Source organism: Mytilus trossulus, chromosome 10, assembly GCF_036588685.1.
Source record: "Mytilus trossulus isolate FHL-02 chromosome 10, PNRI_Mtr1.1.1.hap1, whole genome shotgun sequence".
Lineage (NCBI taxonomy): Eukaryota > Metazoa > Mollusca > Bivalvia > Mytilida > Mytilidae > Mytilus > Mytilus trossulus.
Genome location: NC_086382.1, coordinates 21,000,578 through 21,072,666, shown reverse-complemented (window position 1 = coordinate 21,072,666; position 72,089 = coordinate 21,000,578). Strand labels below are relative to the sequence as shown.

At 31.9% G+C, this 72,089-nt stretch overlaps 3 protein-coding genes across 3 annotated transcripts in view; 2 read left to right on the top strand and 1 right to left on the bottom strand.

Annotated features, from left to right (window-relative positions):
* The first annotated feature begins 9,160 nt into the window (after window positions 1–9,160).
* LOC134686065 (uncharacterized) lies at window positions 9,161–10,835 on the top strand. Its single transcript, XM_063545755.1, has 2 exons — window positions 9,161–9,235; window positions 9,740–10,835. Exon 2 carries the CDS (start codon window positions 9,808–9,810, stop codon window positions 10,612–10,614), a length of 807 nt encoding a protein of 268 aa, XP_063401825.1. The 5' UTR covers window positions 9,161–9,235; window positions 9,740–9,807; the 3' UTR covers window positions 10,615–10,835.
* Window positions 10,836–25,022: 14,187 nt separating this feature from the next.
* On the bottom strand, window positions 25,023–65,589 carry LOC134687040 (E3 ubiquitin-protein ligase SHPRH-like). The gene is made up of 31 exons (XM_063546984.1): window positions 65,510–65,589; window positions 61,512–62,056; window positions 60,060–60,264; window positions 59,577–59,789; window positions 57,977–58,055; window positions 55,438–55,561; window positions 54,417–55,130; window positions 54,071–54,178; window positions 52,843–52,969; window positions 51,228–51,307; window positions 50,462–50,506; window positions 49,844–49,922; window positions 49,121–49,284; window positions 47,403–47,510; window positions 46,007–46,072; window positions 45,346–45,428; window positions 44,634–44,760; window positions 44,062–44,238; window positions 43,545–43,652; window positions 43,018–43,160; window positions 42,110–42,283; window positions 41,773–41,841; window positions 41,554–41,672; window positions 41,056–41,126; window positions 40,351–40,494; window positions 39,800–39,901; window positions 39,114–39,380; window positions 38,792–38,884; window positions 38,244–38,330; window positions 37,072–37,250; window positions 25,023–31,403 (listed from the first exon to the last, which is right to left on the bottom strand). The coding sequence occupies exons 2-31, from the start codon at window positions 62,028–62,030 to the stop codon at window positions 30,890–30,892; spliced, it is 5,088 nt and encodes a 1,695-aa protein (XP_063403054.1). The 5' UTR covers window positions 62,031–62,056; window positions 65,510–65,589; the 3' UTR covers window positions 25,023–30,889.
* A 3,099-nt stretch (window positions 65,590–68,688) lies between these two features.
* Window positions 68,689–72,089, top strand: part of LOC134687039 (akirin-2-like) — a 9,375-nt gene continuing 5,974 nt past the window's right edge. The window contains exon 1 of the mRNA XM_063546983.1: window positions 68,689–69,124. Coding sequence (XP_063403053.1) covers window positions 68,938–69,124 — 187 coding nt within the window. The 5' untranslated portion in view covers window positions 68,689–68,937. The remainder of the gene's footprint in view (window positions 69,125–72,089) is intronic.

Genomic DNA, 72,089 nt, shown 5'->3' with positions numbered 1-72,089 from the left:
TTCGTTTCTCCTCCTTTTCCCTGCATGTCATCGTTGTTGAACTCAACTAGCGGTGCTAGATTTTCCACATTATCTAGAAGTGGTGTTGAATTAAGATCTATATAGGGCTTGACCAATGCCGTTTGAAACTTTCTTTCTCCCTTGGAGAGACGTCTGCTCTTATTCTGATTATCTCGTGTTATAACTGTTGTGTTGCTTATAATACTTGATACAGAACGTGATCCCGGTTCACTAAAGGGCACAACTCTGTTCTTATTAAATATACGTCTGAGTCTCCGTACAAGCCTTATCAAAGCAATCTCCTTTTCTTGTTGTTTTTTGCCTGATTTACATTTCTTTACACAATTAGCTCCCATTTTTTATGCTTTGAGTGTTAACGTCGTTAATCTCATAGAGCTTTGCGCGATCCCGAAATGCTCCTTGTTGCTGCATGCTGACGTCGACTGCATTGTTACGTGACTATAGAGGAAGCGCATGGCTGCTTGTTGATGGTTGGATGGACTATGATTAATAGGACACGGGAAAAGCGGAAGATAATGTGACCAAAGTAATGTTTAATTTTAAATCAAGTTATAATCACAACAATATATATTGAAAATAAAGGATCGTCCATTAAGAAGGCATGAAATTTCAAATAAAAAATCCACAGTACGTTTCTATGAAGAAAAAGAGATGAAAAGTATAGTACGATAATTGTGCAATAACCCAACAATTGCAACACAAATAAACCAACTCGAACAGACACCTATATTTTTAGTTCCCATTAAACAAGGGGTAATTTTACCAACAGAATTACCAAAAACATTTAGTTTAATTACATGTTAAATTACTAAATGTTTATCTGCGTGAGAAAATAAATTTGCAGATTCGTTTATCCATTGTTACTTTAAGGGGATACACCCTTGTTTCAGCTGGATTGTTTCCGCAACTATTATGATGCATTTTTTAAGTACATTTTTTATTATACTTATCATATAGATATAGGAAGATGTGGTGTGAGTGCCAATGAGACATCTCTCCATCCAAATAACAATTTCAAAAGTAAACCATTATAGGTTAAAGTACGGCCTTCAACACGGAGCCTTGGCTCACACCGAACAACAAGCTATAAAGGGCCCCAAAATTACTAGTGTAAAACCATTCAAACGGGAATCAATTCATCTAGTAGATTTAATAACGAGGGTGATCCATCCATTCCGAATAAAACCCAGTCAAAAACAGAACTGATTTCAAAACAACAATTTTGTATAGGGTTTAAACTAGAGGCTCTAAAGAGCCTGTGTCGCTCACTGGTTTATGTGAATATTAAACAAAGGAAACAGATGGATTCATGGCACAATTGTTTTATTGATTGATGGTGATGTATTTATACATCTTACTTTACTGAACATTCTTGCTGCTTACAAATATCTCTATCTATAATGAACTTGGCCCAATAGTTTCAGTGGAAAATGTTTTTAAAATTTTTAAAATTTTATGGAAAATTGTTAAAACCTTACTATAAAGGAAAATAACTCCTTAAGGGGTCAATTGACCATTTCGGTCATCCGGACTTACTTGTAAATCTTACTTTGTTAAATATTATTGCTGTTTACAGTTTATCTCGGATACTGACGAGCTAAGCCTTTTTCAACTGATTTTTATAGTTCGATCTATGTTGTTCTGTTACATCACTGTCCCAGGTTAGTGGGAGGGGGTTGGGATCCCACTTACATGTTTAAACCAGCCACGTTCTGTATGTATGTGTCTGACCAAAGTCAGAAGTCTGTTATTCAGTGGTTGTTGTTTGTTGATGTGTAAAATGTTTGTTTTACGTCATTTTTTTGTACATAAAATATGCCGTTTGTTTTCTCGTTTGGAATATGTTTTACGTTCGCCATTTCGGGTCCTTCTAGGTGCCATACCACCAATTAAAAGTCCCTATCTGTTCAGCCAAATTTTGAAAGTTTCACAGTTTCTAAATATTTTACCTTAAGTTTAACTTCATAGAACTCAGGTATAAGTTGAATCATACATGTATCAGCTTTCTACATGCCAATTTTCAACAGATGTTTAAAGTAATATAAAAAAAGTCTTCCGAATAGAGGTACCACTAAAAATACCCCCTGATTTTCTGGAAATCTTAAATTAGTATACCAGTGAGATCATTAATCCTCAATTTTGAATGCAAACTCATAAACAAGTAAATTTTAGCTCAAAATGGTCTTAATATATTTCTCTTTCACCAACAGTTTCATTTCTGCCAATTTGTTGGTTAGTTTAAGTAAAAAATGACATCAAATGCACTATTTGTTGTCCGAGTGGGCCTACTTTCACATACGTTCTAAATTTGAGGCAGAAATTGGTGGTGTGACATCTAAATAGCTGACTATGCGGTATGGGCTTTGCTCATTGTAGAAGGCCGTACTGTGACCTATAGTTGTAAATGTCTGTGTAATTTTTTCTATTGTGGAGAGTTCAGGTTTATTAACAAGCATACCACTTTTTATGTACTAGTATATATTAATCGTACATGACAGCCTGTCAAACAAATGTAGTAAACTTTTTATCTACTCCCACAAACTCCGTTTTACGAAGAGATGTTTGTATCTTTATATTAGGTTGCTGCTCAAACTCATGTCTTCTTTTTATATAGATTAGTCCGTTGCTTTTCCATTTTGATTGATTTTCCATAAGTAATTTTGTAGCCCCTTTATAGCTTGCTGTTCGGTACGAGCCAAGGCTCCGTGTTGAAGACCATACTTCGACATATAATGGTTTACTTTTACTTACTTGAAGAGTTGTCACATTTGTCACTCATACCACATATTTATACATCTATATACTAACGTAGACAAACAAGGGAATAATGTATAACATTTTATTTGTTTTTCAATTATATACAAACTTTGACAAACGTAGGAATAAAGTATAACATTCTATTTCTTTAAATTATCTTCTTGTTCTGGTGCTCAATCCAACTGTCTAAGTAAACCTTTTCTTTTGTAGGTAGCTCAGGGGCTGTCAACTGTGGTCTTAAGACAGTTGATGTGTTTGAGGATGGAAGGACTTCTCCCGGTAACCATATATCCATGTTTGATTTGGCTGCCAACATTACAGTCGTACTTGTTCTGACACCCTTTGCCGCTTTAGGTCTCCGACTTCTGTTCGGTGTTTCATTTGTAGATGCCAACAGTTCATATACATCTTTTTCAAATTTTGCATAATGTGTATTTTCATCGCTGATTGTCTCCTTTTTGTTGGCCTCTTTCGTTTCTCCTCCTTTTCCCTGCATGTCATCGTTGTTGAACTCAACTAGCGGTGCTAGATTTTCCACATTATCTAGAAGTGGTGTTGAATTAAGATCTATATAGGGCTTGACCAATGCCGTTTGAAACTTTCTTTCTCCCTTGGAGAGACGTCTGCTCTTATTCTGATTATCTCGTGTTATAACTGTTGTGTTGCTTATAATACTTGATACAGAACGTGATCCCGGTTCACTAAAGGGCACAACTCTGTTCTTATTAAATATACGTCTGAGTCTCCGTACAAGCCTTATCAAAGCAATCTCCTTTTCTTGTTGTTCTCTGCCTGATTTACATTTCTTTACACAATTAGCTCCCATTTTTTATGCTTTGAGTGTTAACGTCGTTAATCTCATAGAGCTTTGCGCGATCCCGAAATGCTCCTTGTTGCTGCACGCTGACGTCGACTGCATTGTTACGTGACTATAGAGGAAGCGCATGGCTGCTTGTTGATGGTTGGATGGACTATGATTAATAGGACACGGGAAAAGCAGAAGATAATGTGACCAAAGTAATGTTTGATTTTAAATCAAGTTATAATCACAACAATATAGATTGAAAATAAAGGATCGTCCATTAAGAAGGCATGAAATTTCAAATAAAAAATCCACAGTATGTTTCTATGAAGAAAAAGAGATGAAAAGTATAGTACGATAATTCTGCAATAACCAACAACAGAAATAAACCAACTTGAACAGACAACTATCTTTTTAGTTCCCATTAAACAAGGGGTAATTTTACCAACAGATTTACCAAAAACAAACTTTTTAAATAAAAGTCAGTTTGGTTGCGTGTGTTCTTAGAATTTTAAATTTAAATATAAAGGCTATAACAGTTATTAGCCACCGTTCCATATTAATCTAAAGAAAAGCTTCTCGTATCGTATTACTGGAATTTCGAAATCATGTTGTGGCATCTAAATAGGTATATATATGTTGTTGGGCCATTTATGGCATCAATTGCAACGAGAGAGAGTCGCGCTGGAAATATTAGTCCACATATCATCATGATGTGAAAGCAACCGAAGTTTTAAAGCTCTCTATTGTCTTGGCACACACGAGGTTGTCGGTTAGTCTATTCCAATCGAAAATTGTTCTTATAAAAAATGATTATTTATATTGGTTAGACTTACTACTAGTCTAGTAAGTGGAAATTTGAAACACCGGTAGTTGTTTTGTACAAATTTAGTCAATAACTTTAGGTCACAGCATGGCCTTCAACAATGAGCAAGACCAATACCACATAGTAAGTTACACAAAGCCCAACATTACAAACGATAAGACTAACGGCCTGGTTTATACATGTTCCAGTTTGGACTGTACGCGTATGCGTAATTTTTCAAAATACATATACGGTCGATTTACCCCATTTTCACGATTCACTGAACTAGAATATGATAGTGAGGACGGGGCATCCGTGTACTAGGGACAAATTCTTGTTTTTATAATATTATAATCATAATACAAAATAACAATTTGGTTTAAAACTAAAGGGTCGAGCAGGGCCGATACTCCCGTCCATTAAAATGGGAGAAAATATGTAAAAAAAAACCCCAAAAAACACAAAAACACAAAAAAACAGAAAAAAACCAGAAAATTTTAGCAATTAAAACCAGTTTTTAATGTAAGAAAACTTGATAAACAAATTGTGTAAAATTGTGTCAAGGGCAATAACTCCTTAAAGGGATCAATTGACAATTTTGGTCATAACAATTTGTTGTAGATCTTATTTTGCTGAGCATTATTGCTCTTTGCAGTTTGTACCTATATATAATGATATTTTGAAATAATAAAAAAAAAACGGCAAAATTTCGTTTAATAACTACCAACTCAGTGGCAGCAACCCAATAATGGGTTGTTCTGGAAATTCCAGGGCTGATAGATTTTCACCGGAAAACGTGTTCCAAATTCTTCGCCCATTTAAACCTGTTCTAACAAGTTGAATATATGTTTGTGTTGCTGATTCTATTTTCGGCGTGTGATTTCCCGTTAAAGATCTATTGTAAATATTATTTGGAAATTATTAAGGAAGTAACAGATTCTACTAAATTAATTTAATAGTTACGTAATCTAGACAAAGTTATGTTTTAAAATTTTAATTAAAATATACTATGTCAAGTGGATAACCATATATCAACTAGGAGAAAAAAGGAGCGAGTTATCAGAATGGAATCTATAAAGGGAATTGAATTGTATTATAAATAAAACTCTAGAAAATAGATTCGATGACGAAGTTCTGAAATTTTCTTTAAATCATGCTATATCTCAGTTTTAAAGTTTATTCGTGAAGACATACAATACACTGTTGTACTTTATTCATTTAAAATACCAATTATATGGTCTATAAAATGATTAACGGAACATGTTCCATCGAGGGGACTGTGTGGAATGTATAAATATGTAACACTGTTAGACTGAGAACATAACTCCGAGGCTCGAACATGTCTAGACGTACATCTATGGAGAATGTAACATACTTACTTATTTTTCGTTTAAAGCCACCTATCAACAGATGGATTCGTTGTTTTAAAAAGTCAAATGTCGTACCCAGGTACCTATACGTCTTTTCTGCAGTGCAAGTCATTAAAAATATATCTCCTTAATAATTTGTGTCCACTCGCATATATGATATCGTACCACTACGAATTGGTATATATACCGATCGTTAACATGCTCTTGTTATATTTTCTGTACGCATTACACCAACAATAATCATTAAATCAATTCATTTTTGTACAACATTCCATGAGGGTGTGAATGGACAGTTTAGAGAAAAATGAACAAAAAATAAGGATTAAGGAAATCTTAGTTTGCTTAACCATAAAGAATAGGAGAATAATGAACAAAAAGTATAAAGAATAGAGAATAATTGGCAAAAAGTATAAAGAATGGCAAAAGTATGAAGAATTGAGAATAATTGGCAAAAGTATAAAGAATGGAAAATAATTGGCAAAAAGTATAAAGAATGGAGAATAATTGGCAAAAAGTATAAAGAATGGAGAATAATTGGCAAAGTATAAAGAATGGATAATAATTGGCAAAGTATAAAGAATAGAGAATAATTGGCAAAGTATAAAGAATGGAGAATAATTAGCAAAAAGTATAAAAAATGGAAAATAATTGGCAAAAGTATAAAGAATGGAAAATAATTGGCAAAAAGTATAAAGAATGGAGAATAATTGGCAAAAAGTATAAAGAATGGAGAATAATTGGCAAAAAGTATAAAAAATGGAAAATAATTGGCAAAAGTATAAAGAATGGAGAATAATTGGCAAAAAGTATAAAGAATGGAGAATACTTGGCAAAAAGTATAAAGAATGGAGAATAATTGGCAAAAAGTATAAAGAATGGAGAATAATTGGCAAAAAGTATAAAGAATAGAGAATAATCGTCAAAAAGTATAAAGAATGGAAAATACTTGGCAAAAAGTATAAAGAATTGAGAATAATTGGCATAAAGTATAAGGAATGGAATGTTTAACTAAAAAAATTAAAGAATATAGAAATGAAGGACACTGCATCCAGACCACGTGATCCAGACCATCTTCCAAGATGTTTGATTTTGTATTTCTGATCCTTATTCGTAAATATAAGTAAAGATATACTTACATTTAATTTAATGGTCAACTTGTTTCGTTTTAACATGATCTGTTTACATTTCTTACAGCCAAACTTTATTTTTGGTAATAATATAAACGTCTTTACTAAAGTCAATGGTGGAATCCATGGCACTTCACATATTTCCCGAAATTTCATTTTTTTAAAGTTTTAATTCCCACTTTTTATGATATCAAAATGATATTTTATTATTTTTTGCCTCCAAAATCTATATAAATCATTATTATTCCCTACAAATATTTACAGGCAATCCGACAAACGTCAATCATCTTTCAGATTTAATTGTTTTGCATATAGAATCATGTCTGTTTCGATTCGATTTTCTATTAACAAATGCCGTAACAATGATAATGCTCTTATGCCGAGATAGATAATGTATGAAACCTCCGTGCATGGACAAAAACCATTGGATAAAGACATAGTTTGTCGCTTGACTAGGATTACGAATCGGATGACCTTTATTTACAGATATATTTGTCGTATTTACAGCGTTGAATTTAGGGGGGGGGTTGTAATGCAAAACTTTTTTTTTGTCTTTGTGTATCATGTATCATTACAGTATGATTTATTTAAACACCGTTTTTAGCGAATGCTTTATGCATTTTGTACTATTACGGAATATTAAGGGGTCAGTGGGTAGTCTGTTAAAAACTGAAATTTTCCCATGCCTTTTATTAAGGCAATTGGTAAAACCTTTCATATTGGTCTCTTCGTTTCGCATAATCAATAAAATTGATTTGCAATTATTAATACAGAAAAAAAGAACAGGTAGCAAAGAAAAAAAGAAAGTTAACGAGGGAAGAGGTAACTTTATTGAGGCTCCTATGCCTATTGTAGTTAAACGAACCAAACAACAGGGAAAACAATTTATTTAAAGCCAGTATTTCGGGAAATTTCGGATATCTGACTACCCTGCTAATGAAGAAGATACCTCACATGATTATGCAGTTGTTTGCATAACATTATTTACCTAAAGATCTATAGACAAACAGTCAAAAATAGTTATCTATATACAAACAGTCAAAAATAGTTATCTATATACAAACAGTCAAAAATAGTTATCTATAGACAAACAGTCAAAAATAGTTATCTGTATACAAACAGTCAAAAATAGTTATAAATAGACATTTAAAGTTTAGATTTACAACCAACAATAGTATATTTGACTGTATAAAGAAAACTTACTGATGCATGCATGCTAAAACAAAGCGCTTTTTTCCTGTATAAAATAAACTTGAAATTATTTCTGCTGTGTGTGTCTCTCTCTCTCTCAAACAAATGTATTCGCGTGGAGTATTTGCCACTGGGCGGCACAAAACGCTAAGAAATAAGGAAATAATCCGATATTTAAATTTTGCACTACAACTTTTTTTCCATATATTCTAATTTAAATTTTAGTTGTGTTGTTACATACGAAAACCAAATTTCGTGCTCATAGTAATACAAGTCATACAAGTGAGAGGTTTAGCTAGCTATAAAACCAGGTTCAATCCACCATTTTCTACTTTAGAAAATGCCTGTACCAAGTCAGGAATATGACAGTTGTTATCCATTCGTTTGATGTGTTTGGACTTTTGATTTTGCCTTTTGATTTTGGATTTTCCTTTTGAATTTTCCTCGGAGTTCGGTGTTTTTGTGTTTTTACTTTATAGTAAACGGTTTTTTTTATATTGGAAATGTTCGAAACTTGGTTTTGAACTTTGAACGACATGAATCTTTTACTCGTCATTTAGATGCACTATTATGCATATAGTTAATGGGAAACACAACTTTAGTGCTTCAAGATAATGTATTATTTGTATTGAATCATTTTACCCGCAACGCACTGTACTTGTAACATAGATTTGAACTAATTAAACTATAATTATTTGATTAAAGTGTATTTTAATTATCTATAATCTATGTCATGTTGTCCCAAAACATCATTTTAAGGAACAATATTTTGGGTTTCTGAAAGACTCGTTACAACGTCCGCAAGACACAGATTTTCCACTTTCGGCAGTAAGTCAGTCAAACGAACTGGTTTTCCACAAAATGACCAGTCTGGTAGAGTTCAAAAACTGAAATGATAATTTAAAATCAAAACACACAAAAATAAATCATTGTAATTTTTCCTTTTTGAATTAATCGTTTCCGTTGATCGAGTGCAATAGTACCATTTACCACTTAAGGTTAAATTGATGATTATGATGATGCACACACTATATATATATATAAACAATCATATGAATCACGTCTATATTGGAATTTTAATTGATTTGTGTATAAAAGAAACCAAGTACTTGTAAAATATGTTTGTGGTTTACTGATGCCGGATGAAGCGGTCGAAACACTGGTAAGTATACCTCTTAAAAGAAGTTTTGTTATTTTGTGAGCGAGGGACAGAAGGAAAAAGATTTCCAGTTCAAGCATGCCAATTTTACCTGAAATTTTATTTCACTCAATTTTTTTGTAAAATCCTTCCAATTACAGTATTAGTAATACATCTGCATATGTGTTTTGAGGTGCAAATAGCTGTGGTATATATTTATTGAACATGTGTTCATACAAAAAATTCCAACAGATGGCTCAATTCTACTATATTTATGTTTTTTTTGGTAAATTTTTAGTATATATGAAAAAAGGTAATACGAATTACATGCTTAGCAAATGTAAAAAAAACAATTATGAAAATAAGGAACTGTCAATCAAATCAAAACTTGTATTCATAAAAAAATCATAACAATAACATTTTTTAAGCAAATTTAAAGTTCTTTAAAGACAAAACAATGTGTTACCCATAAATATATAAAATTTGAAATACTTTTTCAATGTTTCAACTAACAATTTTGAATTATAGATTGGTGATAAGTTGTCGATCTACATCTTTCCAGCATTGGTGTATCGTGGCTTTACAATCTAGAGAAAATGGCAGAGAACATCCGAAACTCACTGAATGACATGAACGAAAGTCATCGACCTGTCTCTAACAAAATATCTTCCAGCAGTGTAAACATAGTCAACGAATTATGCCCAAATAAAAAACTCGAAAACAAAAACTTAAGTAAAATCAGTTTAAATTCGTCGCAAGAACTTAAACAGATAAACAATGTGCTTTCTTCCTCTCAGAACTGTGTATCTAGCGATAACATTCAGCTGTCAGATCCTATTGTAACGGCACATCAGAAAACTCTGGATTTAATGAAGAATGTAGGATTTTATATGTTTATTGTGATTCTTTGTGTCTGCATTTCATTCACTATATGTTATGTCATGAGCAGGCCAAGAAATGCAACATCCGAAACTCATTCCGAACTTTGCGTTTTCAAGTTGGATCAAACAAAACTAAACTCATTGGTTAATTCTTCATATATTCCATTTGTGGATGCGAAATGTGATAGTTTATCTTACAATACACGAGGACAGAAGTTCGATGTTCAAATGTCCGGTAGCTTTGAACTCTCATTGTCAGTTGCTTTACAATTAAACAATTCTATTGGACGGAGTACTCTGATGTGTATAAACTACAATCTAAGCAACAATAAGAAAAGAAATGTGTGTAGCAGGGCTCAATTTCCTTCCAATGATTCTAATTCTGCATTTATTAATTTGGGTTTACCTGACGGAGCAAAATTGAATGCAGTTGATGAATTTCGTGTGAAAATAAGGAGCATACGTAATGTTTATATTCAGGATTCCTTGACCAGACTGGTCGTCAGATATTACAAGCCATAAATTACTGCTCGACATGATTGTCTATGCGATGCAAAGAGTATTTATTAATATTTGTAAACAGAAATATTGAAGAGAAATGTTGATATTGATTCGTATTTACATATATCTTATGTTGTGTGTGTGTGTGTGGCTGTGAGAGAGAGAGTTATTTTTTGTAACAAAACCGGAATAGATGTAAAATACATTTAAAATTAAACAGGTATACGTACTTTCGATTATAATATAGCCTTTATCTTTAGTCTCTTCTACCAAATTCAACGCCTGACTCAAAATGTCGTCCGTCTTATACCCAACCATGTTGACAATTGCATACAAAGAGTTGGATGCATTTTGTTTTGTTATAAGAATGCACGAAACAGTCAACCTAGTCGGTTTCCCGGACGTTATTGAAATTATTGATACAATAAAATATTTGTATATTCCGAGAAATATTGGCTATTTCCAACCTAGTCAACCTGTCCAGTTATTAGCACAAGGATATAACGGAAACATGCAAAACAGCAACATCGACATTTTTAAAATCTACTGACTTGTCAAAGTTTGAACGAAGGCAGTTTACTAGTAGGTTTTCATATAAAAATGAAATAAAAAAACTTCCAAATCATCGTTTGATATTGTCAATTATTATTAATATGCTATCCGTTTCTTTTTCATTTAATAATCAATGTTAACAAATATAGGTTTAACTTCTGGTTTAAGTTAGTTATATACCTCGGGATACAGCATATCTTGATAAGAAACCCCTCCGGCCTCGGGCCAACGAGGTTTCCTATCTAGGCACACCTATCCCTCGGTAAATAACTATTACTTATTCATTCATAATATTTGATTGTTGCGTTGAGAACCTTTGGCGACCGCATATTTTTTAAATGTCAATAACAAGTGCGATATGACGAGTGGGCGTTACAGACGAACGATCACCTAATCAGATCCAGTCAATTGAAAACCTGAGCGCGCCAAGAAATGGACTTGTCCACGTTGTTATGAAAATGATTCTAGTCTTTTGCAGAAAAATGGGTAAAAACGTAAATTTATTCGTCCAGAACTTTGCAAACAACTGAAATATACACACTGAGGCATAAGAACTTAAATTTTTTTTCTGTTCTAATGAAATGATATAATTGGGCCGGGTCGCCAAAATCGCTTTTGGTCTTCGATCGCTGCATGTTTACGTACATTTTAAACATTTACGGATCTGTTTTGTACTGCAACTTTTTGATTAATTATTTGTCAGGAAGTATGAATTCTACGTATTTCCAGTTCCATATATATGTACAGTTCAATAAGTTTGAATGGGTATAACAAAATTCCCTACAGGTCCGAAATAGTTCCCAGTTACATATTCATCAATTGTTGGGTGGCAGATTTTTGAAAGTTTCAGTTATATTAATTTACAACGTTTCTAATTTTTTTGAGATTATGAGATTTTCTAACTGTACAGAGTGAATTTAAGAAGACAGTTTGTAACCTCTAGATGTCATATGATTAAAAATTGAGTAACCATTTTGTGTGGTTGCTGTCCCCTTATTGACGTATTCCCTAATCTCCATTTTTTTTTATTTCAATTCCGCTTATCATATGTTATATAACTTATATGAAGCTTTTTTTAATCCGTAATCCCCGCTTTCGGCAAAAAGCGAATCTATATTATTTTATAAAAAGATGTTTTGATTGTTTAATTTGCCGAATATCAATCAGTCTTATGAATTTGTATTTTACATTTGTTTTATATAGTTATGCAGTTATGTTATAATGTTTGAAATATGTGTAATGAATATGAAAACTTTCAAGCGACTTGGACTTTATCTGAGCTACTGCTAGTTTCCCCCGAAACAAATTAATATGACTAAGGTGACCAACAACCTGGTCATATATTTATGGTATCCCTTTTTCATGTCGTAAACAGAATATACGTAGAAACTGATAATGAAAATATTAGTAAATAAACAAAATATACAATAAATGTTCTTATTTCGAAATTGACTATCACTAGTGTAAAAACAATTTTTCAAAGACAAAAACGACGAAAAGACGAGAAATCCACCAGTTATCATGATGTTAATGAGAAAACGCCAGATGACAACATTTTTTTCTAACTCTGTGACCTGACACATGTATTTTTCAAATCATCAGTGTTAGACATAAAAAAAACACCTCTGTTTTCCTCGTTTATAAAACAAGAGTACAAACGCTGAAATGTTCTTTACTAATCATTGATATTATGTTGATAGTCCTAAATATAAAGCTTCAACTGTCACATAAACTTAACATTAACCAAGACCATTGAAACATGAAAACCGGGTCAAGGTCAGACAAAAGATGCAAGGCAGACATGTACAGCTAACAATGCTTCCATACAACAAATATAGTTGATCTAGTGCTTATAGTTTAAGAAAAATAGACCAAAAACACAAAAACTTAACACTGAGCAATGAACCGTGAAAATGAGGCCAAGGTTAAATAAAACCTGCGCGACTGACATATAAATCATTAAATATTTCCATACACTAAATATAGTTGACCTTTGGCATATAGTATTAGATAAAAAGAACGAAACTTAAAAAACTTAACTATAACCACTGAACCATGAAAATGATGTCAAGGTCAGATGACACCTGCCAGTTTGACATGTACACATTACAGTCCTTCCATACACCGAATATACTAGACCTATTGCTTACAGTATCTGAGATATGGACTTGACCACCAAGAACCTTGTTTACTGAACCATGAAATAAGGTCGAGGTCAAGTAAAAACTGACTGACGGGCATGAAGACTTTGCAAGGTATGCACATACCAAATATAGTTGTCCTATTACTTATAATAAGAAAGAATTCAACATAACAAAAACTTTGCACTTTTTTTCAAGTGGACACTGAACCATGAAAATAAGGTCAAGGACATTGGACATGTGACTGATTCAAAGTATGAAGCATCCAGGTCTTCAACCCTCTAAAATATAAAGCTTTTAAGAAGTAAGCTAGCGCCGCCATCGCCGAATGACTTTCCCTACGTCGAGCTTTCTGTAACAAAAGTTGCAGGCTCGACAAAAAATAACGTTTGTTTCCAGGACACTGAGTATCTTTTTCAACTTTCAAAAAACAATTTTAGTAGGATCTATCGCCGAATGCTTCAAATGACTTTGACTACACCTCTAACTTGGACAAATAACAGAATTGGTTGAAAGGTAAAATATGAGACCCAAGAAATCTATATCAAACAATCGGATTTAGAAGTTCCTATGAGAAACACAAAAAGGTATATTGACCGATAAATGGAAATTGCGTCATCAAAATTGTCTACATCCCTTTACTGGGTCACATATAAGCATTAGATAACAAAATATATATTTCAGGAAAGACACATGGTGATTTTTTTTAGTTTATAGTTTCCTTGTGTGTGACACATCATAATTGCTGGTACTAAAAGTAAACCTTACACCTACTCCTTTGTTAAATTACTCACTGTAAAAAAACGCGAAAAAAAATGGTAAAAAAATATATTCATTTATATATTTCCTTACTCCTACTCTCTTCAAAATACAGACAAAGGGAGGAATCGAAATACATAGTAGTTTTCTTTACGCACTTGATTAACGAGATGACGAATTTAAAATTTGTGAAAGTAACTAATTCTATAGAAGATACAAAAAAAAAGATGTGATTTGAATGTCAATGCGACAACTATGAACGTGAAGCCAAAAGGACAATGATGTAAACAACTGAAGGTAACAATATGACCCTCAACATGCATGATGTGCAACAAAAGCCTTAGGGACAAATAATGTGTAACAAATAAAATGTATAGGTTAACCCTGAGACTACTATAGTAGTCTCAAGTACCTTATAACCAATTAAAGATACGCTACCAGTGACAAGTATTAGTCTTAATTAGTAATTATAGCCTCTGTATAGTACAATTACATGTATGTGGCCAATAGTAACACACTACCACTGAACTACTGTGCAGGTTACCGGTTCCTTCTTTTGGAAAGGTGTCAATAGTAATCTGATCAGCATACAAAAATCGTGCTTACGATACAACCCAACAAAAAATCATTTTTTTGCCTTTTTGTAAATATTTTAAATCTTACCCAGGATAAGGTACTTAGAGTTCATTTCCTGCAAGAGCCAGCACAGACTTTTTAAGTTACTTAAAAAAAGTCTGTGATGGCTTTTGACAGGAAATGAACTATTGATAAATCTACTTAGCCCCTAGTTTTAAAAATACACGAGAAAAGGCTCACTTATACTGCTTACTCTAAAATAATCGACTTAAGACTCATAGAAAATGTCAAATTTCTCTCAAAAGGTGTCAAAGTATAAAATGATTGTATGTGATAACGTGTCATATCATATCAAGTTTAGACAGATATCTATAGATTCAAATACTGCATACCCTTAGAAGTAATAAAATGCTGACACTCGAACATGTTGCTTGTTCTATTAACTGGAACATATATTAGATCATATTAGATATTTGATAATAGTTTCAACTGTTAAATTTTGAAATAGTCTTTTACTCATATGGTAAAAATTTGATTTTTTATGAAAGTAAAAGGATATAGAATAATTACAAATAAGGCAACCATTCACCAGAGACCAAATGACGTACTTTGGGGCAATTATTTGTCATCAGACGTCCTAACAATACAGTTATTGGCCACCAAATACATTCCTTTATATATGTCTCAATTTTCGGACGGTCTTTCACATAATCATTAACCATCTAACAAGAAATTTTGCCTAATATTGTAACTACAATATCGTCCCATTTCCCGAATGTGACCTACCAAATTAGACTTATTACCGGAGTTTGTATTAAGATGAGCAACACGACGGGTGCAACAATGTAGAGTAGGATTTGCTTATCCTTCTAGAGCACATGAAAGCACTGTGACTCCCAGATTTGGGTGTTGTTTGTGTTGCTAAGTCTTTAGTTTTCTTTGTTTGTCTCTTTGTCTATTTCTTTTTTTAACCATGGCATTGTCAGTTTTTATCGACTTAAGAGTTTGAAAGTCCCTCTAGTATCTTTCGCCACTGTTCTATTTCATTGTTGGATGTACACATGGTAAAGACAGAGAAAATATCATGCTGTTCTCTTTTCAGACAGGAGTAAGGAAATTGAACATAGACTGATCTATATGCAATGTTTTATTCATAAAAACTGAGGTAAAATAATTCCTTGTTAAAAACAGAGACATATGATAGGTCTCTGTTAAAAATGAATTACTTTTAACACTAAAACTTATCAATTATACATCATAAAGCAGAAATGTACACAGTGAAGATGTTGATTTCAAAGTGCAAGATACTAAAATGTTTATCAAATTTCATTATTTATTTTAGATGTACATCATGGAATAATGATTTATTGTTACATTTTTCAATACAAATGGATACCTTTTGCCATTTTACAAATATAATCGTTTGCACAAAGTACAATAATAATGTTTAAAAATAGTGATGAGTTATTAGGGAGGAAGAGCTACTGATTTCATACCCTATCTTTCAACAAGGTGGTGTAAAAAATATCACTAAATGTATGATTATGGCTTGTATAATCGCCCATATGAAATTATGTCACATAATGTGTATTATGGTAATAATGTAAAAATACATATAGAAAAACTAATCATATGACATTTTTTTTGCAAGAATCACAGTAACAGAATACTACAAATTCAGAAATTTTAAAATGCATTTAACATTGCAACTTTGGAAAAATGGACAAAAAAGTGAGATAAATTAAAATTGCAATTTCAGAAAAATAATGCTTTTAAAATTCAAAATGCTAATTTTTAATGTTGTGTGAAAGCTATTATTTTGTTATTTTTATCAAATATAAAACATTACTAAAAATTCTGAATTCAAAGTCAATACATAAAAGAAGAGACAGGATATGTTTCAATAAATTCAGAGACATCACCCTAAAATTCAGAATGTCTCTTCTGTTCGTGTCCTTTTTTAAAAATTATTTCAGGTCACACATTGGAATACTAGAAGTTCAGTACCTGAGCATGACAGAGTCAATAAAATTAACTAGAGAAAACATATAAAATGATTCACTTATGCAGTATGACTATAGTCCAGACTTTTAAGACTATTATTTTAAAATAAGATTGAAACTATTAAATCAAAATTTTTCAAGAATCTACGAAACAATTTGTCAAAGCACAAAAAAATTGGCACGCAAGAAAATTATGAAACTGCAGTATCTAAAAAAAAGTGATGCATGCATTAATTTTGTTAAGCTAGAGTTAAAGTTTGACATGCCTACTTGAAAATGCAAAGATTGAAACAAGAAACAGTCAATTATTGGAGGAAAATTGTGGCAAAATAATAATACTGCGGAAATATGTTGAAAATTACAATTTTTATATGAAAATGTGAAATGCCTTTTAAACAATTACTGTGGATTTATCATTATTCATTGAATACCAATTTTTGTGGATTTGGTGGATATATGATGAATTAAAAAAATTCTATAGGCTCCCATAAAAACTAGGAAATTAAATATCAAAGAAACTGTAAGTTCCAAAATCCACATAGTTTAATTCCAAAGAAAATAAATGAATCCACAGTAATTGTTTTACAACTATAATCCATACAATAAACTGGAATCTAGATTTACAAACATTTGATCTCTGTAACTAACAACAAAAAAACATCAACATGTTAAAAAATATATAATCAATATGTATATAATATAAACCTTCTATTGCATACATTATATAAAATTAAGAATTATTCATTGGTAAGGGTGTGTTAACATCTTTAATAAGTAAGTACTAGTTACTGTGGATTCCTAATTATTCATTGGATACCAATTTACGTAGATTTCAAGGGTAAAGGGAAACTACAAACTTAACTGTTCAACAGAGTACAAATTTGCTATATGATTATATGTAGACTTCAAATATCTAAGAGTATGCAAGTTTTCCTCCATCTAGGAAAATTGATACTAACCAAAAGTAATGAATCCACATAACTGTGAATTCATTTATTTTCGTGGGTACCAATTTTAGTGGATTAAGAAAAACTTGCATATTCGTGGATATTAAATTTTGTGGTTTTGCTAAAGTCTGCATACAAACCTATAGAAAAATTATCATTCGTTGGATATTCTATTTCATGGTTTCACAAGATATACACATCAATTGCCCACGAAATTCATGAAAATTGGTATCCAACGAATAATTATGAATCCACAGTATACAAATTTAATAATGTAAGAAATATTTATTGGCACTGTTTAAAGTTGACTCTCATTTTACTCTTCTCTTTGTACTTATTTTTGTTTACTTTTACCATTATAATGAATTAACAAAAATATTCTTTTTTCTACAATCACTTTTTTTAATCAATTTGCTTTTTTGTCTCATGCTGCTCATTTAATCATTCTTTTTTTTTTTAATATAAAAATATTATTCCAAGGTAAAGACTGAGAATTCATCTATTGCTGATGAGAATGAACACCTGGAGGTTTGTAGACTCCTACTTGAGAGAGGATGTAACACAAAGAATAATACAGATTACCCCCTCAGTTCCAATTATTCCTCTTATACAAGAAATCTTGATATAAGACATTCACATACATTAATTAAAAGAGGGCAAAAACAAAATTCAACAAAGAATTTTAGATAGTACCTCCTCAATCTGCAGAAGAGAAAGGACATCTGGAAGTGTGTCGACTTCTACTTGAGAGAGGATGTAAAATCATGTTGGATTTTTGCTTATTCCATTTACTACAGAAACTTAATCTTGGTATATGAGGTACATTCAAAAAGGGAGAGTAACAAAAAAAGCCTTCAAGAATTTTAGATATTGTCTCCTTAGCCTGACCACAAGCTGATGTGTTTAATAAATTTCATTGAACCTATATGCTGAGAGTAGTATAAGATGAAAAATTTGCAGTATTTCAAGTATATTGAAAAAAATTATGTAAAATATCATTTAGAACATCAATGTACATACTAGCTCAATGTTAAATGTTAATGTACTAAATCACAACCATTATTTTAGGTATTTGGAAACAAATGACATCAAGGAATAAGGCAAGTGAAGCTGTTAGCTTGGGATATTATACCAGAAGGGCAACATCCAACTGATGGAATTTCTCTTATTGAAGGTCGCTGTGGCCTTGATATTGAGACAAAAGATTGGATTTTTATTGATCCAGCATTTTTACTATGAACGTGTAAAAATTAATGGTTCCTGGTTTAATATAATCAATTATTTGTATGAGTGGTATATAAACGAGGCCTTTATTTTTTTAAATACAGAAAATATTTCAACAAAAGCAGAAGCATACGCCCAAGCTCTAACACATGAAGGTAAATTGATATAAGATATACACGTGTCAATTACTTTTAATAGGGTGTAACAAAAAGGCCACCAAGAATGTTAGATATTACCTCCTCAATCTGATAAAGAATGGACACCTGGAGGTGTGTCAACTTCTACTTGAAAGAGGATGTAAAATCATGTTGGATTTTTTATTATTCCATTTTCTACAGAAACATAATCTTGGTATATGAGGTACATGCCAATTATTTGATAAGAAGGTGTATCAAAAATGCCATAAAGAATATAAGATATTTTTTTCCCAGTCTGACCACTAGCTGATGTGTTAAGAAAAAGGACCTATATACTGAGAGTATCATAAGATTAAAAACTTGCTGTAGATATGAGAAGTATATATAGTTATCAAAAGTACCAGGATTATAATTTTATAATACATGGTGTAAAAATAGCATTTAGAATAACAATGTACAAACTATCACAATGTTAAGTGTAAATGTACTAAATCAATACTATTATTTTAGGTATTTGGAAACATAAAATTAAGGAATAAGGCATGTGAAGCTACTAGCTGAGGATGTTATACCAGAAGGGAGACATCCGACTGATGGAATTTCTCTCGTTGAAGGTTGCTGTGGACTTGATATTGAGACAAAAGATTGGATTTTTATTGATCCAGGTGAGAAAAGAAACAAGTAGAAACATCTGACCACATTTTAAAAAAATAACCTCTGTTTGTGTGGACTGTGCCATCAGCAGACATGGTATTGCAGTGCATGATTTAAATAGCGTCACATTTTAGCTATGTTTTAAAACTCCAATTCAGGTTTTTATAATTTGAAAAAGAATTTAAAGATTATGCACTAATAATCAGTGAAAATATGCCTCTTTATAAAAAATGTTACATGTATAAGCATTATAAAGATGAACGTTGAAAAATTAATGATTCCTGCTTTAACATAACCAATTATTTGTATGAACGGTATATAATCGAGGACTTATTTTTTTTTAAATACAGAAAATATGTCAACAAAAGCAGAAGCATAAGCCAAATCTCTAACACCTGAAGGTAAATTGGAAAAGCAGCAGAGACTGGACACATTAAAAATAGAATGCAGTGAAAAAATCAATAAAAAAATCTTGATATAAGATATACCCCTCAATAACTTTTAAAAGGATGTAACAAAATGGCCACCAAGAATGTTAGATATTACCTCCTCAATCTGCTGAAGAGAAAGGACATCTGGAGGTCTGTAGACTTCTACTTGAGAGAGGATGTAAAATCATGTTTGTTTTTGATTATTCCATTTTCTACAGATATATAATCTTGATAAATGAGGTACAATACATGGTGTAAAAATATCATTTAGAAAAACAATGTAATTACTATTATTTTAGGTATTTGGAAACAAATGACATAAAAGAATAAGGCAAGTGAAGCTCCTAGCTGGGGATATCATACTAGAAGGGTGACATTAGAATGATGGAATTTCTCTTATTGAAGGTCGATGTGGTCTTGATATTCAGACAAAAGATTGGATTTTGATTTATTCAGGTGAGAAAAGGGACAAGTAGAAACATCTGACCACATTTAAAAGAAAAAACGCTGTTTGTGTGGCCCGCACCATCAGCAGACATGGTATGGCACTTCATTATTTAAATAGCATCACATTGTAGCTATATATTTTAAAACTTCTATTCCGGCATAAGATTGGATATTTATTCATTCAGGTGAGTAAAGGAACAATTGGAAACATCTGACTACATTAAAAAAAAAGCTCTCTGTGTGGACCGCGCCATCAGCAGCCATGCTTAAGCACTGCATGATTTAAATAGCTATATATTTTAAAACTTCTATTCAGGCACCAAATTCAATATTTAATCGTATTTGTGTGTGAAATTTTTTACATTATTATTATACTTATTATAAGGATGTTAAACTTTTTATATTTCGAAATAGAATTTAAATGATAATGCACTAATAATCAGTTAAAATATGCCTCTCTATAAAATATGTTAAAAACAGTATTACTATAAACGTGGAAAAATTTACAATTTCAGCTTTAATTTAACCAATTATTTGAATGAATGGTATAAAAGAGGTCTTCATTTTTCCAAAAATATACAGAATATACATAAAAAAAAAAGCAGAAGCATACGCCCAAGCTCTAACACCTGAAGGTAAATGGATAAAACACAGAAACTTGTTACAAGAAAAATAGAATGCAGTGCAATTATTCCTTTTAATCAAGATATCTTGATAGAAGATATACACATCAATTACTTTTAAGAGGGTTTAATAAACACCACCAAGAATGTTAAGATATTACCTCCTCAATCTGCTGAAGAGAAAGGACATCTGGAGGTCTATAGACTCCTACTTGAGAGAGGATGTAAAATCATGTTGTTTTTTTTATTATTATATTTTCTGCAGAAACATAATCTTGACATAAAAATGCCATAAAGTATAATAGATATTATTTCCCCAGTCTGACCACTAGCTGCTGTGTTGAAAAAATAGATATTTAATTGAACCTGGAATTTGAACCTATATGCTTAGAGTATCATAAATTAAAATTTTGCAGTAGTTAGGAGAAATATATATAATACATGGTGTAAAAATATCATTTAGAACAACAATGTACATACTATCTCAATGTTAAATGTAAATGTACTAAATCAATACTATTATTTAAGGTTTTTGGAAACAAATGACATCTAAGAATAAGACATGTGAAGCTGCTAGCTGGGGATGTCATACCAGAAGGGAGACATCCGACTGATGGAATTTCTCTTGTTGAAGGTCACTGTGGCCTTGATATTCAGACAAAAGATTGGATTTTTATTTATTCAGGTGAGAAAAGGGACAAGTAGAAACATCTGACCACATTTAAAAGAAAAACTCTATTTGTGTGGCCTGCGCCATCAGCAGACATGGTATAGCACTTCATTATTTAAATAACATCATATTGTAGCTATATATTTTAAAACTTCTATTCAGGCACCAAATTCAATATTAAATTGTATTTGTGTGTGAAATTATTTACATTATTATTATACGTATTACAAGGATGTTAAACTTTTTATATTTTGAAATAGAATTTAAATGATAATGCACTAATAATCATTTAAAATATGTTAAAAAAAGTATTACTATAAACGTGGAAAAATTAACAATTTCTGCTTTAATTTAACCATTATTTGAATGAATGGTATAAAAGAGGTCTTAATTTTTTCCAAAAAAATACAGAATATACATAAAAAAAGCAGAAGCATACGCCCAAGCTCTAACACCTGAAGGTAAATGGATAAAAGGCAGAAACTGGTTACATGAAAAATAGAATGCAGTGCAATTATTCCTTTTAATCAAGATATCTTGATAGAAGATTTACACATCAATAACTTTTAAGAGGGTGTAATAAACACCACCAAGAATGTTAGATATATCCTCCTCAATCTGCTGAAGAGAAAGGACATCTGGAGGTCTGTCGACTTCTACTTGAGAGAGGATGTAAACTCATGTTGGTTTTGATTATTCCATTTTCTACAGAAACATAATCTTGGTATATGAGGTACATGCCAATTATTTGATAAGAAGGTGTATCAAAAATGCCATAAAGAATATAAGATATTATTTTCCCAGTCTGACCACTAGCTGATGTGTTTAGAAAAATAAGTTTTATTGAAACTGGAATTTGAACCTATATGCTGAGAGTATCATTAGATGAAAAATTTGCTGTAGATATGAGAAGTATATATAATACATGGTGTAAAAATAGCATTTAGAATAACAATGTACAAACTTTCACAAAATTAAGTGTAAATGTACTAAATCAATACTATTATTTTAGGTATTTTGAAACAAATAAAATCAAGGAATAAGGCATGTGAAGCTACTAGCTGAGGATGTTATACCAGAAGGGCGACATCCGACTGATGGAATTTCTCTTGTTGAAGCTGCTAGCTGGGGATGTTATACCAGAAGGGAGACATCCGACTGATGGAATTTCTCTCGTTGAAGGTTGCTGTGGTCTTGATATTGAGACAAAAGATTGGATTTTTATTGATCCAGGTGAGAAAAGAAACAAGTAGAAACATCTGACCACATTTAAAAAAAAAACCTCTGTGTGGCTCGTACCATCAGCAGACATGGTATGGCACTTCATTATTTAAATAGCATCACATTGTAGCTATATATTTTAAAACTTCTATTCAGGCAAAAGATTGGATTTTTATTCATTCAGGTGAGAAAAGGAACAATTGGAAACATCTGACTACATTAAAAAAAAAGCTCTCTGTGTGGACCGCGCCATCAGCAGCCATGCTTAAGCACTGCATGATTTAAATAGCTATATATTTTAAAACTTCTATTCAGGAACCAAATTCAATATTAAATCGTATTTGAGTGTGAAATTATTTACATTATTATTATACTTATTATAAGGATGTTAAACTTTTTATATTTCGAAATAGAATTTAAATGATAATGCACTAATAATCAGTTAAAATATGCCTCTCTATAAAATATGTTAAAAACAGTATTACTATAAACGTGGAAAAATTAACAATTTCAGCTTTAATTTTACCAATTATTTGAATGAATGGTATAAAAGAGGTATTCATTTTTCCAAAAATATACAGAATATACATAAAAAAAAGCAGAAGCATACGCCCAAGCTCTAACACCTGAAGGTAAATGGATAAAACGCAGAAACTTGTTTCAAGAAAAATAGAATGCAGTGCAATTATTCCTTTTAATCAAGATATCTTGATAGAAGATATACACATCAATTACTTTTAAGAGGGTTTAATAAACACCACCAAGAATGTTAAGATATTACCTCCTCAATCTGCTGAAGAGAAAGGACATCTGGAGGTCTATAGACTCCTACTTGAGAGAGGATGTAAAATCATGTTGTTTTTTTTATTATTATATTTTCTGCAGAAACATAATCTTGACATAAAAATGCCATAAAGTATAATAGATATTATTTCCCCAGTCTGACCACTAGCTGCTGTGTTAAAAAAAGTAGATATTTAATTGAACCTGGAATTTGAACCTATATGCTTAGAGTATCATAAATTAAAATTTTGCAGTAGTTAGGAGAAATATATATAATACATGGTGTAAAAATATCTTTTAGAACAACAATGTACATACTATCTCAATGTTAAATGTAAATGTACTAAATCAATTCTATTATTTTAGGTATTTGGAAACAAATGACATCAAGGAATAAGGCAAGTGAAGCTGTTAGCTTGGGATATTATACCAGAAGGGCAACATCCAACTGATGGAATTTCTCTTATTGAAGGTCGCTGTGGCCTTGATATTGAGACAAAAGATTGGATTTTTATTGATCCAGCATTTTTACTATGAACGTGTAAAAATTAATGGTTCCTGGTTTAATATAATCAATTATTTGTATGAGTGGTATATAAACGAGGCCTTTATTTTTTTAAATACAGAAAATATTTCAACAAAAGCAGAAGCATACGCCCAAGCTCTAACACATGAAGGTAAATTGATATAAGATATACACGTGTCAATTACTTTTAATAGGGTGTAACAAAAAGGCCACCAAGAATGTTAGATATTACCTCCTCAATCTGATAAAGAATGGACACCTGGAGGTGTGTCAACTTCTACTTGAGAGAGGATGTAAAATCATGTTGGATTTTTTATTATTCCATTTTCTACAGAAACATAATCTTGGTATATGAGGTACATGCCAATTATTTGATAAGAAGGTGTATCAAAAATGCCATAAAGAATATAAGATATTTTTTTCCCAGTCTGACCACTAGCTGATGTGTTTAGAAAAAGGACCTATATACTGAGAGTATCATAAGATTAAAAACTTGCTGTAGATATGAGAAGTATATATAGTTATCAAAAGTACCAGGATTATAATTTTATAATACATGGTGTAAAAATAGCATTTAGAATAACAATGTACAAACTATCACAATGTTAAGTGTAAATGTACTAAATCAATACTATTATTTTAGGTATTTGGAAACATAAAATTAAGGAATACGAGGTATTCATTTTTCCAAAAATATACAGAATATACATAAAAAAAAGCAGAAGCATACGCCCAAGCTCTAACACCTGAAGGTAAATGGATAAAACGCAGAAACTTGTTTCAAGAAAAATAGAATGCAGTGCAATTATTCCTTTTAATCAAGATATCTTGATAGAAGATATACACATCAATTACTTTTAAGAGGGTTTAATAAACACCACCAAGAATGTTAAGATATTACCTCCTCAATCTGCTGAAGAGAAAGGACATCTGGAGGTCTATAGACTCCTACTTGAGAGAGGATGTAAATCATGTTTTTTTTTTATTATTATATTTTCTGCAGAAACATAATCTTGACATAAAAATGCCATAAAGTATAATAGATATTATTTCCCCAGTCTGACCACTAGCTGCTGTGTTAAAAAAAATAGATATTTAATTGAACCTGGAATTTGAACCTATATGCTTAGAGTATCATAAATTAAAATTTTGCAGTAGTTAGGAGAAATATATATAATACATGGTGTAAAAATATCTTTTAGAACAACAATGTGCATACTATCTCAATGTTAAATGTAAATGTACTAAATCAATACTATTATTTAAGGTTTTTGGAAACAAATGACATCTAGGAATAAGACATGTGAAGCTGCTAGCTGGGGATGTCATACCAGAAGGGAGACATCCGACTGATGGAATTTCTCTTGTTGAAGGTCACTGTGGCCTTGATATTCAGACAAAAGATTGGATTTTTATTTATTCAGGTGAGAAAAGGGACAAGTAGAAACATCTGACCACATTTAAAAGAAAAACTCTATTTGTGTGGCCCGTGCCATCAGCAGACATGGTATAGCACTTCATTATTTAAATAACATCATATTGTAGCTATATATTTTAAAACTTCTATTCAGGCACCAAATTCAATATTAAATTGTATTTGTGTGTGAAATTATTTACATTATTATTATACGTATTACAAGGATGTTAAACTTTTTATATTTTGAAATAGAATTTAAATGATAATGCACTAATAATCATTTAAAATATGTTAAAAAAAGTATTACTATAAACGTGGAAAAATTAACAATTTCTGCTTTAATTTAACCATTATTTGAATGAATGGTATAAAAGAAGTCTTAATTTTCCCCAAAAAAATACAGAATATACATAAAAAAAAAGCAGAAGCATATGCCCAAGCTCTAACACCTGAAGGTAAATGGATAAAAGGCAGAAACTGGTTACATGAAAAATAGAATGCAGTGCAATTATTCCTTTTAATCAAGATATCTTGATAGAAGATTTACACATCAATAACTTTTAAGAGGGTGTAATAAACACCACCAAGAATGTTAGATATATCCTCCTCAATCTGCTGAAGAGAAAGGACATCTGGAGGTCTGTCGACTTCTACTTGAGAGAGGATGTAAAATCATGTTGGTTTTGATTATTCCATTTTCTACAGAAATGTAATCTTGATATATGAGGTACATGCCAATTATTTGATAAGAAGATGTATAAAAATGCCATAAAGTATAATAGATATTATATCCCAAGTCTAACCACTAGCTGCTGTGTTTAAAAAAATAAATATTGAATTGAACCTGGAATTTGAACCTATATGCTTAGAGTATCATAAATTAAAATTTTGCAGTAGAGAAATATATATAATACATGATGTAAAAATATCATTTAGAACAACAATGTACATACTATCTCAATGTTAAATGTCAATGTACTAAATCAATACTATTATTTTAGGTTTTTGGAAACAAATGACATCTAAGAATAAGGCAAGTGAAGCTGTTAGCTGGGGATTTCATACCAGAAGGGCAACATCCAACTGATGGAATTTCTCTTATTGAAGGTCGCTGTGGCCTTGATATTGAGACAAAAGATTGGATTTTTATTTATCCAGGTGAGAAAAGGAACAATTGGAAACATCTGACTACATTAAAAAAAAAGCTCTCTGTGTGGACCGCGCCATCAGCAGCCATGCTCAAGCACTGCATGATTTAAATAGCTATATATTTTTAAACTTCTATTCAGGCACCAAATTTAAAATTAAATTGTATTTGTGTGTGAAATTATTTACAGAATAATTATTCTATTTATAAGGATGTTAAACCTTTTATATTTTGAAATAGAATTTAAATGATAATGCACTAATAATCAGTTAAAATATGCCTCTCTATAAAATATGTGAATGTTACACTTGATTTATGTTTTTTATCTTAAATTTTGATTTTTTTTTAATTCTTCACTTTGAGTTGTACATCCTGTTTTGAAAATCTACTGTCTAAAGCAGCATGTCCGTTAATGAACATGATAGATAAGTTTGTTGAAAAATACGCTAAGCAGTAAGGAATGACTAAAGAGGAACTTTAGATGTATGCAGTTACATGTAGTGATACTTATCTGTTATTTCAAGTCAATTACAGGGAAATAACATTTAGACAAAGGAGTTTCATTAAGGGGGACATTCAACCATAGTATAAAGCTCTATATGACAATACAACACCAGTGACGGATATGCTGTTTGGTAATGACATTAAAGAAAAAGTTAATGAGTTAGATGTGAAGCATAGTGTGTGTAAAAAAGTTGAGAAGGACCATAATTATGATAACTTTAAGTCCAAGAACTCTTATTAGTCAACTAATAGAGGTTGAAGTCATGGAAGCTTGGATTTTCTAATTAATTTGAAAATTACAAGAATTTACTCCTGGACAGTGGGTGTAAAACAGATACCACAAATTATGAAAGATCAGTCTGATCCCTAGCTATTGTAATATTTACTTTGTGAAAAATATTCCTAACTAGCTTTGTTTATCTCACTAAGTTTGAAGCCATTTACGGGAATTTAGTTTAAGGCTTTGAGCATGGAAAAAATAATGATTCCTGCTTTAATTTAAGGCATTCAGTGTTTAAAATGATATCTATAATCAATCCTTCTTTTTATTTAATTACAAAAAATATGTCAACAAAAGCAGAAGCATACTCCCAATCTCTAACACCTGAAGAAAAATAAATAGGCAGTACAGATTTTTAACATGATAACTAGGCCTGAAATTTACTCAACTACTCGTGGACAGCGGGTGTAAAACAGATACCACAAATAATGAAAGATCAGTCTGATCCCTAACGCATGCAATATCTACTTTGTAAAGATTATTCATTACTTGCTTAGCTTATCACACTAGGTTTGAAGCCATCTACATTAGTTTTTGACCATGAGCATAGAAAAATTAACAACTCCTGCTTTAATTTAACAAATTATTTGTTCAAATGATATATAATCAAAGACTTCATTTTTTGTTAAATACAGAAAATATGTTTACAAACGAAGAGCATTCGCCCAAGCTCTAACACCTGAAGGTAATTTGGATAGGCAGAAGAGACTTGTAACATGATAACTAGGCCTGCAGTTTACTCAACTACTTCTGGACAGCCAGTGTAAAACAAATACCACAAACAAAGAATGAAAGATCAGTCTGATCACTTACTCATGCAATATTTACTTTGTAAAAAAAACATTCATAACTTGCTAAGCTTATCACACTAATTTTGAAGTCACTTGTTTTAAGGCTAGTGGATATCATCAAAAATAGACTTAACAGTAAATGTAATATTTTACAGACAAATAAAGGAACATTTCTAACATGATGAACAATGTCAGTACCTACATGTATAATTAATTTAACTACTTATTAGTTCAAATGATATATTATCGAGGCTATTTCTTTTTCTTATTACAGAAAATAGGTCAACAAAAGCAGAAGTATACACCTGAAGATAAATGGATAGGCTGCAGAGACTTGTTACATAAAAATTAGACCTGCAGTTAATCATGCAAATTATGCATTGTTTTTGAGATTCCGGTCTTAAAAAAATGGCTGAAGGTAAACCCAGCAAACTGAAAAGGCTTAAGGAGACAATCTTTACAGTGGCAGAAGATGACTTTTAAATTGAACAACTAGTTGAATAACATTCAAACATTTTTCAAACATTTTAAATGGGAAATAGACTAACACTGTGGCACATAAGTTTAGAAAAATAATATGGGATGAAATTACAATCAGAGTAAACTCCCTAGGAATTGTTTTTTGTACTGTTAAAGTATGTAACAAAATGGAGAAACACAACAGGAGTGGCCAAGGCATTGTTAACCAATCATATCTATTCCTTAATAAAGGATGTCAGAAAGAGGCTAAGATATTACCTCCTCATTCTGATAACATGCTTTCTGATCACTGATGTTATTTTTATATTTAGAGATACACAATGTGTATATTTATTCTAGAATATTGTTTGTTATTGAATATTGTTCAATTTATCACTTTTTTTGCTTTAAGGTCAACTATATCATTTGAAGGATACAAATATAGAGAATTTATCAATTGCTAATGAGAAAGGACAACTGCATAGTCCAATTATTCCTTTTAGTTTAGAAATCTTTAAATTTTAAGTACAAGAGCCACTTTTTAGTCTATACCCACCACTTAGTTCATTTTAATCATGAATAATCATTATTTTTAAATCTTAAATGTTGGACATGGAATGACTTAAATAGTGTATCATCAGCAAACAGTTAAGTAGCCAGTGAAACTAGACTTTTTTTTAAATTCATTTATATACAGAAGGGAACTAAAAGGGATAAAAAAAGACTTAAAATTAGTTGGAAAAAAATGGGACAATAAAAAATCTCATATAATTACAATGTAATTTTTTTTTAAAGATAATTCTAAAACTCAAAAATAAAATTTCCATTTCTTAAAAATGATTTCATTTTATGAATGGATATTGTTTTCTTTGAAAAAGATAATTTTAAAAATATGAAAAAATATTACTGTTTGCATTTGTTCCTAATGATTTTTTAAATATAGGTCAATTATGTCACACTTAGGTAAATGAGTTTTTAAAATCTACAGAATAAGTAACAGCTGAATTCTTTCTTTTCAAGAAAATTAAATATAATGTTCAGTTAATTGATGTATAGCTGAAAGTTTGGGTGAAAATCCTGACTGATACTAACAAAAATAGTATATTTTCCTACATAGCATATTTCAGATATATATCAGGATATTAAACCATCCACATAGAAAAGCTTTAACCAAAGGATGTTCAATGGTCCTGAAAAAATGGTCAATGTCAATTTTTAAATATGCCATTTTGAGCTAAAAAAAAAAAATGATTTTTTGCCAGTTAAAAAATTAATGCCACTAGTTGATAATTCTACATTTGCTACTATTACAGGAATATAAACTTATAGCTTTACATGTACAGTAATATTTTTGCCATTTATCAACCATATTAATTAACATTGAATTTTTACAGAAATTCTTAGTTAACCTTTTGTACATTAAGTTTACTTATGCCACTTAACATGCTTAAAATAAAGTAATTTTACAACAGCAATTTCTACAATTAAAAAAGATCTGATTCATTTATATTCAGAAGAAGCAATTATTTTCATAGGACATTGAAGTGAGAAATTCTTAAAATTTTAAGACAGTTTGAAATAAATAAATAATGATACTATGAAAAATTTAGGAATTGCAATTTTTTTTTTAAACCATAAAAATTGTTACTAATGAAAATAAATGAATCCACAATACTATCTCCCTACATGATCATCTACCACATTGTTTTCTATGTAGCTCTAGCTTTACTACATTCATATAGTTTCCATAGCATCGTATGTAACTGTTTCACAGATTTCTGAATGATATTTCATTTAATCCATGCTTTTATGCACAATTTAACCCATGTATATGAATTGATTCCGGTATTTCTGGTTAGAATTAGGTTAAAAGCATCAATTGCTAGTTCTTCAGTAATTGCACTTTCAACATGCAAAATGTCTTCAGTTTGTAAATTGTCGTGAGACAAAGATTCAACTGATTAAATGCAAGAAAAATGTTTCCACTGAAATTTTACTGACATTTCAGGGTTGTGCATTTGTAACTGAATTGTCAACTGATTCTAGATTAACACTGTTTTCAGATGACATATTCACATCAAAGTTGTCCATTTGTTGTTCTGACCGTAACAGATTATTTTCTGTAAGTTCACCTGTTTCAATAGTTTCCAATGGTATTTGCAAACTTTGATCTATACCAACTTCCTGTTCTGTAACAACGTTTTCTATTGGGACATTTTCCCCAAGATTTTGAACTGGTTCATCTTCATGTACTGGTACTTCTTCCAAAAGATTTTGAACTGGTTCTTCTCCCTGTCCTGTTGCATCTTCTGCAAGATTTTGAACTGGTTCCTCTGGTTCCTGATCTGCTTGATCCTGATCTCTTTGTTCTTCAGACAAAAGTGAGGTAAGGTCTCCTATTGTGAGGGAATTTTCCTCTGTATCATGACTAGTAGCTTTGATCTCTATAGACTTTAACATGCTGTACATCTTTTGTTCAATAGTAGCTCTTACTAGAAATCTATGGACTTCCGTTGGCCTAAAAAAATATGATATGAACAATGAAGTTTATAATTGAAGTAATTTCTACAGTGAACATAAGAACTGTTTGTTCTTATTTCAGAGAGGTCAAACTGTAGCAGTTGTATATATATATTCTTATACAGAGTAAATAAACCTGTACATCTATAGGTAGTTTTTTTCATAACAATTCTTCTTTTGAGATGATTTATTGGGATGTTAAATCAGTTTTATTGTGAATTTTGAGTTGCAGTCTAAATGATGTATATCCTTCATCATGTTAGCACTGTTAATACAACAAAAATATACTAGTTGTTTGATATTTTTATGTTTTGTTTTTTTAATATAAAGTCACCAAAGTAATTTTATAAGTGAAATTTGAAAGGCTTTAGCAAAAATATACAAATGTTCATGCACTTCTGTGCTAAATTACCATAGGCCATAATAGGCGAGTGATATGAGAGCCAAATTTACATTTTTAATGCACCTACCTAACACACGGCTAAATTATATATCACTGGAAAGCTAAGAATGTGTACTTTCTAAATATCCCGGTCGTCAAAAGAAATTATGGTGCACTTTTTTTTAAATCGAGGTCAAAGGTCATGGGTGCAATTTCAATTCACAGATACTTCCAATAGAAAAATCAAGTTAAAACAAATGCAAAAACGAAACAATTTTACAGGAATACTGTATTACTGTTGGGAAAATATATTTCTATCATAGTATTAATTAATTTTGGTTGATGTTAACGATAACGCATGTTACGTAACGTTTTCTCTCGGAGTCTTTGAAAATCAACCATTAAGTCACACAAAAGGTATGTGTAGTAGCCCTTGCATTATCTAAATATTATAATACCTCCATATCATTTGATTGCACGTATTTACAAACATATATCTGCAAATTTGATATAAATAATCCGAAACAATATATTTGAAGCAAGGGGGAAATATAACATATGACGTGTTTTTAATTGTTAAGAAAAGTCCCATGATGAGCTGTACATTAAAATTGAGGAAGCCTATGGTCTCCTGTTAGTTTGAAAGCCTGCCAACCGCTTCAAGATCAGACAACAATAGGGCAGATTTTTTTATATTATTTTAGTGCAATATGTTGAGTCTGGATCATACCGCAATTTCATTTACATCACTAAATCAGATATGATAAGAGTACCAACTAACATTACTGAAATGAGTAAAGTGCTACTAGTATATTTATATCAACAAAATTGTGACCATTTTGATATAAAACATCATAAGGAAAAAATGATCACTCATTGTGGTCAATCTGTGTTTGATTTTACTTTAGTCGGCCGCCGTGTATCTTGAGATATCTAATTAATTAAACAACACTTGACAAAGTAGTTTGTACTTTTTTAAATTACGCTAGTGATGACGTTCGGCTACTTTGGCACCGCTTCAAACGGAGGACAAGGTTATCCCAATATTTATTTGGCTTTCTTATGTTAAAATCCCGTTAGCTTATAACCTAAATGATCGAAACGTCGGACCAATGGGATGTTGGACCATTTAGGTGTCGGAATATTGCGATATCGGAATAATTTAGCTTCATGTTAACTTGTAATCTCATCATTCTTATCGGTCAATATATCCATACAAAGACAAATTCCTTGGCATGGGCATATAACAGTACAGCAGAGGTTTTGCTCAAAGCGGACACAAGATCTACTATATACGATTGAATTAAAAATTGGGAATGGACATGAGGGATTTGTCAAAGAGACACCAACCCGTTCAAAAAGCAGGCAACCACCAATGGGTCATCAATGCAGCAAGAAACTCCCAAACCCAGTGGCGTTCTTCAGCTGGCCCCAAAAATGTACTAGTTTGAAATGATAATGGAGGTCATGCTACGCTTCGAAATATACTAAAAAAATTCCAATAAAAAAATCATACAAAACAAAGAAAGGCCAGAGGCTCCTGATTTGGGACAGGCTCAAAATTGCGGCGGGGTTAACATGTTTTTGGAAATCTCAACCCTCCCCCTATACCTATACCAATGCGTGAACAGATCAAATCTTGTGGAAAGTTGGATGACATCATACCGGACCGATGTTGCCTTTTAGCCAACCAAAGTCATACGGAGAACTTTTATTGTTTCTGTAGTTAGGTCGACATTGTCTTGGATAAAAACCCCATGGGTGACTGGGGAATAGAAATATGGTCACTTGGTCTTCTCCCGACCGGCAGTAAAACGCTTGCCGAAGTGGGGTGTCCGTTTAGCTGTGCGTGATGTATTAAGTTCGCAGTCACGTCCGGTCAGAATGGGGACGTTAAATCCGATGTCTCGTGTAAAGAAAGTGCCACACTCTTTGCACGTTAAGAACCCTTACAACAACTCTTTGAGGGCTCGTAGGTGGCCTGTTGTAAAGCAAAATTTCTGTCCCTATCCAATGTGCCCTCATTTTCCGGTGGCAGTCGAAATGTCTCCGGCTATGGTCCCTTTTGGCCTCTGTTGTGAAAAGACCTGTCTATTGTATTTGTTGTGAACTTGTTCTCGTCCTGAATATGCATGAAATATTTGCCACTGGACGTTAAGCAACTAACAATCAATCAATTAATCTTGGATAAAATGTTGACCCCCAGAAGAAAAATACTGCCAGGTAGAATGTATGCCCCATTTTAAATTTTCTAATCTCCTGAGCAGTCAAACTTGTTAATAGTATCTCAAAGGTGTGTACATAAATACGGTGCATTTGTAATAATAAACCTAAATGAAAAAGAGTAAAAAAAGATATTTATAGATAATATACATTCTACTGAAGCCATACATCTAAGAACTTTGTCAATAGGAATATCGTACGCTTTATTAACTGCCGCAGATGCGCCATCATCCAAAAGACAATACAGAAATGTTTTTAAAGCAGGTGGCATAATTTCAATTGAATAATCCAGTGAAATGTTTTTAGATAATGGATATTCATCTTTGGATTACAACTTTACCCTATATCTGCTTCCGTAAAATACTAGTAGCTGTATAAAGTGCTTGCAACCAGTTTCGCAGTCACTGCTCAGATCTTTAAATTTGGCAGACTGTATATCACAGTCATTTTAAACGAGTTATTTTCTGTCATTACGGCATCAGACAAAATTATAGAGCTACTGAATATACAATATTGGATGTGCCTTGGCCTTGTTGATGCTGTATACATGCAACTATAAATTGACCATATATTTTTAGTTTTTGTTGAAGCTGATAATATGTTGTGTAGTTTTCTTGGCGGCGATACTCGGGCAGAAATTAAGCCCTGTTAACTGATCAAGTAATTAAAGTTGTTAACCAGAATACTTTCTTGTGTACAGGCACGTCATCTTTAATCGTCGAAATGTTAGTAAAAGCTGTTTTATGTTCAGAATTGAATAGCACTTTACTTTCAAATTTTGTATCAAATATTTAGCGATGCAAGCTCGATGGTATAAAGATTTAATAGTAAAATTGTTATAAGTTATTTTGTAAATCAGATCATGGTAGGAGATATATATGTAGTAACACTCAATACAGCTTGAGTTTGCTCCTCAGGGAATATCTTATGAAGTTGTGTAACTTGCTTATAGGCTTTATACATTTGCAAAATATACAAACAGACAAATCAGATCTGAATGAGTTGTAGATCTACTGCCCTCGTTGATATATAAGAAGAGACTGGTCGGTAGAATTGGTACATGTAGTACAAAATCTTTGTACAGACAAAAAATATTTATAACAACTCTTATGATATTTTGTATTTTCAAATGGGATGTTTTCATTTTTTTCATATTCATCGACCAGTCTTCTGTAAACTTCATCTTTTCGTTTTTTCCACTGCGGCAATACAACTGTATCTTCACTTAAGTGTTTAACTACATAGTTTCTATGTAGTAAATGCATGCAGACTATGCATATCTTTGTCAATCAATGGATAGTTTTTGATTTTTAGCATAGGAATGGTTTCCTTGTGAACTGGACTGTGAAAATTTGACACGACTCGGAAGATTTTCTACAATTTTCCGATACGATTCCTTATTTAGAAAGGGGTGAATTCTACAGAACTCAAAAACTATGTTTTACTTTGATTTGATCTTAATTTCGGACGATTTTATATATATTTAAGCTACACTGAAGTTAAAGATAGAAATAGAACCGTTTAAATATGATTTATCGTACTCTAATAGACCTATTAAGTACACGGAAATCGACTAATATATTCAGTAATAAAACGATAACGAAATAGATAAGGGATTCCGGAAACTATAGTGATTTTACCCAACATCATAAAATTACAGAAATTCGTGATTTTAAGAAATGTTGAGATATAGTCTTGATCTTGAATGAAAAAACGATAACTGATGAGTAATTCGGTGTGTTCTAAAACGGATAGAATGCAAAATCATTTGATAAAAATTTAATTGTAGATCCGAAAAGGTCAGGATTATGAAAATTTTCGTACAAAATGTCAAATATTTAGAAGGAATGCAAAAGCATGCGGACTTACAGTTGTATATATTGTTTTTCATTATTTTAAGAATCTAATTCACTTAATTATTCTGTCTAAAAGAAAACTTACAACTAATTTCCTTTGCTTGAAAAACATGTCGTAATTTTATAATTTTCAATTAATTTCTGAAATAAACGTCAATTTTACAAAAACTGCACCGTACGATTTTGTGACGACCGGGCAAAAATCAAAGTTAAATCATTATTCTTTCATTTAAAAAAGAAATTAGCCGTGTGTTAGGTGGGTGCATTAAAGTCCTTAACTAGACGTCTTTTTCAAATATTACACTCGCCTATAAGAGTTCCTGTGCAGGATTAAGTTCTTTGATAAACTTACTTAGTTTGCCCAATCCTATGAACACGACTAATGGCCATAAGAGTTCCTGTGCAGGATTAAGTTCTTTGATAAACTTACTTAGTTTGACCAATCCTATGAACACGACCAATGGCCATAAGAGTTCCTGTGCAGGATTAAGTTCTTTGGTAAACTTACTTAGTTTGCCCAATCCTATGAACACGACCAATGGCCTGAAGTTCCTGTGCAGGATTAAGTTCTTTGATAAACTTTCTTAGTTGGCCCAATCCTATGAACACGACCAATGGCCTGAAGTTCCTGTGCAGGATTAAGTTCTTTGATAAACTTACTTATTTTGCCCAATCCTATGAACACGACTAATGGCCTGAAGTTCCTGTGCAGGATTAAGTTCTTTGATAAACTTACTTATTTTGCCCAATCCTATGAACACGACCAATGGCCTGAAGTTCCTGTGCAGGATTAAGTTCTTTGATAAACTTACTTAGTTTGCCCAATCCTATGAACACGACTAATGGCCTGAAGTTCCTGTGCAGGATTAAGTTCTTTGATAAACTTACTTATTTTGCCCAATCCTATGAACACGACCAATGGCCTGAAGTTCCTGTGCAGGATTAAGTTCTTTGATAAACTAACTTAGTTGGCCCAATCCTATGAACACGACCAATGGCCTGAAGTTCCTGTGCAGGATTAAGTTCTTTGATAAACTTACTCAGTTTGCCCAATCTGAAGTTCCTGTGCAGGATTAAGTTCTTTGATAAACTTACTTAGTTTGCACAATCTGAAGTTCCTGTGCAGGATTAAGTTCTTTGATAAACTTACTTAGTTTGCCCAATCAGAAGTTCCTGTGCAGGATTAAGTTCTTTGAAAAACTTACTTAGTTTGCCCAATCCTATGAACACGACCAATGGCCTGAAGTTCCTGTGCAGGATTAAGAATAGGTTCCACTAAGATTACATATGTAGCCTCTATCAGATTCAAACCATTAGATCCTGACTGTATAGGTAGCAGTAAGGCTGTAATGTTTTTGTCTTCTTTAAATGATGCCAAATTTTGCTGCAGGAATAAATTTTACAACTGATGAAATACATACACTTACTTACAAATGTATCAACAACTGGTCCTAAATTATATTATAATTATAAATAAACTCATAGTAAGTTTTTTCTCATGAGTATAGTTATATAGTTTCTCATGAGTATAGTTTATATAGTTTCTCATGAGTATAGTTTATATAGTTTCTCATGAGTATAGTTTATAGTTTCTCATGAGTATAGTTTATATAGTTTCTCATGAGTATAGTTTATATAGTTTCTCATAAGTATAGTTTATATAGTTTCTCATGAGTATAGTTTATATAGATTTTGCAATAACAAGACAGTGATATTTGAACATTTGATAGTTTCATTTATACCGTATATTAAAAAATGATTGTAAATAATGTGAATTGGTAAGTATTCCAATAATAGGAACTTGTAAGTTGATATCTTTTACATAAATCTATCTGTTTGCAGATTTGTTTGAAATCGCAATAATTATTCAAATTTTTTTCTATTCTTTAGTAATCCCTAACATAAATGCATGCAATAATTTCTAAATTTACAGTACTTTGCAGTTTTGGTTCATTTGTTATTTTGTATTTTTTCAGACCTACAGTAATGTCAGTAATATTGACCAACTTATAGTTTAATAATAAAATCTCCTATTAGCCCTCCACATTATAATCAAGATTACCAAACCATTTGATGACTAATCTATTGAACAATACTGTAAATTCTGTTTAAATAATCAGAGTTATATCTGTTTGCATGGTAGTAGGGTGTAATTTCAATAAACTTTTTTTAATTATTGATTGATTACCTTGTCACATTATTAATACTTCACATTGATTTCTGAATATACAGCAACTCAGTCTTGATGATAATCACATTACCATGTTTGTCTTTTTCTTTTTAGGCCATAGCATTTGACTATAAATGAGTTTGAATGTCCCACTGGTATCTTTCCTCTCTCTTTTAGAAGAACCTTAAGATTAATATCAATAAATACCTGGAATTTAGCTCCATGATACAACATTCTGTGTTCGAAATTATTTTCTGTAAGAGCTGTAGATAAAACATTCAGTACATCTGTCCACTGCAAAAAATATTATGACTTTGCTATCATGATAAATAAAATATTTTTAAGAGCTGATTTGACCAATGTAATCATTACTCCTGTTTAAAATTATAACTCCATTTAGAAGACACCTATGCTTAATATCTGTAATTATGACAGGAAATTTCACTGGTAATAAATACAAGATAAGTTACTAGGTTAACACCATATACTTATCGAAAAATTTGTCTTTTTTTTGTCCATTTAGTTGTTTTCTAGTTTCATGTAATCTTTCATTTCTTTTATTGATTTGAAAAACTTTTCTAATGAAAAACATGCAATAGAATGGAATATGCTGCTAACATTATGAACATTTCAATACAAGAACCATAAATCGACTTATTTTCCCATTATCTCTAACTAAAAGTTTCAAAATTAAATCACTCCTGAAAGTTAATTGGTTTATAGTACTTTCTTTGTGTTGAAAGCAAGATACTTACTGTTGAAAAGACGAGGATTTTTGCTTCAGGGTCTTTGTGGTGAATCTTTATCATCTGCTTCACAATTCCTTGAACTTTGGTGGAATGACTGCCCTGAAATTTCAAATAAACATAAACTGGTCAGATAAATGTAAATTATACAGAATTAACTTTGAAATCTATATCACAATAAATTGAACAATCATAAAATACCATATCATATAATGATTAAGAATTTAACACAATTTTGACTTCTGTACCCCTGTTTTGAACACTTTGACCTGTTATGTCAGTTTGTTTTTTCAATGAGTCCAATATACACAAATATATGAAAGTAAAATACCTTAATATTAAAATTCTGGACATCATCTGAGTCTTCAGTCTTTTTGGTACTAACATATGACACATCACTTCTGTAAGTCTTTTCTCGGCAGACTGCACATTTAACAACACGATTTCTCCCGCCAAAACTGTACTGTTCTAACAATATCCTCATACAGTCCAAACAGTAACAATGCCCACAATGCATCACACTCCATTCTACCCCTAATTCTCTTTGACATATGGGGCATGGTTCAGGATTGTGTCCATCTTCATTGTCACCCTGTGTCTAGATAAAAGAGAGAAAAACTTAATTTTAAGTGGATAAAAAATATTAAAATTAGGGATTTAATGACAAAAAGTAGACACTAAATGACTTCTGATAAGTTGTGGTCACTTATGAAACTTGAATTCATCTTCTACCATTTTGCTGAAGACTTTGCTAAATGTTATTGATTGATTGATTGATTGCTTTCTAAATACCTTAGGTCATGGCAAATGTTTAATGACTATTTTTTACAAGAACCAGATCAAAGGGGAATAACTGCAAATAATAAAATCATTGACCTAGAACATCTGATTAAAACCTGAAATTTAAGATACAACAATGAAATATGAATAGAGTTGGACGAACAAGGAAGGAACTGAGTTGGGTAAAAATTCATGAGTTTAAAGGAGCATAATTTTTGTAAAAAAATTTATACTTACTTTTGCCAGATTCTTCAGGTATAACAACTGGCCAAGTTTTTTTCTCAATTCACACCTTCCTACAATTTGATCAGCTTTCAGTTTCTGTCTATGTTGTTCTATCTGTCAAATAAAAAAAATAATTATTTGAAGCTTTTTAAATTACTGTAAACCAACTTATTTTCGCGACTTTTGCGAGTAGAGAAATAACGCGAATATAAATCGTCGCGAATATGTGCAATTTGAATCTTTCCCTATTAATCTTCATCATGTATATCAGAAAATCGCGATATTAAATAGCCGTGAAGTGGTCAAGAAAGGGTAAAACGCGAAATAAAGTATCCGCGAAAATAAGTTGGTTTACAGTATGTGTAGCATAAGTACTTTTAAAATTATTCACATTTTTCAAAATTCAAGAAAGACACAAATATCTGTACAGTTTTAACTCAACCAAAAACATAACAATAATATTCTTTTCAATTTGGTATAAATCAATGAAATTATCAAGATCCTAAAACAGCAATAATCATCAGAACAGAGATACAGTTTACAATCTAGAAATAAAATCTTACTGTGACAGGTTCTATGATATTCATCTGTGCTGTAGTTGGCTCTGCTTCATCAGGAAACCTAAGCCTCAGTCTGGTAGTAGCCATCTCTAACTCATCTACACTGGATACCTGTTCTCTTAAGGACATCCATACAGCTCTCAACCCCTGAAAAGTACAATTATAGAGAATATGTGCTTATAGACACCTATGACTCGTCTAGTCTACATTGGTTGCATTTTTCACCATTCTATTGCTTTTTTATTAACTGGTTTACCACTGACGTTGCCATTACTGACTGGACATACGATTCTGAAGATTTCACAGCATCAATATCTTATTTGGCCTATAGTGACTCACTAGTATAATGGTTCTAAATCACAAAAATCCACATTTTGCGACTCCCAAAACCGATCCCAACCTTCCTTTAGTGGTCATAAACCTTGTGTTTAAATTTCATAGATTTCTATTTACTTAAACTAAAGTTATAGTGCAAAAACCAATATGTTTTCAGACAACAACAATGACAACCACTACGAACACAACAATGCCAACATCATACCAATGTACAACTGTAAAAAAATTTGCGGCCGTATAAAAAGGAATATATGATATATGATAATACTTTTTAATTTCTGCGCTTATTCCAATGTTTAATTTACTGGTTTAACATTTCAAAGTTAACTTATAAAGTCATGTATCATGATATTTCTAGATCAGTGTACTAACCTTAAATTCTTTCTTCATAACATCAAAGACCTTTATATGTGTTACACCAGAGCTGATTACATCCCTGTTAACTGAAATTACAGAAACAACCAGAAGATTACAATAAATTCTGTATAAAGTTAAAGTGACATTACTATCAGAAATAAGGGTAGCCCTATTACTTTGTGATGTTTGAATACACAATTTTGAATTCACTCAGTTCAATCTGAATCATAATTCCTATTATAGATTGTAAATATAACATTAATTTTTATCTGGTACTTATTTTCACTTAAACATGGATTTAGATCAGCATGATTCTTGACATTTCAGAAAGGAGCTATCCTATGATAAATTCATCCATATGGTGTAGAGAAAACATTTACTTTATCTGTGATATCTAATATCTTATCTTGAAAGGTAGATTCAGAACCTGAGGTATTTCATTCCCTGCCCTTCCAAAACATTATTTTCTGTTAAAGCAGATAAATGATTAATATATATTTTGTATTCACTTACATCTTTGATGTTTGGCAAAGCCAAGTAAAGACTTGAGTGATTTCTCCACCTGACTATCTGCCCAGGTTCCCTGTCGTCTGGTTCCTACCTGGTACTGGTCCCCTGACATAACTACACCTCTAAAATGCAGTAATATACAATTATTTTAACTGACTTAGGGAAAACATATCATTAGTTGTGTATGATTATCAAAACAATTCTACAAATATCAATACTTACTGCTCTGTAAAAGAATACAATTTGGATTCAAAGTCTTGAAAGTGCTTGTCTGTCTCACAAAACTGACATCTGAAAATATAAAAATATGTTAAGTTTAATCTCAACACCTTATTGCTTTGGATGTTCATTTATAATTATTTTCATTATAATCAAAATTAGACCTTTTAGATTTTTGCTTCTTATATAACATGTATAAGTTTTCATTTGTTTGTTAATGAGTTGTATATATTTTTTACTGTTCCATTGAGATTTTACACAGGGGGAAGAAACCCAGATTTTACAATTTAAATAAATTCAATCTGAACCCCTTAACATGTATATGCTGTGTCTAACTTACTTTCCAGATATTTCACCAACAGGTCTTAAACAACACTCAACAGTCTCATTCATCATGGCAGGAGTGAGTCCCTGACTCAGCATATTTAATGATGTCATCAGTTTCTCACGTGCAGATTCCAGGGCCTCTAGTCTCTGTTCTAAAACTAATTCTAATCCTCTGGTGTCATGAAACCTAAAATGGAAACACAACAATGATGAAATAATGCATACAAATATTTCTTTAATTGTGATGAAAAAATATTCATTTTGTACATCAAATGATCATAAATATTTGCTTCATTTTCAGTGAAATTTTGTTTTTGCTGCATTCAATTTTCAAAAAATGGACAAACATCTACTACAGGTATTGGTATGTCTAAACCTAACTCTCATAGCCTATCAGATATTAGGTTACATGTTAGCTGTAAGTATAGATAACATGTTAGCTGTAAGTATAGATTACATGTTAGCTGTAAGTATAGATTACATGTTAGTTGTAAGTATAGATTACATGTTAGCTGTAAGTATAGATTACATGTTAGCTGTAAGTATGTGTTAACTTTACAGTGCTGTTATATGTTGGTGTACATAACTTACACATTAGCTATGGATATGTGTGGTCCTAACTCTCCAGCATTGTCATATAAAGGGCCCATTACTTACACATTAGCTATAGATATGTGTGGTCCTAACTCTCCAGCATTGTCATATAAAGGGCCCATTACTTACACATTAGCTATAGATATGTGTGGTCCTAACTCTCCAGCATTGTCATATTAAGGGCCCATTACTTACACATTAGCTATAGATATGTGTGGTCCTAACTCTCCAGCATTGTCATATTAAGGGCCCATTACTTACACATTAGCTATAGATATGTGTGGTCCTAACTCTCCAGCATTGTCATATTAAGGGCCCATTACTTACACATTAGCTATAGATATGTGTGGTCCTAACTCTCCAGCATTGTCAGATAAGTCAGATTTGACATGATCAACAAGATCCTCATGAATACCTCTGTCTACAGAATGGTCTATCAATTCTAGCCACCACTCTGATCCTTCTGCAAACTGGAAAACAATAGTAAATACAAGATAAAATTAACTTTTTAGATGATTTTTCAACCTGTATTTACAATTGTAATAAAAAAGCCTTAAGGATATGGTGTTCATATTTCACTAATCATTGTTAATTTAGTGGATAAAAGACCCTTTTTGAGAGAAAATGGGTAAAAATACTCCCATGTTTCAATAGAATTTTGTATTATCTATCAACAGAAAAACACCAACAGAAAAATCATTAATTATTTAATCTAATGTTGGTCTGATAACAAAAAACAATAATATGTGTAATCTATCCACATAAAAAAAAAAAAAAAAAAACTCCCCTAAAAATATCATTAATTATTTAATCTAATTTTGGTCTGATAACAAAAAACTTAAGTTAGTAAATACCTCATCTTTGACTTGGTTAAGATTATCCTGTACAGACTTCAGATGCTGCTCAGACTGTGTTACTTTAGTCTCGGCTCTGGCCATATATTTGTGTCGTATATCTTTTGCCTGTAAAATGTAAAATAATTTACTCTTAAAAGTAATTTATTATACATAACTTGTATGTTAATGATATGAATAAATAGCAGAAAAGTGGTATGTAATATTTAAAATCACAGCATTTACCCCCCCCCCCCCCCCCCCCCATTTTATTTTTATTAAAACTACATAAATTATTAAACATTATACTAATGTTGTCGTTATCATATGATTAACTCTACATTTCTCCTAGTTTAGAAAAGTTGTCAATTAATCAATAAGATACTTCTGTGGATACATTATTATTTGAAGGTTACCAATTTTCATGGATTTTGTAAGAGTATGTAAACCAGAACTTTTTAAAAATAACCAACAAAGTACAAGTTAACCTACATATTTTGTATGCAACCAGCTGGACATAACAAAAACCTATACTTACTTGATCAGACAACTGGTCATTTCTGAGCGTCGGCTCTAATCCTTTAGGTTTCAATGCCATTATTTCCTGTAGATTATGTAAGGCATGTAACTGTTGTAACTCGTCAGTACGTAACTCCTCCTTGTGTTCCTCAACTGACCTCAATACCTCCCTGTATCCATCTACTGCCTCTAGATACTGAAAGATGTAAAATAAAATGTGGTCAAACACTAGTATATTTCACACTTTGACAAATCATTTTTATGGTAAGGTCATTCAATGAATAATGTTATATCAGAAATTATTGCAAATAATGCAACAGGGTGAATATTTCAATAATAACTTATCATTCAGTTGGAGAACTTTACAGGATAGTTGGGTCGTTGGCAATCATACCACATCTCTAATTTTTATATTGCATTCTAAATCACAATAACTAATCACACAAATTTGCATAGTCCTCCAAAAACGCATTCATAAATGCATGCAATAATTTCTGCTTTTACAGATACGTTTCTCTCATATTCAAGAAAATATAATTCAGAATATCTGTATGAAATCTTCTATGAAGTACAGCAGTCTGGATCTCTTACCTGTTCCTTAATGATATGTAACCCTGCTTGACCATTCAATGCTGCTACTATTTGTCTGTGAGCTTCCTCACATTCAGTTTTTGCTTTTTTTGTCAATGATTCTAAAAGCTCCTCCATGGTCATTGTACTGAAATACATAAAACAGAATATGTCACGAGTCACATCAAAACATTTTTTTTCATTTAAGGAAAATTAAGAACCTTATTCTTTCTTGAAAACCAACAGTTTCATAATTAAAAGAATAACAAGTGTACAAATACATATAAACATATTTTTCAAATGACTTTATTGAATTTCTTGAATCAACATCAACAGAAACGACTATTTTGATCTTTGTGTCGTTCTGACATCATATGTTCAATTGTGATGTCCAGCACATACTATGTACTCTATGATTCGTAAGAATGACATCATGGTTTTGTTTACAAATTGAAAGAACACTGGTATATATGAATATTTTTTAGATGATAGTACACTTTTTTTTACATTGCACATCTGGGAATGCCAAGTTCATGGCAGATTGTCAATACAAATTATTTTATAAAACATCTTATCATTTACCAAGTGTTCTAATTGAATATCTTTGCTGGTTACAAATGAACATTCAAAAATTATTTTATTAGAACATCATAAAGCAGATATACATAACTTTGGTTTTTTTTCAATTGAATAACGACAAAACAATAGTATAGTTTTCTGAATATATATTTACCTTTTCTGTAGAGGTAGAAATTCTCCTCTGACTGCCTGGGGATGACAGCAAGCTTGTCTTAACCTCAATAATGGATACAACAGCTGAAATTAAAAAGATTATAGGTTTAACAAATTAGTTTTCATAGTAAGAGAATAATTTTAGAGCTTCTTTCTATTTATCTGTTTAATAAATATTTTTTCGAAAAGAAATTTTGATATACACTGTACCACAGTTATATTTTTTCACATATGTCTACATATGTACAATTCCCCTCTCCTTATACCCATTCAGATGTATTTTCATCTAGTCATTTATCCTACCAATTTTTGATTTTGATTTTTTTTTAAATTGTTAAATACCTAGTAAACCTCAATTACTATAATTTGAATCATTAGCTATTTTGACTTTATAAGTGGATAAATCCTAACCATTGTGTCAGTTTTGTAGAATCTAAATTTATACCACAAATGGAAATAAACAATAGACTCCACTATTTCACATAGAAATTGACTTAATGATACTATTTGGCTGTTTTTATAGCCAACTATAAGGTATTGGTTTTTCTCACTGTTGAATTTCGTACAAATGCTTATAAGTGCTTACATCCATTTCATTTTCATTTTGGCAGATAGTATTTTCATATCCAATCATACCATATGTCCTTAGTTTTATACATTACCTGGTTCATTGTCTGTCTGTCTAAGCTGCTCAACTTTGTAGAGTTGTCTGCCCATTTACTTAATTTCTGAAATATATATTTTCTGTATTTTGTATATTTATTTCAAATTTAATCTTAATCTATGAAATTGTACTTTCAGAAATTAATGTCATTATATATTTTATAAACAACAAACAAGAGGATAGCTACATGAGCAACCACCTACTAGGGCACAACAGAATTTAGATCACATGAAGTAAATTGTGATGCAATTTGGGTTATTCTTCGTCCATGTACAGGCACAGGGATGGCTAAGTAGAACAAAGCTTTTGACAGGGACTTTCAAAGTCCAATATCCAAAATCTAAATACATGGGTTAGATACAGCATATCAAAGAACCCCAAAAATTAAATTTTTGATGAAAACAAAAAGAGTTCAAATTTGGACCCTTTAGACCACATTGTGGACCAATTTGACAACAAGGCGGACAAGGCCCAAATATCAAAAATCTAAATACATGGTTAGATTCAGCATATAAAGAAAACATATATTCAATTTTTGTTGAAATCAAACAAAGTTAAATTTTGGACCCTGATTTGGTCCAACTTAAAAACTGGGTCCATAATAAAAAAAATCTAAGTACATGTTCAGATTCAGCATATCAAAGAACCCCAAAAATTCAGTTTTTGTTAAAATTTTAGACCTTAATGTAGACCAATTTGAAAACAGGACCAAAATTTAAGAATCTATATATATACGGTTAGATTTGGCATATCAAAGAACCCCAATAATTCAATTTTTGATGAAATCAAAACAAAGTTTAATTTTGGATCCCATTGGCCCCCTTTCCTAAACTGTTGAGACCAAAACTCCCAAAATCAATCCCAACCTTCAATTTGTAGTCATAAACCTTGTGTTTAAATTTCATAGATTTCTATTTACTAATACTAAAGTTATAGTGAGAAAACCAAATGTCTTAAAACGACGTCGACGTGATACCAATATACGAAAAAAAAATTGCGATCATATAAAAATCATGCAACGTTTCAAATGTTTAATTCATTGAACATTTAATTCTGTGGTTCACCTACATGTTTATCAAGGAAATTTGTGAAAATTGGTATTCAACAAATAATAATGAATCCACACATAATATCCTGTTTTCTATGCAACATTTACGAAAAAAAAGTTTTTAATAATTTCATCTATTTGCCTATGATTTTCTTTAAAGATTTGAAGCTGGTTTAAAAAAAACATTTTATCCATGTAAAGTATTTAGAAAACCTTCTTTTATCTATTATCATATTGCATTTTAGAATTAACTTTAAAAAAAATCTATCTCGGTCAAAAACAGGTTAAAATATAAATGATATAGGTAATTAATCATGTTGACAGTCAATTTCCCTAGGTAAATTACCTTCATACAGTCTCTAACACAATCATGATACTGTCTTCTATAAAAATGGTCTTCAACAGGAGAAAAGGTCAGCCAGTGAACATGCTCTGTCTGTTCTGGTATGTTAATCTGTAAAACATATACAAGTACTTATATAATAAGCAAATCTTTTATATGGAACACATTATTTTTTATGCAAAGCCAACTTCAATGTTCAATGCACTTTTATTTAACTTCGTCCTTATTTGCCCTTTTACACTTTTTAGATTCAAGCATCACTAATCTTATCTAGATGAAACGTCAATTTGGTGTAAAATATTAATGCTGGTATATGTGAGTTAACTTCCTTGCTCTCCACTGTAAATGCCACTATCTAAGTGAAGAAGCAGATTACAGGGTTCTCGCTAAGGAGTTTTGAAGGCCAGTCCAGGGACTCGTCATTTTTGGCCATGATGAGTCCACAGCAAGAAGAAAATATTTTATTGCAATATAATGTAATATTTTAGTCTCCATAGCCTAACAGAGCAATGAAATGACATTAAATTCAGATCACTTTTAAACTTTTGCTATAAAATTATGATATTTGTGTTTAATTGTGTTCAGTTTATACAAAATATTTCAATCTTGATGCATCTGTGGACTCACCAGTTTTAAAAATGGTGAGTCCAGACAGATTTTGATGAGTCCAGGGCTCATGGACTTGCCTTAGTGAGAACCCTCAGCAGAATATAACATATTTAAAGTCTACAGGATTGGATCCACTTACTCCTACATTCATGGCAAGTGATAATACCAAGAAAACAGAAGCAGTCAGAGGCCATTGGTTAAGTAATGTATTATGACATGTGGTACAAGTATAAACATATATCATTATTCAGAACCATTGCTTCCTTCAATCATATTGATTTTACCTGATAAATAAGTATAACAATGATAATGAAAAAACATGATTTTTTTTTATTTGTTTGTGCTAACTGCAATATTGTTAAATCTAGTTATTTTTTTCGAGTAGAAAAATAACACACAAAATAAATTGATGTAATTATGTAAATAAAATTGAAAATGGTAATGGAGAATAGGTCAAAGAGGCAACAACCCAACCAAAGAGCAGATAGCAGAAATCCTTGATCTTGCCTTATTCAACTAAATCAAGTAAATTCGTAACCGTGAAGTGTACTAAAACAGGATAATTGCTTAATCAAGCCCACCCCCACAAATAAAAACCAGTATTATATACAATTAGCAATGAAATGTATTTCTTATCAATTAGAGCTAATTTTCTAATTCTTTAGATTAAAACTTTGGCTGGCTTGCTTGCTTTGTTTGTATAAATGTTTACCCAAGCTTTGTATTAAGATTGACATCCTCAATTAATATATATAGGCATAATTTGTGATATTTAAATTTTAATTGGAAGTTTACCCAATTACATTATAAAAGAAAGTAAGCTAACCAAAGTCTTGCTCTACATGCCTTTGGAAATTAGCTATAAAAAGATGTAGCTTACCTGTTCAATAACATTTTTCTTGGCTGTTCTCCATTGTACAATACAAAAGAAAGTAAGCTAACCAAAGTCTTGCTCTACATGCATTAGGAAATTAGCTATAAAAAGATGTAGCTTACCTGTTCAATAATATCTTTCTTGGACGTTCTCCATTGTACAATATAAAAGAAAGCAAGCTAACCAAAGTCTTGCTCTACATGCATTAGGAAATTAGCTATAAAAAGATGTAGCTTACCTGTTCAATAACATCTTTCTTGGCTGTTCTCCACAGTATAGATGACACTGTATCATACAGTGGCTTGGTAACTCCATGACACATTGGTTTAAATAAAATCGTCTCAAACCATTGCTTTACCCAGAATGGATCTATACCCAGGAATAGGAATAGTCCATACAAATCTGAAACAAAGGAGAAGGGGCAATATTTGGCCCTTATATTAGTGCAAAGTTACCATACAAGATCCTGATTTTATCATATCAATACTATGGTTAAGGGTGTTAATGAAATAAGAACATATTTATAAATTGGAGATTTACATGAACTATTACAGCATCATGGTTTGTTACTATGGTAATCAATTGGAACATTTTATTTTATAAATTATTTAGTGTTTCCACAATAGGTGAAAAATTGCACAAATTCTACTTTTATCTCCATTTTGATGAAACGACATACATATTCATATAATTGTGATGTCATAAGAAATCACCTGTAATACTCTTTTTTTGAATTTTTGCAATAAAACACATTAATTGGAAATTTGATATCGTTTTCAAAAATGGAGTTTTCTGGTGCCAAAAAAAAGCCTCAATACCCCAAACTCATTTTCAAAGATTTTAAGTATACATATGTGTGTGTACTGGATCAATTGAAATATTGTTTAAATCTATATGAACAGGCCTTTATAAACATATAGTATCAAGGCTGTACATTACTGCAGAATTATGCATCTGATACCTTCTACACTTCTTTGAATTGGGGTACCAGTAACACACCATCTGTTGACAGCTGTCAATCTCAGAGCCATCAAAGCTGTCTAAAACAAATACAAAAATACTTTGCCTAATCAGTACTTAAATTACATACCAGAATTATGATAAAGTATGTGTGAAGAGAACGAAAAGCAGAATATGTTTGTGTCTAATGACATGAATGTTTTAGGAAATTTCATGCAATAAATAATTTTTTAGTGCATGCATGCATTTTTTCATAAATTGTTTTTTTTAAATTAGGCAGTTAGTTTTTCTCAATTAAATTGTTTCATATTTTTCATGTCAGGACCTCATACAGTATTGGTTTTTCCTATTGATAAAGGCCGTACTGTTACCTTATAATTGCTAACATCCACTTCATTTGAACTTAACTTGACAGTTGTTTCATTGACAATCATACCACATCTCCTTATTTTATATTACGACTAAGATTGATCCTAAGTATACTGAATTGTTCCTGACTTACAACCAATCTTAGTTGTATGTTTTTTTTAAACCAACTCTTGTATTTTTAATAGAAATGAGAGTTAAATGTATGAGATTTGAATTAATTTCAAAAGAGATAGAACAACCAGTTTAATACCTTTGTTGTTGTACACTCTACCATCTGAGCTTCATCTAGACAAATCTGTAAACAATAAAGAAAACAGGTATATAATATATATCTACACAAACTTTTAAAAGTGATAGTGTTTATATACCAGCAAGTAAGGACTTTCCCGATTTTAAAAGTAGTGTCACTATTGAGAAGTCCAAATCTCCAACACTGAACAGAGTTTCTAAGTTTCAAGTAGATGTGACTTCAACTTCAGCAAAAACTACCTTGACCAAAAACTTTAACCTGAACTTCGCACTTTCATTTTCTATGTTCAGTGGACCATGAAATTGGGGTCAAAACTATAATTTGGCATTAAAATAAGAAAGATCATATCATGGGGAACATGTGTACTAAGTTTCAAGTGGATTGGACTTCAACTTCATCAAAAACTACCTTGACCAAAAACTTTAACCTGAAGTGGGACGAAAGCGACGAATGATTGGACTGTTCAAGGAACGAACAGACAAATGGAGACACAGACCAGAAAACATAATGTCCCTCTACTATCATAGGTGGGGCATGAAAAATGCGACAAAGATATTCATGGGACAGATTGACTAATGCATGGATGGATCAACTTTTTTAAAGCGGGGATATAATTAATCTGCTTTTTTTCAATATAATGAATCAAAGAGGACTAATTTAAATTATACAAATCAAAGTTCTAATCTGAAAGTTTGCTTTATTGCAAAATGGACAGCAATGAACAAATGATGAAAGGTGGTCTATAAGCCCCACTAAAATGACTTACCCTCCACCATTCTACAGCTGTTATAGGACTTGGTATAGCCATGAATCTTTTGGGGTGTCGGAATTTTCGTCCACTTTCACCTGGAAAATAATTATGAAAATTTTGAATTAGTTTAGTTCATTTGATATTACTCTTTTGGCAGAACTGCTAAAACATGTAAAAGACTAAGTGATTTAGTTTCAATAATAAAATTAAAAAAATTCGACAGTTTTTAGATACTCTAGTTAGTATATATCATTTACATATCAATAAGAACTTCTATTTGCTAAAAAAATCTGGACCTGAAACAAAATAAATAAAACTAGAGGCTCTAAAGAGCCTGTGTCGCTCACCTTGGTCTATGTGAATATTAAACAAAGGACGCAGATGGATTCATCACAAAATTGTGTTTTGATGATGGTGACGTGTTTGTACATCTTACTTTACTGAACATTCTTGCTGCTTACAAATATCTCTATCTATAATGAACTTGGCCCAGTAGTTTCAGTGGAAAATTGTTAAAAATTTACTGTAAAGGACAATAACTCCTTAGGGGGTCAATTGACCATTTCGGTCATGTTGACTTATTTGTAAATCTTACTTTGCTGAACATTATTGCTATTTACAGTTTATCATGTTTATCTCTATCTATAATAATATTCAAAATAATTACCAAAAACAGCAAAATATCCTTGAAATTACCAATTCAGGTGCAACAACCCAACAACGGGTTGTCTAGATTCATCTGAAAATTTCAGGGCAGATAGATCTTGACCTGATAAACAATTTTACCCCTTTGTCAGATTTGCTCTAAATGCTTTGGTTTTTAAGTAATAAGCCAAAAACTGCATTTTACCCCTTATTTATATTTTTAGCGGTGGCGGCCATCTTGGTTGGATGGCCAGGTCAGCAGACACATTTTTTTAACTCAATACCGAAAATATGATTGTGGCCAAGTTTGGATTCATTTGACCCAGTAGTTTCAGAGGAGAGGATTTTTGTAAAAGATAACTAAGATTTACGATAAATGGTTAAAAAATGGACTATTAAGGGCAATAACTCCTAAAGGGGCCAACTGACCATTTCAGTCATGTTGACTTATTTGTAAATCTGACTTTGCTGAACATTATTGCTGTTAAAAGTTTATCTCTATCTATAATAATATTCAAGATAATAACCAAAACAGCAAAATTTCCTTAAAATTACCAATTCAGGGGCAGCAACCCAACAACGGGTTGTCTGATTCATCTGAAAATTTCAGGGCAGATAGATCTTGACCTGATAAATGATTTTACCCCCGTGTCAGATTTACTCTAAATGCTTTGGTTTTTGAGTTATAAGCCAAAAACTGCATTTTACCCCTATGTTCTATTTTTAGCCATGGTGGCCATCTCGGTTGGTTGGCCGGGTTAACGGACACACTTTTTAAACTAGATACCCCAATGAGGATTGTGGCCAAGTTTGGTTTAATTTAGCTCAGTAGTTTCAGAGGAGAAGATTTTTGTAAAAGTTAACGACGCCTGACGCCAAGTGATGAGAAAAGCTCACTTGGCCCTATGGGCCAGGTGAGCTAAAAATAGTATGGTCTGTCAAGGATGCATTAGTCATGTTAGGTTAAAGTCTATTTACTACTTACTATTACTGTGAGGTAGATCCACATAATCTATCTCTTTCCTCAGAGTTTCATAGGTTGTAATTACAATATCTTGTCTGGCCAGGGTATCAGGCTGTATAAATCCTTGTTTGTGTACTCCATTATATACCTATAAATAGAAAAGAAAGTTTGCTCTCAATTATTTACGAAAACTGTGTAAATATGTGCATGTGCTACAATTTATTTTTTCAAAAATGTAAATCTAAAGTTATGAATTCATTCCAAGGAGAAAATCATTTGAATTCTATCTAAAGTTAAGTATATAATAATAATGCAATTTATCACACAAAACTTGTAAATCATTAATATATTTAGAAATATATTTTAAAAGTGCGATAGATACCAAACCTACATTCAAACTCATATTAGAGTCCAAAATAAATTAACAACATAAAATTTTCGATTCTAACCATTTTTTCTTTGTTGACGCAGTACAATACCTTTTTATTTTCTTTGGTTACATCTTCTGACATCAGACTCGGACTTCTCTTGAACTGAATTTTAATGTGCGTATTGTTATGCGTTTACTTTTCTACATTGGTTAGAGGTATAGGGGGAGGGTTGAGATCTCACAAACATGTTTAACCCGCCGCATTTTTGCACCTGTCCCAAGTCAGGAGCCTCTGGCCTTTGTTAGTCTTGTATTATTTTAATTTTAGTTTCTTGTGTACAATTTGAAATTAGTATGGCGTTCATTATCACTGAACTAGTATATATTTGTTTAGGGGCCAGCTGAAGGACGCCTCTGGGTGCGGGAATTTCTCGCTACATTGAAGACCTGTTGGTGACCTTCTGCTGTTGTTTTTTTTATTTGGTCGGTTGTTGTCTCTTTGACACATTCCCCATTTCCATTCTCAATTTTATCTCTTCTGAAATTATCATACATGTTTTCTGTAATTATTATTTTTTGCATTTTATATTTTTTATTCTTGCCTTCAAGTGGCATAAGGGAAGATTAGTTGTATAGCTTTAACACTGTGTTACCTGCTATAAAGGATTTGTTATTCTTATGACTAATATTATAAAGAATAGGCACTCTAAAAAAAATTAATAAATGCCAGGTCAATATTTTTTCCCATTATCATGATTATAGGAAAACTATTTTACAAAATTGTACATGCTTAGGAGAAGAAAAACTTCTATTGAAAACTTGCATAGATAACATAGAAAATATGAACATTTTAAAGGATTATAAATTAATATAACTTACAAAAACTTTTAATGTTTGATCATGTATATGTTTCATGATCTCATCCACCCATTGATGACAGATTGATGAAGGGGAGATAATCAAAGTGGCACTTGACTTTAGTGGCTTCTGGAATAAAAATAATAATATAATTATTTATAGTTTGATATAAAAAAAATACAAAACAAAGACATTGTACTCATAATAACATTCTTATAAATGTAACTATTTGTTCTTCTTTTACTTCCAATGGAAAACAACTCATTATACATTTCCATGAATTTTGTTTGACTTGTAAATTATTTAACTGAATTCCTAATGAAAAATCTCAGATTAAAAAATGACAGCTTTACCATCAAACACCTACATTTCTCACTAAACAGTGAGGACACATGAACTCTGGCTTGGATGGGTCAAGAAGGTTAAAGTTCACACATTCTGCATGTTGCCACAGTCCACACTGAATACACTGTATATTACTTTTGGCATCTTTCTGATCAAATGCTTTACTTTCTTTTGTTCCACAGATACACTCAAAAAATTCTTTTGGACCAACATCTTTCTGACTGTCAAAGATATTTTTGAATTCCATTTCTTCTTCTTTGAGTCCAGTACTATTCTTTCTGCTTCCTTTTCTACTAGAATTTGATTTAATAACTTTATTTTGTTCTACCATAGAGTTTTCACTAGACTTATAATCACTTTTCAATTCACAACCTGCTGTAGACTGGTTACCATTTTCCTCTTGAACATTACCTAATCCAGTTTCACATTGTTTATCACATGACACAGATACTCCAGAAGATGTCTTAACACAATCCAATGAGCTACCATTTACAGATTCACTGCGAGACAGTTGATTGTCAAATACTTCCTCTTGTGAGGACACACAGGATGTTTTGTCATTATTTTCAATAGTTTGATCACTGATATTTTGTACTGAATTTGAAGAAACAATTGTATTATTAGTATCGTTTGAACTTGGAATGTCTACAGGTTGGTCTTTGGCTTCACCTGAAGAACCATCTAATGTCTCTGGATTAACAGATTGAATCTCTTCTATGTCTGTCTTTGTTTCCATCTAAATAAACAAGGCAGACTTTAAATATATATATATTACTAAAATCAGCTGATACTGAGATATTTAAGCATATGATAATAGGACAATATACATGTATGCTGGATTCATTTATTTTAGTAGATATACATTTTTGAGGATTGATGATAAATTGTATTTTCAAGTTGATTTTAGGTTTTGCTTATGTCTGCATACAAGCTATAGAAAATTTGTACTTCATTCTTGTAGAACGTCTAAAAAGTGAAGCTCAAGGAGCTGTATGCTTATTATATTCTATGCATGAGAAATTTAACTGTTTTGAAATACACACCATGTCAGTCCTAGGATTTAGTATAATGCAAGCTAATACTTCCACAGTCTTTCCGAGCCCCATTTCATCAGCCAATATACCTCCTGGAAGTCTTTCTGTGGCAGGGAATTTCTTTAATGTCAAACTGTAACAACAAAAAAATTACCTGATGATAATTAACATGTATTTTTGTCCTTTACTTTTCTCACAGTATAAAACTAGAGGCTCTAAAGAGCCTGTGTCGCTCACCTTGGTCTATGTGAATATTAAACATAGGAAGCAGATGGATTCATGACAAAATTATGTTTTTGGTGATGGTGATATGTTTGTACATCTTACTTTACTGAACATTCTTGCTGCTTACAATTATCACTATCTATAATAAACTTGGTCCAGTAGTTTCTGTGGAAAATGTAACCGGTAGTAAAAATCTACAAGTTTTATGAAAATTGTTAAAAATTGACTGTAAAGGACAATAACTCCTTAGGGGGTCAATTGACCATTTTGGTCATGTTGACTTATTTGTAAATCTTACTATGCTGAACATTTTTGCTGTTTACAGATTAACTCTATCTATAATAATATTCAAGATAATAAACAAAAACAACAAAATTTTCTTAAAATTACCAATTCAGGGACAGCAACCCAACAACCGGTTCTCTGATTCATCTGAAAATTTCAGGGCAGATAGGACTTGACCTGATGAACAATTTAACCCCTGTCAGATTTGCTCTAAATGTTTTGGTTTTTGAGTTATAAGGTAAAAACTGCGTTTTACCCCTATGTTCTATTTTTAGCCATGGCGGCCATCTTGGTTGGTTTGGCGGGTCACGCCACACATTTTTTAAACAAGATACTCCAATGATGATTGTGGCCAAGTTTAGATTGAGTTGGCCCAACAGTTTCAGATGAGAAGATTTTTGTAAAAGATATATAAAATTTACGAAAAATGGTTAAAAATTGTCTTTAAAGGGCAATAACTTCTAAAGGGGTCAACTGACCATTTTGGTCCTGTTGACTTATTTGTAAATCTTACTTTGCTGAACATTATTGCTGTAAACAGTTTCTCTCTATCTATAATAATATTCAAGATAATAACCAAAAACAGCAAAATTTCCCTAAAATTACCAATTCAGGGGCAGCAACCCAACAACTGGTTGTCTGATTGATCTGAAAATTTCAGGGCAGATAGATCTTGACCTGATAAACAATTTTACCCCAGGTCAGATTTGCTCTAAATGCTTTGGTTTTTGAGTTATAAGCCAAAAACTGCATTTTACCCCCTATGTTCTATTTTTAGCCATGGCGGCCATCTTGTTTTGTTTGGCAGGTCACGCCACACATTTTTTAAACTAGATACCCCAATGATGATTGTGGCCAAGTGTGGTTTCATTTGGCCCAGTAGTTTCAGAGGAGAAGATTTTTCTAAAAGTTAACGACGACGGACGCCGGACGCCGGACGCCAAGTGATGAGAAAAGCTCACTTGGCCCTTTGGGCCAGGTGAGCTAAAAATGATAATTATATATAGATTATCCCAAAGAGATTGATTTTCTTGCTTGAGGCTGAGCCCCAACAGGGAAAGTGAGAAAAGCAATAGAATTGAGATGACCAATTATAATCTGTTTATTACTATTTTACCTATGACTACCTTATTAATTTCATAGACAACAGCACATGCTCCCTTATAATTAGTTTCTAGCAATCATTTTTTATATCACTCTACTGTGGTAAGAAAGGAAATTATCAGTCAGTAAGATAAAAAAATTCGTAACATAACAATAATGAAACATATAAAGTAACTCTTTGCCATTGAAGCTAAAACGTAACATTACTTCAGGTGAAAGACCCTTGACAATTGTCTGAAGTCTGCATTTTATTCAATATATTCTTATGTCTCAATTCTACATGTATAATACATATTTGGCAAACAATAAACAACCCAGGGATGGCATAGATATCGAAATATGTTGGTCACCTTGGTCTTTCCAGATCAGAAGAAAACAGTTTTAATCAAAGTGCTTATAAGCACTGAGCAGAGTAAAGATTAATTTATAAGTGGGAAGTAAAGTTTAGTAGTTGATTCAACTACAATTCTTGACAATGGTTGATAACTCTATTTTTTAAGATGACTTAAACAATGACTTCATTTAAATTTTTAGAACAGATATAAGATTCCTGCCCCTTTGCAAAAGTTATGTAATTTTCTTGACAGGTGTAGCATTATTTTGTGACTTGAATATTTGAGCATATATTAAATTGATAAATTTCTGAAAATGTTCATGGAAAGGATGTATAGAATGTTATAATCAATGCACTATATTTTATGAATCAAAAAGGTAGTGATAAGTCTTGGAGGATTTAGATATCAAGTCAATAACATAGGGTTTTGCTATCTTTACCCAAAAACCTTGCCAAAGAAGGGAATCTTCTTGGCGGTGCAGGATGTAAAATTCACAGAGATGTCTAGCTAGATGATTTGATTTCTCTCTAATATAATATTATTTCTTTTTTCTATTATAATATTACAGGTAATTCTTTTCTAACATTATTTATACATACCTTCCTACTGTTTTATTATAATATAATTCTGTACCATCAGGCAGTTGTATAATACTATACAGCATATGTAAGTCTGCATCTGTAATGTATAATATACACATGTACAACAATCACATACACACATGTACAATAATATAATACACACATGTACAATAGTATAAAACACACAGGTTAAATAATATGATACACACATGCACATAAAAAAATAAACTTGTTGCATTCATTTCAACATTATATTCCATCAAAATTGATTCACCATAAGTGAATGAAAATCATCACAAACACCAAATATTGCATTTAAGCCATCAGACTACTGCTTAAATAATACATATATTGTGTGCTATAAAATAAATTGGCTCGCAAATGTCAGCAATAAGTTTAACCCTGCCACATTTTTTATAAGGCTAAAGACTATCCTATGTCTGACAGGAGCCTTTAATTTATTGGTTTTCTTTTGTTGCTGTATTTCATATTTGTTTTTTTGTTTATTGTTGTGCTTTGTGGTATGAGTTTTGCATATTGATTAAGGCCATATATGGTAACCTATAGTTGCTAACCCTCAGTATTTTTTTTCTCTGGTTGAGAGTTGTCTCATGACAATTATACCACATCTTATTTCTATAAGATGTTTTATTTCTATAAGATGAATCACCAATGTTAATTCAGTTATATTTGGTATTAGTTTGTATAAGCATTTGCTGGTATCATTTCCATGGAGATATCAGGTTATTTGACCTTGCACCTTTAGTCATAGTTCATCAACTTTAAATATTTTGCATAAAATATTGAAATTTTGATTCAAGTTGCATTATGGTATCAATATAGAACAAGAATGTGTCCATAGTACACAGATGCCCCACTTGCACTATCATTTTCTATGTTTAGTGGACCGTAAAATTGGGGTCAAAACTAAAATTTGGCATTAAAATTAGAAAAATATCGTAGGGAACATGCATACTAAGTTTCAAGTTGATTGGATTTCAATTTCATCAAAAACTACCTTGACCAAAAACTTAAACCTGAAACTTGCACTATCATTTTCTGTGTTCAATTGACCGTGAAATTGGGGTCAAAACTAAAATTTGGCATTAAATTTAGAAAGATCATATCATAGGGAGCATGCAGAGGCGGATTTAGGGGGGGGGGGGCCTGGGCCCCCCCTTTTTGGGAAAAAAATTGGTTGCTTATATAGGGAATCACTGAAGCGTGACTGGAGTGAGCCCCCTCTTAGGTCAGTCAGTGGGCCCCCACTTATGAAAAATTCTGGATCCGCCACTGGCATGTGTACTAAGTTTCAAATTAATTGGACTTCAACTTCATCAAAAACTACCTTGACCAAAAACTTTAACCTGAAGCGGGACAGACATATGAACGGACGAACGAACGATGAACGGATGCACAGACCAGAAAACATAATGCCTCTCTACTATCGTAGGTGGGGCATAAAAAGGTCTGACATATCTTTGACATAAACCAGTTTATATGTATTTGCCATGCTTCCATCAGACAATCCCTCTAACTTGTTGCTATTTAAGATGATGGAAGTTTTTAATGACCTTGACTGGCTATAAAGCAATCACACCTTCAGATTGCTATTTACCTTTGCCCTGATGGATTTTTGTATCAGACTCCTGTCTCATCATCCATCTGACAGCCTCTTTCTGGTATTGCCTCAAACTGGGAATCAGACAAGGATGTTGAATATCAACTGTTGCCTCATCTACATACTTATATTTCTCTATTCCATGATGTTCTTTGACAGACAGATACAGACCTTCTATATCATGTTTTCTTGTGAATTCACTCATGTATTCTGCAACAGATTTCTTAAATTGTGTTATTATATCAATGAGTTTTCATATAACTTTCAAATTTCTATGACTTCCTTTCATGGACCGATCATTTCTGAATTTACAGCATGTATAGATTTTTGTGATTTTCTTTAATTATTTATGTTTTTTTATAAAAGGAATCTTAGAAGTGATAACTTATATTCACATTATTTTCTACTCATGAAGTTCTTATAAATAAATTGTTTAAAAGTATTTCATGCATATATAACAAACAAATCAAAACATATTACCAGGTTGTTTAAATCCAAAGAAATGACCAATAACATTCTGAACAGCTGAGCTATGCTTTTTCATTTTCAGTGGTTCACATGCAAACTTCAAATCAACAAGGGCAGCCTGTCTAAGGTATATAACTATGTCCATCGACTGACGATTCGGATCATATCTGTCCAATACCAACTGAAATATTCTGTCAGCTTCAAAGCCTCCCAAAACCTACAAATGAATAATAAATATATAACGTTTTCAATTCAATGGTTTTATAGTTTTCATATCGGGTCCTTATATAGCTGACATTGTATAGTTATACAGTCTGGTTTCTTCTCATTGTTGAAGGATGTAGATTGCCTGTAATTGCTTACATCCACTTCATTTGAAGTGTGGTGGAAAGTTATCTTATTGGCAATCCTGCCACTGTGATTACATATACATATTACTATGATTTCCTTTGTCATGTAAATAGATAAAATCCTAATGTTGAGTGTGCTGAAAGAATATAAGTAAATTAAAGAGCCCATTAAAGTTAAGTTACATATAAGTTATATGTAACTATTTACTTATATTCTTTCAGCACACTGAAATAACACTGAGTGATTATTATCCATAAGTTAATAATCTGTATAAAAAGTCAAAGTGTCTGAAATTTCACAGGAAACCAATCAAGATTGGAAGATTTACTTTACAGATATAAAGACCTATTACAAAAAAATGTATATCATAATATCAACAATAACATATTGATCTTTAAAAAAAACTAGGCCATGAGCTAATTAAAATTTTAAGCACAGAATTTGGAAGATAAAATGTTATTTATGCTTTTTATAATGTTTATTTACATGTGTACATTACCTTTGTGTGGGCATAATTTCTGTGTCATTTAGTCTCTTGTGAAGAATTGTCTCATTGGCAAGCTTACCATATCTTCTTCTTCTTATATAAATGCACAAATTGCAATGATAAGCATGATATAAAGCAGATTTTGACAGATTTTCAAACAACTAAAAAGGACTGCATGTGTAAATGAATATCAAATGTTTTCTTTCAGTGTATGTTCATCACTTGTGTTACTACATCTTCCATTTTTGTCTTCTGATTGAGTTAAGCCATTTCAATAGATATTTTATAGTGTCTTTCTTTGTTGTGATGTTACACTATTGTTTCAGATAAGGGTGAAGGTTTTGCACCATTAAAACATGTAAACCAGCTGCAATTGTTTGCACCTGTCCTGAGTCAGGAATCTGATGTTCATTAGTTGTCATTTGTTGATGTGGTTCATAAGTGTTTCTCATTTTTTATATAGATTAGACTGTTGGTTTTCCCGTTTGTATGGTTTTTACATCTAGAAACTTTTGGGGCCCTTAATTTATAGCTTGTAAATGGTTTACTTTATAAATTGAGACTTAAATGGAGAGTTGTCTCATTGGCACTCATACCACATCTTCTTATATCTATAAATGAAGTACCTCAGTAGGTAAAGAACAAGATATGCCCCAAAATTTACACTTCTTTAGTCCATTTGCAGTTTTTTCTTCTGTATAAATGAAACTTTTGCACCCATCACAACCAACATAGAACCAAAATTCTTCTGTCTGACTAAAACAATCGTCTGTTAATTCAAAAAGAGGCTTTTCCTCAGAAATTGCCAATGAGAATGTGGCAATTTGCTTACACCATTCATTTGATTTTACTCTTAGCTCTTGCTGAATTGTAACACAATGCACACAATTTTCCAGATACGAGTTCAAAACTGACTGAACGTAAGAGTCATTGACAGCTGAACGTTCCTCTTGAGACTCCACACCCGATGAAGTACTGGGCTGAGAGGACTTGACACCAGCTTCAACCTGTTCTTTCAAGAGTTGAGAATCATTGTCTGAACATATTGACAGGGAACCAGAGGCCCCATCTAACAAATTCCATGTTAAACATCTTCTTTTTTCTTCGTCTACTCTTTTTGGTACTGCCTTCTTTCTTTTCCCCATATTTACATTTACACTTTTTTCCAAACCTGGAGATAAAATAAAACAACATGTGTATCTTATTTCATATAAATAAGGAAGTGGTAAATGTAAGACTCATCCCTTGTTTCATTTCTTCAGTCTTACATCTTAACCACCAAAAATCCTACGGCATTGGCTTGTTAAGTTGCTGTCAAGACTAGTAAAATTCTTAACTACATGTACAAGCCAACAGAATTAAACTAAAATTTTCAAATTAAGAAGTTTAGGTTTATAGACTGGAAAGTTAATTCTATAATCGTGAAGACTAAAATTTGTTAGATACATAAACGCACAAATCTAAATTTTCTTAAAACTAAAATAGAACAATTGGGGCAACCCTTAAAAATGTTTTGGTTTGCTAGAACCCTACCTAATCTTGACAGTGGGAAGGTAGGTAGGCATTTTCTTTACTTTTTTTTGACAAAGAGAAATTGAATTGTCAGATGTTTGTTTTAGTATTCATGCCTATATGATTAAAAAACAAACTTTTTCACATCAGGAGTGACAATAAAAGATTTTGAGTAGGCAGCTATTTTCTGGGTAGATACATGTCGGGTTGGCTAGTGTACTGGTAAGCATGGTTAGGGCAAACAAACATATTCTTTTTATGGCTTGGTATAGTTTTGATTGCATCTACAGAGCATGATGAAGAACTGTCAAATTGGTATTTGGATTCCCTGTTCAATTTTTCAATAAGTGTGATTGTAATTAGTCAATTACAGGTAAACTGAATCTTTAACAGATAAGGTTTTCTGTACCCTGTTTTCATGATCATCAAAAAGAGAAAAAAGGGAAAAAGATGAAATTTTTTAACAGTTATGAGCCAAGGTTACTAGTACTGGTAATGGTAGATTTGATTGATAAATATACTGTACTCTTGGTCATGCATGTCTTAAATCTTTCACAACACTTTCTTAGACAAGTTCTTACATTTATCAAAGTTATTGATTAAATTGAAACTGTTACACTAGGCCACATTTAAAAGAATGTCTGTCTCCCCTTCCCCAGGTCTACCCTTTGTAAACAGACCAGGAATGCAGGTTCATTTTTTTTAACTGGATGTCATAGCATGATCACATGAATGGTTTGACTTGTCCAGTCAAGGCCATGTATCAGTTGTTTGTGCTTAATTTGGGTGTATTAATTTAGATTACCATCCTTTTGCTTTCAGGCACATTTTTTCCAAAAATGAAAACTTATTATTTTGGAATAAAAAACTAGAGGCTCTTAAGAGCCGGTGTCGCTCACCTTGGTTTATGTGCATATTAAACAAAGGAAACAGATGGATTCATGACAAAATTGTGTTTTGGTGATGGTGATGTGTTTGTAGATCATACTTTTACTGATCATTCTTGCTACTTACAATTTTCCTCCATCTGTAATGAACTTGGCCCTTTAGTTACAGAGGAAAACATTTTGTAAAAACTTACCAAAATTTACAAAATTAATGAAAATTGTTAAAAAAATGACTATAAAGGGCAATAACTCGTCATCGTTAACATTTTACATTTTGAACTTCTTCTAGAGAACCACTGAATGGAATGAAACCAAACATGGCATGAATGTTCCTTGTGAGGTGCTGACCAAGTGTAATTACTGTGTAGCCAATCCATCATCCAAGATGGCCACCAGTGGGGAACTTAGTTTAGCATATATGTAGGACCCTATGGGAAATGCATACAAATGACTTCTTTTAGAGAACCGTTGAATGGAATGAAACCAAACATGGCATGAATGTTCCTTATGAGGTGCTTACCAAGTGTAATTACTTTGTAGCCGATCCATCCTCCAAGATGGCCGCCAGAGGGGGGACTTAGTTTAACATAGGACCCTATGGGAAATGCATACAAATGACTTCTTTTAGAGAACCACTGAATGGAATGAAACTTACAATGCAATAAATATTCCTTATGAGGTGCTTACCAAGTGTTGTTACTTTGTAGCTGATTAATCATCCAAGATGGCTGCCAGCAGGGGACTTAGTTTGAAGCCAAATTTTATCTTTTTTTATATGATTTCAAAAACCCAAGTAGAGTCAGGTGAGCGATACAGGTTCTTGAGAGCCTCTAGTTTTAACATGTTTGCATTAAAAAAAATAATTCATACAGACTTCGTCCCCATAAACAGGTAATGCCTGCCTCATATTATACCAAACTTTCCCTCCAAAAGGTAGTAACTAGTAGAGTTAGGGAAGCTTTTCTATAGTTCAATTGGTGCTGCCTTTAATTAGATCCTGAGATTGAGGTTTTGAATCACATTGGTACATGTGGTACCATCCATAGATTTTCACAACATAATGCTGAAAGAACTACATGCCAAACATTATTGGAATTTGGCAAACCATTTTTGGTTACACTCAGATAAAAAGAAATTGATGAATGCAAGCAAAAATGTTGACGTCATAAATAGAAAATATCTGAATAGTTCAAGCAAGACAGATACTTGGGTCAGCCAGGAATAGCGATAAGGTGTATTGAAAATGTAAGAAAATTTGCCACAGAATCCCCTTTTACTTTACACCTTATCACTATCCCTGGCTGATCGGCTGCTTGAAATTTTACTTCATACAACAATCTTTTTTCCATTGTGGTGTCAGATATTTTGTTTTATGACGTTAAAATTTTACGGGAACCTGACTGTGTGATCTCCAGTAAAGGTAGACCGAATAATCTGTCTCTAGTGTGGGTACATTTGTCAAATAGCCAAATGATGAAAAGAAAATATGAAATGACAAATGTACCCACACTAGAGACAGATTATTCGGTCTACAGTAATACACCTTATCGCTATTTGTCCGCCATTTCTGGATATCACACAGGTTCCCGTAAAATTTTAACGTCATAAAACAAAATATCTAACGCCACAATTGAAAAGTGATTGATGAATGAGTCAAAAGGTCGAGCGGCCTGGTCGGCCGGCCGAGTAGGCTAATAGACGTATTTACACTTGTATGCAAATTTGTCCGCCATTACGTAAAATCACACAGGTTCCCGTAAACTTGGACATCATAATTTAAAATATTTGACGTCACAATTTAAAAGTAATTGTTGCTTGACGTCAAAAGGTGATTTGGAGTAGATCTAAGGTCATTCGGAGACGAGATTCAGCTAAATACCAAAAGTGTAAATACGTTTATAGCGATAAGGTGTATGGAGGACAAATAGCAATAAGGTGTATAAATAAATGCAATGAAACAATAACAAGCTTTGCACGAAGTTTCCCCATGGTACGTATATTTTCAAAATGGGCAATCTTTATTATTTTTTATCTTTGCTGTTAGAACATTTTGTATCACATGGCTTTAGCAGGGGTCATAAACCTCAACCATGTCAACTGCGTGCACGTGCATGTCATACATTGTACTATATATTCATTCCGCTATTTTCAATTTTTATTTTAAATTTAAGTAGAATTTTTTCATCTCTTCCTTACAAATCTTCTTTGATTGACACTGCACTTACCGATTAAACGCTGTCATATATAAATTGTGATTTCACAAGCTGCATTCCTTATCAGCCGGATGTGCAATGTTTACTTCCGGTGGTTAATCAATAAATAAACGTTTAGCAAATCCGTGTAAGTAACATAATTAATGGTTTTTATTTCTTTTTTATAATCTTTTTATCCTCGTGCCCAAAAATTGACAAATAAAATTACCTTATCTTATTATAATTTTTGAAGGAGTTCTACATCGGTTACCATGAAAGAAGAAATATCTTTATGTTTCTTCGAAGCACCAATTAATAATAATTATAAATAATGAGAAGAAAAACGCATGTATTTTAGCAAATTACTTGAAGTAAAAAAAGCATATCCCAACAAAAATCGAGATCATTTTTTTTTTAACATTATAAGTTAAGGAACATGTAAAATCTATATTGATAAACTGTTCCCAGATATAAGTCTTGAGAGGAATAATTAAATATTTGTCTTTACATCAAGAGTGGATTCAACTGACAAGCCGTGTATCTCTGATGTCCAATATCTAAGCACAGAAAACCAATACGGGTCCTTATTACAAAATACAGCGAGGTGGAGAACTCTCGTTAAGGGTTAGAGTAAAACAATGATTAAAAGAAAATTATGCAAAAAAAGAAAGAAAGGATACAGAAATGAAAGACCCAACCACACCCTAATCTATTTATTCGCTTTGTTCCATACAGCATAACCACATAGGAGATCTATAAATCTTCAATGCTTTATGCTGTAGAAAATTATTAGTTTATTGGTATCATTAACCGCACATGCGCGCATTAAGTCGACTATAAACTAAAGTCTCTTCAGGTAAAAACACTAATTGAAATCCAAAACCGCTACTTTAAACTTTGGAAAAATGATAAAACTATAAATAAAAATGATCAATAGGAAATCCAAGCGAGATTTGGGCACTATATTTTATTGCCTAAAAAATATGTCTAATATATATAAGCTCTAAAAAGCTTGACAAATTATGTGAAAATATTAATTTTAAAGTCTCGTAGGCTAGCTATAGAAACAAAAAGTCAGTCAAGCCGATGAGTTGCTGAGAGAGAAAAAACAAGGACAGAGATTAGAGAAAAAGAAGCCAAAACAATGTTTATTGAAATGAAATTATGTGACCCTATCTTTTCTTTTGATATTCCCAAAGCATTGTCTGAAAGCCATCTTTTCCTTAAGTATTTAACAATTCTATCATTTTGTTTAGTTTCTTATCACAAAATGGTGTTTTTTTCCTGTATAACCCATACAAAATGTGTCATTTTGTCACGTCCTGTAGCTTGAGAAAGTGCACGGTGACCTATCATTTTTATCATATTTTTCAACATATATCAATAGATACTACGTTTTGGCAAAGTATGAACAAGTCTATCATTTTTATTTTAGACTCCCATACCACCTTAATTGGGATCAATTCACTTGTACTATGTACATCAACAACCTACGAATCACTCTTGATCCGAGTGATTTCTATCTTTCAGATTCACTGAAATAGATTTAATTCATTCATAAGTTCGCGGGTTTTCTGTTAATACATAAGCGTGACCATGGTATTATTTGGTCTAAAAAGTTACTATTGAAAGATGGACGAAAAATACCAGAGGGACAAACGCATAAATCGAAAATGAAATGACCACGTCATGGCTAAAAAAGAAAAAGACAAACAGACAAATACTATAGTAAACTAAACATAACATAAAAAAAACTGAAGAATAAGCAACACGACCCCACCCAAAACTGTGGGTGATCTCAGGTGCTCCAAAAGGGTAAACAGATCCTTTCCCAAATGTGGCACCCGTCGTGTTGATTATTCATGTAAGCAATATGTCAACAATATTTGGTGTATGTATGGAATGATGTACTGTGTTTATGTTTGGCTGGCATGTTTCGCCTTATTCTGATAGTTCTTTGGTCAATGTTTTGTTTTGTTTGACGTATTACCGTACGACATTCAATTATTGCATGGGTCACAATATTTGACATATGGAATGATTGTATATAAAACTTAGTCTTTCTGTCTATTTCATCTGACCATAGATCTCATTTACATTCTTTTATTGATCAATATTCAGTTGTCATTAATTTGTCCATTTATTTCCATCATCTAATTTTGGGAAACCATTTCATAATTAAGATCAGTACGACTTTTGATAATTCGCTTGGATTTTTTTTTTCGAATTTTATTCATTCAATGATATAGACCTTCCATTTTGAGGACTCGGGAAATAATTAAAACACAATAGATTTTCGACAACAACAAAATAAACAAACTAAACCCATATGATATTATTTTTGTGGGACAAAGACATGTAGTGTTGTTGTTTTTTTTTTAAAATTTGTTGTTTGTTTTAATAGTTCCAAACTGCATGCTCTTTGATGAAAAAAAATCTAGTGTTTTGCGGACATTATACCGATGTTAACCAAATTAATGTTTTTACAACCCGATCCGTTTGAATATCTTGTGATATTTCAAGTATTCTTCCTGGTCCTGTATTGATTTCTAACAATATTCGATTTTTGAATGTCGGAACAACAATTAAGGAATAAAACTATTGAAGAAAAGATGATGATTGCGATGGCTTCAGACGTGTCACATTACTAAAACGAATGATAATAAATATAATGAACACGAGTAATACTGAGAAAAAAACAAAACTTATATTCTACCCATGATCTATGTCACATGCAGTCAGTGAAAAGTTCAATAATTTAAGTATAATGTGCGCGTGTGTTTACAAACACATGACACGAAGAAAAAATAACTAAAACGAATGATAATAAATATAATGAACACTAGTAATACTGAGAAAAAAACAAAACTTATATTCTACCCATGATCTATGTCACATGCAGTCAGTGAAAAGTTCAACAATTTAAGTATAATGTGCGCGTGTGTTTACAAACACATGACACGAAGAAAAAATAACAAAAGGGTAAACTACTGTGACGTCTTGGTTTTTTTCAATGCCTACATTATTTTCAACAACAGTACCAAACTGCTATTTCGGCATACCTTTATTATGAGATTGTCTCGGTGTTTAAAATTTATTTCATGAAAATAAATAATGTTTGCAATTTTGCAGGAAGGAAAAAGAACGAGAACTGATTTCTTACATCGGTATTATAGGACAAGTTCGGGGCATGTCGAAATAATTTTATGTCTTTGTTGAGAACGAGGCTTGATTGTTTTGATTCTGGAAACGGCCATATTTACTAGATGGTAGTGAATCCGGAAATAAAAATCAACAATCATCGGCTTCAAATTCAAGTCAAACAGCAATATTATCCTTTCATATTGTTTTCAAACATTTATTTGTCATCTGGGAATCGTTTTTGACCTTCTGTCTATAGAAGGTCAGTTGCATATACAATTTTTATTTGGCACCCTTCGAAACTAATTTAGTCACAAAAAATGGCTTGCGGAGCAACATTAACTTTAAAAAGAAATCTTGAATTTGATCCTATACACAGTCCTGGACAAACAACACCAAAGAGACGTAGATGTATGCCAATGACTATGTCGCCGTCCACCCCACCAACGAAGCAACATCAAGTCAATCCATCCCCGTTTGGAGAAGTTGGTCAGAAACTGACGTCGGGTAAGAATCAAAGGCTGTAAACAAAGGAGTCGCATTGAATTTCAATCGAAATTAAATATGCCGAGAAGTAAACAATAATAAATTTTAATGTATTATTTTGACATTTCTATATCCCCTTGAGGCCTTGATACTATGTTTACATTCAGTCCAATCAAACATCACCTCGACTACAGACATGTCACCCGAAATTATTCCTGACACTTCATCTTCGGCACCAATTCAAATGGGCACCTCTGATTAAAAACAACCACATTGTTTATTTACCAGTTGAGCTCTTACTCTTAAGAATGATTATTGCTCGTCTCATCAGCTCAATAGAGTGGCGTAGGCCTTCCATATAAGTTTCTTGATACTCGATGTTACATAATATTGCTAGTGGTTATGAATTAGGGCTGATTAACATTTGGAATATTAAAAACTTTATAAAATTTATTTTTAGATCTTTTGTTTTCTCTGAAATTTGAAAGTTTAAAGGACCACCATCTAAATACAGTGATCTGGAAGGTTTTTTTCACTATGGGCCCAGGGCCCCTCAAAAATAAATTCAATGGGCCATTTTAAAAAATAATGGGCCATGTTGTCAAATGAGTGGGCCATTTGAGTTGATTTCTGTAAAAAAATAAAAAGTTTCATTATTTTCTCATGTTTTGGAAAAGAGGTGTTGGTACAAGTTTACCTTTATGATTTTAAATAATATTGTTCCTGTGATTCTGTAATTTCAATGAATATACAATAACTTCTTCCAAAACGGACAATATTAAAGATAAACCTTTATTTACAATGTTTAAACTGTTACTGTTGCCTTGGCTTGTTCATGTTTTTTTTAACATTAAATTTGGGTCTTCGTCGATATCATACTCATTCCAGACGTTCCGTATTAGAGGACATTTCAGGAACGTCCTCTGCATTCCTTGTATTATTATTATTACTTCATCAAGATGACAAGAATAACAGTAGAGAGTACCATTAATTGATAGAACAAAACAATAATTCGCTGAAGTCATGTTTACAAAATGTCAAAACGAGCCAAAGACCAAAAAATGACAAGGACAGTTAAGCGCCTTTTATGGAGACAAAAACTATATTCACAAAAAGGCTTCAGGGGTTTTCAATCGAAATAATAGCAAGGTAAACTAAACCAAAAGATTATTATTAGAGTTAAATCTCGTCTGTAATAGCCATATTTCACAAATGAAAAGTTGTTTATAAAAAATTATATCATGAATGATGGTTAATTGCGTTTTTTGGGTTATCAGTTAAACGGCATGGTTCTATTATTACCATAGGAAAACACCTGAGACGTTAAACCGCATGGTTCTATTACCATAGGAAAACACCCGAGACTATATAGGTGCTCCTATGATTGGAGGAACATTATACAGTTGTGTACACACACATGGCGGCACGGAACACGATCGGAAAACAATTTGACGATATCTAAACGTTTCGAAATGATGTGAAAAAAAACTGATTTGACTACTTAGAATATTCAGTTCATATCTTCGAGCAAAGTGGAAAGGGATTAATATAAGTTGCAAAACTTGTTTCCCAATCCACTATAAATAAATATGTTTAAACTACTCAAATATATGGAGGTCTGGATGGGGGTTACAGAATGGGTAAAAAATGAGAAGTTGGAAATAATGGGGTGTTAGAATTTAAAAATAGGAATAAATATATAGAATAGAGAAAAACAGCTTGAAAATTAAAGATTACAGAATTGAAGGACCCCTTAAGCTTCCAGACCCTTCTATGACATATGCATGAGGGGCAGAATTGTCTAGGTTCTGAAATGTCCCAACAGGATTTGTCTTTGGAACATGTAAATTGTGCCATTACTTCTTGGTGCTGAACAGTGTTCTCCCCAGGATTTTTGGATAGCACCAGGGTAACGCGTGACGAAATGAATTTTACAATATTTTGTGTCGCATTGCGTCGCTTATTTTTTTCTTGTTGGTTTTTGTCATTACCTTTTTGCCTTTGTTTTGTTTACTGTGGTACTGTGTTGTATGGACTTTGGGTCAGAACATTATTGGTAGAAAAAGTAAATCAATTAAACAGTTTGTATACTTTAATATCTTTGAAAAAGAAAAGAAAGCACAATTAGTCTTTAAACTAAAGTCACTTCTTATATTTGGATCAAGCCATTTTGTCCCAATACTTGTAGTTACACTACACATTCCCTATGTTAGATTTGACCATAACAATGAACTTTGAACAAGATTAATTTTTGTTACAGAACCTTCAGTAAATTGAAAACTACTTTCCATTTTTTTAACAACAGTTTTATTTATTTTCTTATGCATCTTAATTATTATTATTAAAATTTAAGTTTATAAATACTTTATTTCAATTGTATAAGTAATTCTAAGCTCACATTTCTGTTAAGTTTAGGCCCAACAAGCTTTTTTATCCATGATCAAACAACAACAAATGGAAGTTTTTAACGACCTTGACTGGCTATACAGCCCTTGCACGGTCGGTGATCAAACAAAATATAGCTATTTAACAAAATATAGCTATTTAATATAAAATGACAAAATGTCTGTGTAATAATAAAGGTATCATTCTCTAAAATAATTTGCAAAACATTTTTGTTGGTATGTTCTAAGATTTTTTTTATCCTTAATGTAACATTCTAATATAATTTTGCATTCAATTTGTATTTTATTTTAATTTTCAAAGAGAAATTATATGTGAGGAGCATTTATTTGTGATAAGCAAAATCAGGGGAAATAACTTCACAAATAATTTTTATAACAGTCAAATTATTTTGACTAAAGACTGGCGTAAAAGAGTTCATTCACAAATGTCTGCTTGTCCCCTATTACAAGTCTGTTGTTAAAATTATGATCTCTTAATTAATTAAAACACAAGAGAATCATGTACATCGATTAAATCCAATCATCAATGTTAACCTCAACAGGTAAATCGATCACGTGGTGTAAACAATCTACCTGTCAAT

Excerpts from the sequence above, each read along its gene's own strand:
- LOC134686065 (XM_063545755.1), top strand. The coding sequence starts at position 9,808 with ATGGCAGAGAACATCCGAAACTCACTGAATGACATGAACGAAAGTCAT.
- LOC134687040 (XM_063546984.1), bottom strand. The coding sequence starts at position 62,030 with ATGGGGAAAAGAAAGAAGGCAGTACCAAAAAGAGTAGACGAAGAAAAA. Across the intron at positions 46,073-47,402 it reads GTGTTAGAGACTGTATGAAG|AAATTAAGTAAATGGGCAGA; the intron begins GTAATTTACCTA and ends TATATATTTCAG. Across the intron at positions 40,495-41,055 it reads TTATGAAGAAAGAATTTAAG|GGGTTGAGAGCTGTATGGAT; the intron begins GTTAGTACACTG and ends TGTACTTTTCAG.